The sequence below is a fragment of the Macadamia integrifolia genome, chromosome 10 (assembly GCF_013358625.1).
Source record: "Macadamia integrifolia cultivar HAES 741 chromosome 10, SCU_Mint_v3, whole genome shotgun sequence".
Lineage (NCBI taxonomy): Eukaryota > Viridiplantae > Streptophyta > Magnoliopsida > Proteales > Proteaceae > Macadamia > Macadamia integrifolia.
Genome location: NC_056566.1, coordinates 5,888,530 through 5,960,618, shown reverse-complemented (window position 1 = coordinate 5,960,618; position 72,089 = coordinate 5,888,530). Strand labels below are relative to the sequence as shown.

The window sequence follows — 72,089 nt, the reverse complement described above, 5'->3', positions numbered from 1 at the left end:
CTCTAATGAATCATGAAAGTCAAAACATAATTTTGTTTTCTCCATAGAGGAGAACGTACGCCTTCAACCAAAGTATGGAAAGAGGATGTCTAATTACACTTCTACTCAATCCAGCCCAACCCACTCCACCAAAACGGTTCAAAGGCATGTCCCATCAGTTCGTGGCTGTGCATTGAAAACTTGGCCAACTAAAAATAACGATGGCCAAACTTTCAAAAACAGCCTGGACGGTGACCTGTGCTAATAAAGCATCAACAGAGGCATCATTTTTCTTCTAGATTTTGCATTCAATTGTAGGTGGAGATGTCATTACACTCCAATGTCTGAGCGCGGCCACACTCCCCCATAGAAACCATTATCCCAACTAAAATAACCACTAACCACAATAACATAGGAAAACAAAATGTGTTAATCCGAATTCTGCCCTCTTTAACGCCCGTTATAGTGGAAAACGCTGCAGCTTTTCTTAAAGAGCAATACCATAAAGTCAGTAGCAAGGCACGGTTAAGGTTCCTCGTCAATGCACCAAAGTTACAGAATTACTATCCTACATGGCATTTTTCAATGTACTATTTTGCTCTAAACTTCATTTAACAATTACATATAAATGCAAAAACGGCGGCTCAACACTCCCCCCACCCAAAAAAAATAAAAACCCGCGTCTTGGCAAGCATCAAATCCATTGCAATGTCGTAGAACAAGAATTCAATCTCATACAGCTCTTATAGATGACCATCTTCCATCTTTTGCAATAAATAGAATTACACATCCACCCCAGCCAAACAACTGCATCAAGATGGCACTGCAAGACAACCACCAAAAGAAAGGTTTACACAACAGTACATATTCCAAAATTGTAAAACAAACCAGAGATAAATTCCTTGGTTAAGATAAATGGATCTCAAGTCATAAACAGGATACAGTTTAATGCCCTAGAGACACAAAGTTCCAACTCAAAACCAACGAAGGTGAATACATACTGTAAGTAGAGGTATCGATCTGCTCTGGCAGTTCTTTTATGTCCACTTCAAACCTCTCTTGAACCTGCACTCAAACCATAAAGCAATTTAGAGAAGTCTAATAGAATTCCAAAACGTAAAAATGCATTAGATTCTGACAATCTTTTCAACCTGATTGAGGACATCAGAGTCGGAAGCAGATGAGACAAATGTAATTGCAAGTCCTTTGGTGCCAAACCTGCCAGCTCTTCCCACCTGTTAAGAATTTGAATAAAGCAAAGAAAAGCTAAGTAACAGTGAATTCACTGAAAGAATAGACAGCAGAGAAGAATGACAAAAGGGAGGGCCAACCCTGTGCAAGTAGGTATCAGCAGAATCAGGCATGTCATAGTTGATAACAATGTTAACACGTTCAATGTCTATTCCCCTCCCAACCAAATCTGTTGCCACAAGAATTCTTTTATGACCCTCCTTGAAACCCTTGTAGCGTGTCAACCTGCAAAAATCATGTCAATTGAACTCAGAAAATAGTCATTGTACCGAACTCGTATCATGGCCCAATCAACCTTAGGCTTCATACATATTGTTCAGATGTATTAATGTGTCTATGAATTTACCCCAAAAAAATAAATATATCTATGAAAATGAATGTGACCGATGGTCAATGGTAACCAAGCAAAACAATGCCCTTAATGTTTAGAATATCATCAAAAAAGGTGCCATAGACTAGTCCTGGCATAGCTACAGGTTACTCATCTCCTAGGCTTGACCACAGGTCTGGTGTTGTATGTCCAGGCCAAGTTCTTAACAGAGCCAGCAGACCAGGCCAAGCCAGGCACTCCCACTCCTTACCTATGTCTAATATGTCATGCTTAGCACAAACCCAGCCTGGCCTAGCAACATGTCAATAGCAATGCATCACAACAGAACACGTGTGCTGGACTCTTCCCTTTTCTTTTCAGAACCAAATGACAAAATAGACTTGACAATCTCCAAATTGATCAGTATGACACGCCTAATTAGGCTTACATTATTTATGGCCAGCAGAAAACATGTCTATGAAGTTAGTGAACCCCAAAAAAAAAAAAAAAAAAAGATCCCTGACCACCATATGGGGGCCAACAGCTGCAACCAAAAGATGCAGCAGGGACAGGGAGAAACCCAGTGTTCAAAAAGAAGTCAGGCAAGAAAATGAGAAATAGATAATAGATGAAACTACTTAATTGTTTCTGATACTGCATTTGACCTTGACTTTTCTTTCAGAAAAGACATCAATAAATTATTAGGCATGCCTACTTGCTTCTAAAAGCGAACTCATTTGTTTACATGCCAAGAATGGAAAAATCAAATATAATTTCACCACTAGTACTGCAATCCACTTCATAAAATATGTGGTCTTAGATTTCATTTAGCAACAGAGTTCCCCAAGCCCTTGCAAGGGAAAAAACGACCTTGAATGGCAAAATTTACCAGCAGAAAGAACAGAAATAAGGGAGAAAATTAGGTACAACATAGATGACTCTACTGCTTTAATATAAACTTTTGCCATTTCCCTTGTCCTTCCAACTTATTCCAAGTATACCATAAGAAGCTAAAGTCCTAGAAGAGAATTAGATCCAGAACCAAATTGAGCCTGCCTAATAAAAACAATGAAAGGCAATCCACCAAAAATTTAGAATGAGGGAGCAAACCCCCCCCCTCTCGCCCCTTTTGGATAGAAAAGAGAATGAAATTCTGCAACCTGGAACTCTCCTACTGATGAACAATGAATTCCCCAGTTGACAACTCGATTGCCATAATTTGCAAGAGAGAAGGTAATAGTGTCAGATAAAAGCTGAACGAACAAACACCATTTGCAACATAACTGAATTTCAACAGGGTGAGGGACAAGGGCCAACATGAGGCCAACCAGAGTCTAGATTCACCAGGCTAAGCTTCATAATCACTCATTTCTTTAGAGTAAAGAACATTAAGCATCATGCAACAATTTTGGAAGGATGGGGATGATTTTTCTTTCATTCAGAGGATATTATTGGATAGAAAATACATTGTCATTAGGACATCTTTTCCGAGAGAGAGAGAGAGAGAGAGAAGGGAAAGGAAAGAAAAAAAAAATCCTCTTTCGATAGTTGCTTGGTTGCATTAAGAAAATCAAGATTTTTTTTTTGGGTAGAAAGGAACATTAGTTATTCACAACCCTGTAAGAGGGGAGAGGATAAGCCAGTATGCCCAATTGTCCCCAAATTTCTTTCCCCATATTCTCCCACTAATGGGTGAGATAGCAAGGGATAAAATTTGACAAGCATCATGTAACAAATTTGGAAGGATGAGTATGAATTATTTAAAAGAAATCCTCATACAGAGGATATTATTGATCAATATTACATCGACATCACAACATGTAAGCTGGGTCATTGTTTTTTCAGAGGAAAGAAAAAGAACATGAAGGAAAAGGAAAGTAAAAAATCCCTTCAAGTTGCTTAGTTGCATTAAGAAAATTAATGCAGCTAAACTCATTAAACAGCAAGAACCATACTCATCCTACAGGTAGGACTGAAGAAAAAAATATTCCAGGAGCCAAAGTGGACAAGGGATCAGATTAAGCTCAAGTCTGGCTGAAAGGGTAACTAGGGTAGGGGAGCAGTACCTTAAAGTTTGGTGCTGATGCAAGGGTTGGATTAATGGTTGCATCAGGAAAAATAAAATAAAAAGTATAAACAGATTTAGTAACCCAGAACCAACAATCCAACAGACAGATCAATATTAAAGTTGGATTAGTTATTGGGCTTGATCAATGGAGATGGACCTCCAAATATCACATAAGTTATTGATCAGATCAGAAGACATGATAGTAGGACTAAAATTAGTGGCTTAATACCTATGTCTGAATCCAGCCATGGGATATGACTGAAACTGAGATCAATAGTAGGCCACTAACAGTATTTAAACTCTTCAAATTCTCAAGGTAGCTGACAGATGTGAAGATAACACCACAGTTCTGAAATTAGAAACAAGGAAAGAATAGGCAACTCACAGATTCGAGAAGATCTAACCATTAAAAGAGGCTGAATCTCAGGTCGATTGAAGTTCTCAAAGAAAGGATTACATACTCAAAAATAATAACTGAATCTGATGGCCAAAATAGCAGTAAATGAGGCCTGAATATATGGTGCAGTATAACTCTACAAAAGGGTGACGCAGGTCTGGGATGAATCCAAAGAACCTTCTCTTGGTGCTGGCTTTATGAGATCAAGAATTCAACTCCACAAACAGCAGACAATGACAGTGATGTAGCAAGTGTAGAATGCTCAATAGTAAGGAATTTGGTAGCAGTAATAAAGAAGGCCTCTCATCGATGGCTTTAGTCAGTCTCTCCCCAACCACAATGGCATAAAACCAAGCTTCATTAACCTATTCAAAATCATGGGTGAGGCTCTATGGCTCTTACAATATAAAGAGAAGTCTACCACCTCCGAAAAGGAAAGTACTGAATAGAGCCTACTAAAAACAGGCCCCCATGTAGTAGTGGTGGTGCCTAGTCCATCAAGGAAATAAAATTAGAAACTAAAGAAACTAGTAACTAACCAGAATATAAAGTAACTACTCAATCCTGTATAGGACCAAAATCCCTAATATTGTGCTTATAGAATTGGCCCATTACGATGGAGAACTCAAAAATACTAAGTCCACGGTTCATATAACCCATTGGGCATTCAAAACTAAACCTAACTTTACCCAAGAAAGTGAACCAAACCAAAAACAAGAAGCCCATCTCCTGTTCTTGCTGAAATTCTGCATAAAAAAATCAAGAGAACACTAAAGGATAAAATTCTTCATTAGTTATTCTCCACCCTAAGAGAGGAGAGGAGAAGCCAGGTGTACTCTCAATTTCTTTCCCTATATTCTCCCACGTAATGGGTGAGATAACGGGTTATGATTTCCCAAAAGTTACACCTTTTCTCCCTAATTGTCTCCCATAAATTTCTCAACAAATGCAAACAAATAGCCCACCCTCCATTTTTCCTTCACTTCCTCATTCCTACAATATACCTTGAAAGCAATCAACCCAGCAGTATGGATATTAATTTTTTAGAAAAATGGCTGGCATTGGCTTAAAAAACCTCATGGAGAGATGATATTTATGGGAAGAAGATTTAAATGAAATTTAGGAGAAGACAATAGATGATACAGAGAACTTTTTATGGACAAGAAGCTGCGCAAGAAATATCAAGAAATGTCACTTGATGATCTTAACGAAAGAAAGCATTCAATGTCCTCCAAAGTGGATCAATAAAAGCCTGAATTCTCTATAACTCGTGCTTGTCCAAGTATGCCCTTGTGGCTGATATCTTATCTTTTGGCAATTGGTCCCCCTGCTCAATCTTTGACCCAGCTTGCGGATATAACTCTTTACCGGTCAATCCGGTATCCCAGCGGCAAAGAAGACTCTATCCTCTGGATGCCATCCTCTTCAAAGCTCTCTCCTCTGCCAAGGCTGCTTGCGAGTTTGGTAGAACTCATGGCCCGACCCCTCCATGGTACAAACTCATATGGTTCAAGCATCACATCCCTCGGACAGAGCTTCGTAGCTTGAAGAGTTTTTACAAACTCCTTGCCTACGCAATCTTTCCTCATGCAGAGAGGCATCCCAACTGATCCTATGTGTATCCTCTGTGGCAACGAGCAGGATAATATTGAGCACCTCTTCTTCGCTCGCACTGTTTCCTCCTCTGTGGAAATGCTGGTCAATAAGTGGATTTGAATGGATATGACGTTTCAGGGAAAGTCTATTTGTGATATTATGGGAAAGCTCGCCTTATACACAACAATAAATCAAATCAGATCTGGATGAAAATAAATCATAGGAAATGGACCTCCAACTCTCGCTCTCTTGATATTGATAAGATTTGGGGCTCCATCTCCTTTGATGTCATGACCAAGATTTCTCGGGTTTCTTCCACTTGTAAACTCTTCCCTAGAAACTGTCATATTGTAAATTCCTGGGATGACCAGCTCCACCATCAGAAATAGCCTTACTCTCTGAGTTTGTTTTGCTTTCTTCCCCCTCCCCTTCTTAGGGATTGTATGTTTTTACCTTTTCGCTTGGTAATGATTATTTATTCACCAATAAAAAAAAAAGTTAAGACAAACTAACATAGAAGAGAAGATGCGAAGGTGAAAGCTTAAAAAGAGAGAGAAAACGGTAAAGAACAAGAGAAATACTAAAGAGTTGTACAAAGAACAACCTTTGTGAGATCAAACTTTGGAGAATAAAAAAGTTACAAATGACATGATGGGCAGACTAAGATTAAAATCTAGGTTCTCAAGTAATCATACCAGGAAGATCTTCACATGATTTTCGTTTTACTTTTAGAAGCGTGAGATAGTGTACCTTAGGAAATCATGAGGTTGATTATAGAAAAGTATAGGTTTGTGGAATTATCGACTTAGCTAAGCAATAATTAAGTGAACAAAACAACTAGGTTTGCAGCAATGAGAAGACAAGAACAAATATGAAAGAAAAGATTCCAGCAGTCATCCAAAAGTACCTAGTATGATGTCATATGCAAAACCAAAAGATGGAGCCCAATAGATGCACAAGGATTCAGGCAAGGGAAAAATAAAAAGAGAATATTACTATGCCCTCCCCTAGAGATTTTGACAATGTCTCGACATCCCCAAGCAGGAAAAGTATTACACCTATCCCCTTTTTAGAGTGATGGTATTAACTTAAAACTTAAAATGTAAATGACCATTTTAACTTCTCCTTCAACCTTTCGATTAAGCCAATTTGGTTCTTTCATCTTTGTGGGTCTCATTGCCATTGGAGCCCATGCAAGACCATGTGCATGGGCTACACGATCTTCCATCAAATTCCCACAATCAAAAAACCCTAACGACCCAAACCCCTCTAGTTCAAGGTGTTGGGTCGTTCAAGAGGTTGATTTCCCCTACCAATTTGTTGTTGGAGGCGTTGAAGGATTTCAGACTTGTCTGTTCGCTGGGTAGGATCGAGCTTGAGAATTGATTGTCCTCAAGATAAATCCCAATGGGATAGGGAACAGAGACTAGGGAGGATGAAATTGGGAAAGCCAAATCTTCTCCAAAGACCCCATCGTGGAGAAGAAATTAGATGGGATATATCTGAAAAACTTGTTGTCGGACAAGCATAGTTGTCACGGCGCCAAGGCGAACCAAGGCGGTAGAGGGTTGTCTAAGCGCTTAGGCGAGAAGGCGCCCGCCTTAGGGCGAACTAGGCGAACAAGTGTTATTTTTTATTTTTCCTATGTTCTAACATTATTTAGTAAGTTATATATACCTTGTATCATAAAAAATCAAGATTAAGCCACATCAAGTCATTAAAAATCAACATTTAGCCACATCAAACCATAAAAAATTAACATTAAGTCATATTAAGTTATAAAAAATCAACATTTAGAGAAATGCTCTTATTCTATAATAAGTTTGACTGGTCAAATGATTTTATTTTTACATGAGACTTTTTGTATTAGTTATAATATAAAACCAGCTTTCAAACAAGTCTAAGATTACTTAAATCTGAGTTGCAATGACAAAGTAATGCTTCAGTCAAACTTATTTTTAAGTGCGCGAATACTGTTAAAATCGCCTGAATGAAAATAATTTTATGAATATCAAAACAAAATATTTTTTACCGGACTTTTGGTTTTTAGCAATGTTTTAACATGATAGAATTTATAAAATTTTCATAATTGAGAAAAACCCTAGCATTTAAAAGTTGAAAATCGTCCTTATAACCAAAATCTAGTTTTTGTTCTTGGACTGGGGGGTTGACTTTTTATCATTTTGGAATTTGATTTTTAAACTATTTTTATTGGATTCAAATAAGGGGTATTTGCTTATTTATGAATAATATCTTAAGTAAATGAAATAACAAATATTAAAAACATTTACTTGAATGATATTTGGCATAAATAAGTGCCGAAACAGAAGGTGACATGCAGTGCAACAAGGCGGCTGTCGCCTAGGCCCCAGGCAAACCGCCTGGACGCCAAGGCGACGCCTTGACAACTATGCGGACAAGTCGATAGCCTTAAAAGCACAAAGGCAATTGTACTCTGGGATGGGGCCAATAAAGTCGTTATTGAGGAAGCTAAGACTTACGAATTCCAGAATCTTGCGGAGGGCGTTGCTGTCGATCATGTCGGAGACACCCAATCGGCCAAGGTGAAGGCCGGTGATAATGCCCTTGACGCAGACAACACCAATCCCAAGGATTTTCATCCGAATAGGGGGTAAACCCAGGGGACCATGAGTGAAGACCATCAACATGGGTGAAGGATTCCTTGAGCTTGATAGTGTCAACGTCGGGCATGGGAAAGTGACAGGAGAATAGAAAAGAGGAAAACGTTGAAAATGTTGTAGAATGACGAGGATGACTGGAGAAGGCAAAGATGGAGCTAGTGCTACAATTATGGCCAAGGATGTTGAGGATAATCTCAGGCTTTCATCTAGGGTTAATAGAGATCAAGGGAGAAGAGGGGTTAACTGAGAGCAACAAGACGTTGAGTTAATGAGGAGAAGGGTAGATTTGTAAGTTCACCCCCATTGAGAGTAATTTGGCCATTTTAAAAATTATAAACCGGTGATGTCATCACTTAACGTCTAACCACTAATGGAGTGGACTTCGTTGTAATACTTTTCCAACTTGGGGGTACCGAGACATTGTCAGAATCTCCAAGGGATGTAATTTACTCTAAAAAAAAGGTAAAAAGAAAGGAACATAACATCTCAATAAAATCCGACCTCAGTGGGGTCAGCTACCTGGATCCTTGCCCTAAAAATGGCTCTATTCAAGATCATACTAGGGTCAAAACCTAGACTATGCATGTCTTTCCTCATTACTAGCGAGTGGACTTAATAATAATACTTTTCCAGCTTAGGGGTGTCGAGACATTGTCAGAATCTCTAGGGTAGGTCACTATAATTTACTCTAAAAAGAAAGGAACATAACAACACCTCGGTAAAATCCCAACCAATGGGGTCAGCTATCTAAATCCTTGCCCTAAAAAAACTCTATTCGAGGTTATACTAGGGTAAAGACCTAGAATCCTAGACTATACATGTCTTTCCTCACTATTACCCCTATGGTCATTTTACGCCTACCCCGAGCTCTTTTAAATCCTTCCATCTGAATCCAATCACTCCTTACAGGTGCATCCCAAGGCCTCTATTGAACATGGCCACGTCTCCTCAAACGACTTTATCAAAGCTTAACCTGAATCAAGGCAACTCCCAAATCAGCTCTAATCTGATTAGTCCTTACTTTATCCTTATCTATATTATACTTCTTAACTGCCCAAACATTCTGCCCAGTACATCATTGCTAGTCTTACGACTGTCCTATAGAACTTTCTTTTAAGCTTTACAAGACTACGTCGGTCACACAACACTCTAAACGCACCTCTACACTTCATCCATCATTCCATCCCACTTTAATTCTTTGAGAAACATGTCCTCAATATCACCTATAGTTATGGGTTAAATCATCCATGACAAACGAAAACAAACAAGTGTTTAAAGTTAATCCCTAATATAACCCAATTGTAATTGGGAATTCACTACCTTGACTTCTCACAGTTCTCACACAAGTCACCACGCCCTTCTATAGCATAAAAAGGTTCAACTATCAACTAAAATGTCAAGATAGACAAAGAAAGGCTCAAGTGCAATAGAAATCGCATACATATTAAGCAACCAAGCAAAGAAAAAACTCAACTGTATTTGAACTCATATACATATTAAGCAACATTTGAACTCATATACATATTACACAACCAAAACTTAATCACGAATTCAATGAAATGGAAGCAAAGATAAGTCTCAAGGAAAAAATGTGGGAGGTCAGTGGGTCCAAACCCACCTAATCCAATCAAAGAAATCACTAAAGCAGACATGGGCGAGTGCAAAAACTCTTTAACATATGAACATACTATAATATATGATGAATAACATGCTCAGTGTAAAAATAAAACTAGCACCAAGAATTGATGGAGATGGCTTGCAATCCCAAACAATCTGAAAGTTAACAAAAATTGCCACTTACTACACATTTCACTGAACAGCTGTGCAATTATGGTGTTTCAAAGAATAGTTTTAGAGAATAAAGCAAATATGGCCATATACACCCTTTAAACCATTTCACAGCAGTACATGTAAGTGATATTGTTTCTTTGCATCATGTGGGTATGTGCACAAATGTGTATGTAGCATGCTTTTAATTAATTGTTCACTAACTCCCAAGGTTAACTATACAGCATTATGTGGCACACCTCAAAAAAAAAAAAAAAAAAACCAGACCAAATTGCATACAACATTTATTATGACTACCACCAATGAAAGAATCTTGGAAACAGTCTCTTTAGCAAAGCAGGGGGTAAGGCTGCATACATTTACCCCTCCCAGACCCTGACCCTGCAGTAGCAAGAGCCTCATGCACTAGGATGCTCTTTTTTGATTTTTTTTTTAACCACCAGAGCAGACAACTTCCCCAAGTAACCAGATTAGCTCAACAACACACGAAGAAATTATCCATTTCATAGAGTGCAGGATAAACTAAACTGCTTTGAACAAAAAAAGAGAGAGAGGCAGCAGAAGCTACCAAAATTGTCTAACATGAAAATGAAGTGCACGAAACTACTTCTATGGAAGAGAACTTAGCATGACTGTTCCTAACCTTTCCTCCTGTGACATCCCAGAGTGGATGCAGATAGATGGAAAATTGCATTCCACAAGTAACTTGTTCAGCTCAGCTGCTCTACTCACGCTTTTGACAAAAATCACAACTTGATTGAAGTCCAAGGCATCAAGTAGGTCATTCAACTTCCGGTTTTTCTCAAGCTCACTCAATTTAATGTAATGCTACAAGGAATAGAAAAGTGACTTATGAGTATAAAAGACAAGCTTAATGTAAATCATAAGAACCAATTTTACATTTGTTAAAAATACCTGTACAAGACCATGAAGGGTCAGCTTGGCCTCATCATCCACATAAATTTCCATAGGCTGAAAGGGGAGAAATGGCACATGAAAGCAGATTAGGAGCCCGTCCGAAACAAATTGAATCCAGTACATAATGATGAACGAAAAACTCCCGGACCAAGATCCCAGCGTCCTGATTACCAATACCACCCCTAATAGAAACTCTTTTCATCCAACCGATAGTAAATATCTGATAATCCTGCCGCTCCAAGTATACAATCACTAATGCTATACTCAGATAAGAACCCTTAACTGCCCGTGGCCCCCTCAATAAAAGAGAGAAATAACAGAAGAGGAGAAGCAGAAAAAGCTGCACTGGCCTTGGAATCAGGCGCGGTGGCAACAGAAATAACTCAAAAAAAAAAAAAAAAAAAAAAAAAGAAGAAGTAAATAACGGTAAATCCTGCCAATCCCAGTATACAAGCCACTTATATTGTACTCAAATAAGAACCCTTAACCACCACCGGCCCCCAACAAAAGAGAAAAAGAATAGAAGAGGAGAAACAGAAGCAGCAGCCGTGGCGACAGAAATAACTCAAAAATACACAATGAAATGGACATCACAGTAAATAACGGTAAATCCTGCCGCTCCCAGTATACAAGCCACTTATATTGTACTCAAATAAGAACCCTTACCCGCCCCTAGCCCCCAACAAGAGAAAAAGAATTGAATAGGAGATGCAGAAGCAGCAGCACTTGTCTAAGATATCAGGAGCAGTGGCCAGAGATATAACTCAAAATACACGATGAAATGGAAACCACAGAAAATAACGGCAAATCCTGCCGCTCCCAGCATACAAGCCACTCATACAGTACTCGAATAAGAACCCTTAACCACCCCTGGCCCCCAACAAAAGAGATAAAGAATAGAAGAGGAGAAGCAGAAGCAGCCAGTAGTATAAAAAGTATTGATTTCTAAATTTGAATAATACTGGCCACAGGACATTACATCTTGCATAAATCTCTTGCAAACAGGGCGTATCTCCTTGCTGAGTGTCGCTGAAAACATCATGACTTGCTTATCATGAGGGGTCATCTTGAAAATCTCCTGGACATCTCTTCTCATGTCTGCACAACATAAATATCAGTGATAAGAGACTGGAAGCATATGCATGGGGAACAAAGAAGAAATGCATTAAAACTTCCTACGGTTTAGAAGTCTAAAGATGAAGATGTGATGACAGTAACGTTACATGAAATAAAGAAAGAAAAAACAACATAGAGAAAATAACTTAAGAACCTTTTGAAGAATTAAAAGATAAAAACATACCAAGTGACTCAAGCATCTTGTCACATTCATCAAGGATAAAATGCCTGACATTCTTCAACGAAAGGTCCTTCTCTCTTGCTAGCGCCAATATCCTTCCAGGTGTTCCAACAACAATATGTGGGCACTCATTCTTCAGTAAATCTTTGTGAGTTTTGATATTGACGCCCCCATAGAATACAGCAACCTTGATATCTGGCAAGTAGGTACTGAATCTCTCAAACTCATGACAAATCTGCAGTCAGTAGCGGACAATTAGTAGTTGGAAGTACCACAAATCCTTTAAAGAGTTATATACAGTAACAGAAATTGAAGCCCAATCTTGACAGAATAAGCCACAACATGAGGACCTTAGTCTCAAAGACATACCTGGTATGCTAATTCCCTTGTATGGCACAAAACAAGGGCAGCAACTTGGCCTGCAACTGGCTCAATCTGCTGCAAAGTTGAGAGAACAAAGACAGCAGTTTTCCCCATCCCAGATTTTGCTTGGCAGATGACATCCATTCCCAAGATGGCCTGAGGGATGCACTCATGTTGCACTGATGAAGAACCAAACAAAATCGGAGCGAAGGAACACTCAGTAAGTAAAATAAGACCTCCCGGATCCTTTTAATTGAAAGGTTTACCCAAGCAGTTCTGTCGCGAAATCAAGAGTATGAAGTAGTATGTTACCTGGAAAGATACAAGCAAAATCCTTAAGAGCAGGCAACATGCATGAAAATCTATATATAGAAAGATGCAATATAATTTCCTATATCCCCAAAAGGTGACCACACGAACAAAATGTTTCCATAATTAACACAAAAGACCTTTTCAGCCAAAAATAACCCGCCACATCAATCTATATATGAGAAGATGAATAAACTGTGATAAATGAATATGATTCGACAATGAAATGATGATCCGTCATATTCATTGATTTGGGAACTCGAGCAGTAACAAATGTTATGACTTGCAACTTGCAAGTGTTTTTAAATTATTTTGTCAGCAGATCGAAGGGATCAGAATACTAAATGTGCATGTGCAAAAAGTTATGTCTATTGGTGAAGAGTTGAAAAATCATGCTATTATTTGCAAATAAATCCAGTGCATCCTGAACTTCATAGTAGAATAGAAGCGAGATTCATTATCCATCCAAATAAATATTATTGCTGCAACAAATAACATTAATCTAAAAAAAGTCTTTGCCTTCTGAAGGATGCTCGAACCCTGAGTCAACAATTGCTCGAAGAAGCTCTGGCTTCAAAAGAAAATCTCTGAATCCCGAGCTGTGAATTCCAACATAGCCCCTACACCACAAAAGATTACAACAGAAGGAAGATTAGATTATTGCATTAAAAAGACTATCTCAAGTATCAAAGAAAAAGCGAACTTGACCAATCTCCCCCCAAGAGCAAGCCCAAGCATTTAAACAAAACATGCATATGCTATATAGTTTACTAACTGATACAGAAAAAATGGAGCTGCTGTCACAAAATTCAAATCACATCACACACAACATATGCCCCAACTACATATCCAGACGAGGGCAACAAGAAATATGCAAGGCCTTGGACTGAAATTGATGCAATCTAGGCTCCAAAACCAGAATCTGATTGCTTATGGGCCCATTCAATAGTGAAATAACCAAATATCAAGAATAATGGCAGTTCTAAAAATAACTTGAAGTATCTAATAAGGGGTGGCAGAATCGTAATTCAAAGAACTTCCACTTAGAAGTATAAAAGTAACAAAGATGGGTAAGGGTATTCTTGGAATCAAAGTTAAAAAAGGACACGAGGTATTAAAGGGCCAAGGGAGGGGTATATGGGAAGAACAGAAAAGAATGTTAAAACGTAAGTCACGACTGAAGAGTCATCTTCAACCTTCGAACTCCCCAAAACCAGCGAGAGTTGCCTCTATTCCAAGTGAAGGATCTCACTGGTCAGGCCTAGGATTGGGCTGAAATTGCAAGTATAGGATTGCATCTTCCAGCTCTATCAGACTCACCAAAATAAACCCAAAAGATCAGGTATTATGTTCAGATTCAACTCCTGGAATCACCAGGACGGCTGGTACAGATCTGGTTAGGGTTGTAGATTAATCACTCACAGCAGGGATCACTTTCAGGCCAGGGTTAGAGTCGCACCGCAATGATGAACTAAAACCCAAAATTTTATGAAGAAAGAAGATGAGATGAGGAGATCTATCGATTCCTATGGGTCACCAAGATCCACTTCGAAACAGGGCAGCAGGAAATATCATGATACACTCCAGCAAGAACAGTAAAGAAGCAGCCACCAATTGATGGGGAAGGGGGAGAGAGAGAATTGCACAAGAGGGGGGGGAGAGGATGGTCACACGACTAGGATTAAGCACCTACGCAGCACCATAACCATTCATTCATTTCATTCTTCAAAACATAGCCAATTACTTGGGTTACATGCATTTATATAATAAATTGGGATTAAAACTTGCCTAATTAAAATCTAAAACTAAAATAGCATATCCTCCTTACTTTCTAAGTTCTAATTAATGAAATTATAAACAAAATAACACTCAAATTGGAAACTCCGCACTTGTCTAACAACTACCAAAAATAAAAGATTATATATCTTCCCAAATAAAATAACTTAATCTTTCCTAAATAAAATAAATCCTAAGATATCCTACTAAACACAAAAATCCAATTGGACCCGGACGACATTACCAGACAAGTCAACTCAATTCAGCTTCAATTCTGCATCAGAAATAGAATGAAAATTTAACACACACAAGACGCAATCAAAACAGCACTCTTGGGGGGGAAATCAGGAAAACACAAGGGGGTAAAGAGCCATCAAACAACAAGGCATGGTTCACAGTTTAACGCTCTTAAGAATCAAAGTTGTGTTGAAATGGCATTTCAAGAGAAGGAACACGGACAAGGATGTAGGTCACAAATAAAAAACCAAGCAAAAACCTGCATGGAACTATCAAATAACTAAGCATTCTAAGCACAGAAGTAGAATTGAACTAGAATTCAAACATACTCTTTTCATCTTCTTTCCCTCATTTTTTTTTGTTTGGGGGGGGGGGGGTGGGTGAGGGGAGGAATGAGGGGGTCAACCATTCCCAAAATGACTCTAGCACAACAATTTTATAGAGTTTTGCAAACTCTATTTACTGATTAAAGAACGCATGTTTCTTGGACCAAGAGATTGTCATCAAATCACATCTACACAACTGCACTACCATGAGGCAGCCACCAAAAAATAAAATAAAATATGCGGCATACCCAATATCTAAAATCAAGTTCTCAAACGTACATCCATACTTTGATTGAAAAGTAAATTACAGTACTTGACCACCTCATGGTCAACGACCTGAAACGTAACCAAGAAAAAATCTCATTTTACTAAAATTAGTTGCAAGAGTATACCATAATATTACCGATAGGATACAGATCTACCCAAACAAACCAAAAAGGCATGAAGAGAGAACCTCAAAATAAGTATCAAACCGGCCACGAAACTCTAAGGATTCAACTATTGTAGTATATTACTCTGAAGCAACATCTTTTAATTGCAGTAAACAAGCAACGTAACATCCTGGAGTCTAACGAAGTTCTTGAAATTTTATCCCTAATATGCATAAATCCCCAACAATAAATAAACGCCCACGAACTAAAATCACAGCAATGCTAATGGAAAGAGCAAAAAGATTTACTTCTTCGTTGTTTCGCCGGTGCCCTTGGCCGCGACGGAATCGGGGGCCTTGTCATCTTCTTCTTCATACTCAAGAAGCTCCTCCTCGTAAGCATCGTTTTCCTTGACTTCACCCATTCTAAACAAAGGAATAAAATTAGGATTATAAAGTTTCAAGAGACTGAAAAAAAAAAAAAAATAGACTAGGGTTTGCAAAGCTTCGCAAGTCTTTACCTCTGAATCCGCTGAAAATTAGAAAATTAGGGTTTAAGGTTAGAGGGCTAAGGCGTCTGCAAGTAAAATAAAAGGAGAAAAAGAATTTGAAAAAACCAAAAAGAGTAAGAGAAGAGATGAAATCCCCACGCTGCAGGTACTTTGCGCAAGGGAATTGGAGAAGAAGATAGAGAGAAGGGGAGAGAGCCAAACCTACAACTCCATGAAATCGAGAGAGAGAGAGAGAGATGGAGGGCTTACCAGTCACCAACGGCGGACTCTCGGTGAGATTCCTCGCAAGTCGCTAGTCGCAGGTCGCAGGTCGGGACTTGGAGATATCGCGGGGTGAGTATGTCGCCATTTGAGGGGTCTTCCTTTTAAACTAGGTCGAAAAAACGTTGATCAGATCTGAGTTTAGGTGTTTTGAACTCAGATTTGAAGCACATCTTGTGTAAAATGGTCATTCATGGAAAGTAGGGTGTTCAGATATGAGGGTTATCCTAGTGGAATCAAACAATTCCTAAAATTAAAAATTATCATTCTATACAATGTTATCTCAAAGATTTACTGAACCAAACACCCTCTAAGAGACCCCAGCACACTAGAAGATAAGCAAAGGAAACTGTGACGGAAGAACACAATTCCTCAACATCTCAGTGCGATATCCAAGTGAATTCTCAAATGCATTTTTTATCGGTTGGACCCGTGGAGACTGGGGTTTATCAGTCCCGCGGGTCACCATGAGGGTGGTTGGTTGGAACTGTCGGGGTTTGGGGAGCCCCGGGCAGTTAGGTCACTTCTGAACCTCTCCAAGTCTGAATCTTCAGATATCTTGTTCATTATTGAATCTAAGTGCCGAGCGGACAGAATTGAAAAGCTTCGTCGAAAGTTGAAATTTCATGGTTGCTATTTTTTTTTTTTTTTGGTAAGGTTTCATGGTTGCTATTCGGTAGATGCAAGGGGTGCTTCAGGAGGTCTTGCGGTGTTTTGGCAAGCTCATATTTGTTCAAGAGTTTTATTTGCTGATGACAGAATTATTGACAGCGAAGTTTATTCTGGTCAAGGTCACAAATTCATGCTCTCTATGGTGTATGAAGACCCTATTAAAGCCTTGCGACAGAAGGTTTGGGATAAAATTTGTTCTTTAGGTGCTTCTCGCAATGATGAATGGTTATGTATAGGAGATTTCAACTCCTACTTGGGTAGGCATGAAAAAGGTGGAAACTATACTGGTTTGCGTGACACTGCTACCTTTCGTGCTATGGTCGATCAATGCAACTTCATGGATCTAAGGCGTAATGGCGGATTTCGATCCTCTGAAGCGCAGTGGTGTGCTACACATCGTATAGCACGGCACCATAACTTGACACGTGGAGATTTCTAATCAAGTGGCCTAGATTATTGAGAGCGTAGAGAATGCGATGGACATACGAAACATCTGATACCAAACTCATAATTAAGGAAAATAGAAAGAGAAATCCCACGATACTTTCTGGGTTCACGCTCGGGACTCGAATTGCCGATCGTCTACCTGCAGTTTAGGGGGACTCCCAACCGCCGGAGAATCCAAATGGAAAGGGGAATTGATCCCTCTGGCCATGGTCGCAGGATCTATTGCAAGAAGGGGTGGATGCGTGAATGGCTTAAGTGGAGAATGAAAATAATTTTCTTTCTTTCTTCTTCTTCAATACAAAGATGAAGCTCCAGCATTAGGAGCAAACTGGGTAGAAAAGAGAAAAAAAAAATACATCTAAGCTGATAAAGTCTCTGTAAAACATCCAGGACAGGGGAAATTTTGATTTTCCACCCACCTTGTTTTCTCCCCGACAGCCAAGATAGTTGAATACCAAGCTCGAACTTGAATTTCTTCTACTAATCGTTACTCAAAAAAGGAAAAAAAAACTCATGCAGGTTTTCAATGAACTCTGAAATCTCTCTACATTTTTTTTTTTTTTTATGGAAACTTGAAATCTCTCTACGATTACAAGCAGAAGACTTCAAAATTTCAAATGAACAATGATAATCTATTGGAAACCCTATCGTTTCCTCTCGGATCATAAAAATAACATTTTCCCCTTATTTTATTTTTAGGTTTGATGGTAAAAACGATCTCAGATTGAAGTCCAATGTTAGTCACGGAGAGCTCGCCAGTGGTTATGAATGCTGAAAAGGACCCGAGAACGTTGTAGCTGATGGATTTTGCGGAGACAGGTTAGTGTGAAAACCAGTTGTGAACGAATTTGTGCATTAGCAAATCAGACGCTTCGCAAGTCCATTACAATCTCTGTGTTCTCAGCGATCTAGACCACTCGATTAGAAATTTCCACGTGTCGAGTTGTGGTAATGTGCTAGACGATGTGAACCACAACTCCGCGCTACAGAGGATCCGAATCCCGTAATGGCCCTGCATTCACGTTGAGTAATAAGCGTCGTGGCACAGAAAATATTCGTATCAAGTTGGATAGAGCTTTCGCCAACCCGGATTGGAGAATGAAGTATGCCAACACTGCTGTTTTCGTTCGAGCGGTAATCTCTTCTGAACACAACCCTCTTCTTCTTGACACGGAAGGAGGTCGTTCAAAAGGTCCACGTCCGTTTTGGTTCGAGGCAATGTGGCTCCGCCACCAAGGTTGCAAAGATGTTGTTCAACAAGCATGGTCCAATCCCACTAAGATCATTAATAGTAATATTTCTGTTTTATCTCAGAAAAAAGAGAGGTGCAAAATAGCTCTTCAGAGTTGGAACAAGAACGTTTTTGGTCACACTCGAACCAAGGTGAATGCTTTGAAATCGCAACTTGAAGATTTGCAAGGCCAACCCTCATCATCCCAACTACAAGATCAAGAGAAAATTATTTCCCAACAACTAGAAGAAGAATTAGAGAGAGGAGATAATGTGGCAACAAAAATCCCGCATCGATTGGATCCAAGGGGTTGATAAAAAATACAGCTATCTTTCATGCTTCTACCGTCCAACGACGACAACGGAACCGTATCCTTAAATTAAAGCTGGACAGCGGAGAATGGACTCAAACTGATGAGAAAGTGGTGGCAGAGTTGTTAAATCATTTTGGGACAGCAGTGACATCTTCGGGCAGCTGCACAGAGCACATCCATCAGTCCTTGGAAGCCGTTCAACCTTTGATCATTGAGAAGATGAATACCCTTCTATGTGTAGCTCCTACAATGGAAGAAATTTCAAAATCTCTCAATGATATGGGGCCTCTCAAATCTCCAGGTCCCGAGAGGTTTCCCCCTCTCTTTTTTCAGAAATTTTGAAATTTAACCCAAGTCGACCTTTTCACTTGATCAATACATTCTTCCTTACATGTTATCTTCCACAGGAGCTAAATAACACTTTTGTCTGCCTCATCCCGAAGGTCTGACCCCGAACATGCGGAGCATTTTAGGCCCATTAGCCTATGTGGAGTGGCCATCAAACTTATCTCGAAGATCATAGCAGAAAGGCTTAGTGGTATGTTGGAAGACATCATCTCTGCAAACCAATCAGCCTTCGTCCCAGATCGTCTCATATCGGACAACATATTTATGGCTAATGATATATATATATATATATATATATCACTACATCAAGCATCAGAAGAAAGGGAAGAAGAAGTTCTTGGCTCTTAAGCTCGACATGAGGAAAGCCTATGATAGGTTGGAATGGCCTTTTATCCGTGCTGTCCTGCTACAATTGGGATTTTGTATCAGATGGGTGGATTTGGTAATGAAGTGCATTTCCTCAGTTTCTTATTCCTTGCTTGTTAATGGCTCTAAGAGGGGCAATTTTTATCCTACTAGGGGCATCTGACAGGGTGACTCTTGTTGGATTTATGGGCTAAATTAATTATTCAGATTGATTACATGGGTGAGAGTCAAATTGTATGAACCGGTTCGGTCCACTCTCAAGTTTAGGGATATGCTGGCTCAACCCATTGTGGTTTAGGGTTTTGAGTGCAGGACAGTATTATAAATACTAGGTTTTGGGTCCCTACAGCCATTATTCACTCTTCCCCACTTTACCACTAAAGTAAGAGAACCGAGGTTTAAGGGGCTGTAGAAAATCCATAGCCAAGCCAAGAGAGCAAAAGTGGGAGTGACCAATATCAATCTTCTTCAACATACTTGGTGAAAGGTACAATTAGATCCTCCATAATTTTATTAGATTCGTGTTCTTGTTTCTCTGTATGGTTTCTTCAATTGGGGTTTGGATTTGTACCCATATTCAGACCCAACAACCCTCTCTCTCCCTTTATTTTTATTCTTTGTTCATAGGTTTTAAGTTCTATCATCTCTAAGGCTGAATCAGAGAATCTTTGTAAAGGGATCCGAGTTAGAAGCAGAGCTCCATCCATCTCACATCTCATGTTTGCCGATGACTGCTTTTTATTTTCTGAGGTGAATCTTCATAATATTAGTTCTCTCAAAGCCTATTTGGAGATTTATTGCCGAGCTGGTGGTCAAGATGTCAATCTGCAAAAGTCCACCATAACCTTCAGCCCGAACACACATTCTAGATTCAAATGATGGTTCTCTTGGGTTCTCAAGGTCCCCTATGGCAATGGCCCTTCTAAATATTTGGGTTTACTAGTGGAGTTTGCCGTTTCCAAATCAGATGTCTTTAAAGATCTCTCTTTAAAAACCTGCAATCGGCTTCAAGGCTGGAAAAACCAACTGTTGTCTCATGCAGGTCGGGAAACCCTCATCAAATTAGTGGCATGCTCTCTTTCAACATATGCCGCATCACACTTTTCACTCCCAGCTTCTCATCATAACTCAGTACATCAGGCTCTATTTAATTTCGATTGGGGGCAAAAAAGTGAAGAGAAAAATTACATTGGATCTCATGGTCTCGTCTTTGCCGCTCCAAGGAAAAAAGGAGGATTGGGCTTTCGTGACCCTATTCTACAAAATAGGGCTCTTTTGGCAAAGGTTGCTTGGTGGCTGTGGGATAATCTTGACTCTCTGTGGGCCAAGTTCCTCAAAGCAATCTATTTTCCGAGAACAGATTTCCTAAAAGCAAATACTGGTAATAAACCCTCATGGGGTTGGAGGAGCATCCTTATTGGTAGAAAAGTTATTCAAGATGGGCTCGTTTGGAAAGTAGAGACAGGTGAAGATATTGACATATGGGATTCCAATTGGATTCCATCATCCCAATCTTTCAAAAGATCAGTTTCCGCGACCAGTCAACTGTTCTATTTCTAAAGTTTCGGACCTTATCGATTACAATAACCAAATTTGGAGGAACGACCTACGAGACTTATACTTTCACCCAAATGATAAGAAGGGATTCTCAATATTAAGCTCAGCCTCTTCCCTCGGGAAGATCGACAAATTTGGGGTTGTGCCCGATCTGGAATTTTCTCCATCAAGACACCTTATCATATGTTGACAAACCAAAGGGATCACCAACTCCAATATCAAGCATCATCCTCTCGGCACCACGACTGGGAAGATATCTCTGTGGAAACGTATATGGAATTGTAGAGCTCCTCCCAAAATGAAATCTTTCTTATGGAGGATTTGTGCTCAAGGCTTAGCTTCAGGTGAAGGCCTTCGTGCAAGAAGGATACCAATCGACCCTAACTGCAAGACATGTGGAAAAGAGATAGAATCAAATGATCATATCATCTTGGAGTGCCCCTTCGCCCGAGCGACTTGGTTCCGCAGTAGCTTATCTTTCATTGTACCAAATGATTCTTCTCCTAAGTTTGCCACCATCCTTCAAGTGATCATATCATTTATGACCATGCGGAACACAGACAATAAAATGTCCGGCCTATCCTCCATGCGAAAAAAATTAACCTTTTGAAAGCATCAATCAGATGTAGAACAGTTGGTTCCCGTTACATATTGAAATACAAAGTCAATAAAAGCTCAGAACCCAAGAAATTGAAAATCATATTCTTTTAAATAAACAAACTAACCTTTACCCATTACCTTCCCACGCCTCAACTCTCCACACCATGCAACTCCAATTGCTACATCACTCATCCTTCAAGAAGGTAAAAGACCTCTTCTCTGTAATGAATTGGAACACCACCCTGTATCTCTTTTCTCCTGTTATCTATGGTTAATGATATTTTGAAAATTCTTGTTTGTTCTCAAAATGATCTTTAGTGGTGCCACGTTTCTAAAGCAGGAACCCTAACCACCAAACTGGTTGCTAAACTTTTTAATCCAACCTTGATTATTAACCCTATTGGATTCTCCAACAGGTGTGTTTGCTCCTAACTTTGCTCGCACTGGTGGCGATACTTACGAAAACTCCATTTACATCTGAAATTTAAGATTTTCTTCTGAAAACTCTACAATGGAGGACCCCCACAAAAGATATTTTGGGGAACTGGATGCATGTTGATCAGTCTTATGGTTTCTGTCATACAAATAATGACTCCCTTTGGCATATTTTTATCTCTTGTAACTATATTAAGCGTGTTTGGGCTGGTAGCCTGCTTCGTTTGAGCACTGAATTTCTTTCTGCATCTTCCTTTAAGAACTTGAGTATATACTCTTTTTTTTAACTCCAACTTGATCCCTAAGGATTCCCTTAATAATTTCTTTTCTACTTTTATTATCATTTGTTTTTTCGTTTGGTGGCATAGAAACCTTATTACTTTTAGACATCATGAGAAATCAAACCCATACATCTTATCCCCTGCCATGTGGTGGATTAACTATCTCTCCCCCACCCCTATCAACCAGTCCTCAAACCAAGTAACTAACACTATTTCTCTACCTTCAAAGTTTACCCTCCCATACCACAATTCCAATATTTTGGTCTGTGCGGCTGTTGCTAAGCCAGATATGAAACTATGTGGTTGGGCAACCTGTGCTTTTAATAAAGGAAAATGCATTATACTCACAACCGATTATTTGACGATAGGGAAACCCATCGAAGCGGCAGCGAGGGGAGTCATCTAGGGAATACGGCAAGCAAAAGTGCAGGGATGACATATTGATGAAATCTGGACCATTTTCATGAGCTCTATAATCTTCTTTTTGATCCAACACTCACCTCATGGCCTTGGGAACTACCTCTTTAATCTTTTAGATATTTATAATATGCTCTCCTCCCTCCCTTTCTGGATCAGGCCCAAAAGTGGTTGTGTTTTTTGGCCTACCTAGCTTATCAGGCAATGCATAGAAATCTAACTATTTCTAATTGTCTTCGCACCTTCTTTTAATGCATTTTCTTCTCTCTTCTATCAAAAATAAATAAATAAATAAATAACTGACCTTTTCCCATTACATATTAAAATACAAAGCCGTAAAGTGTAATTATTTTACATGAACAAACTAATGTTTTAATGTCACCCACCTAAAATTCAGAAACGTGATGAAATAAATAACTGGAATCAGTTGGCCCATAACAACCAACACCACCACTCCGCAAATAGGAGGAAACCATACAAAGTGGTTTTAACAAAAAAAGGGCTCTACAAGAGCAGTGCTTCTGAAGATGCTTACATCCACAAGCCGTGGGAAGACCGTGCTATCTACCAACCAATCCTAGTAGGCTATAATCCAGACTACGGCATGTAGTGGGAAGACCTACCATTCAATGTGTGAGTTCCATCAACAAGATCTCGATGGTCATTAAATTTAACTGGATGTAGTAACCATCTGGCAGATAAACTTTATGGAACACAGGACACAGTTCTTGACCTTAGGTGTAAGGAAAAAGATCAGAGATCCAAGATAAATTTTTTACCAACAATATATCTTCAGCTGCAGTAACAGTAAGCTCTGCCTCAACTGCTCCTCTCCCCAGCATACCACCTCATTTAACCCAAAAACTTTCTATACAGTAGAAAGAATCCAACCTTACCCTTCACTTTCAAACATCAAAAACAAGGAGAAGGTAGCAGCAACATCCCACCATTGAGCCCAACCTTACCCTTCCACTTACAAACATTCTAAACAAGGAGGAGGCAGCAGCAGCATCCCACCATTGATAATGTAGATATTAATTCCACTGCAAGAAAGATTAAGCAACAGAATTGCTTTGGCAAGAAATCCACTTCATCCATGTAGAAAAGCAATGCTTAGCCAAGTGTTCTGGCAAATCCGCCTATACAACATGGCAGCACAAAAATTAGGGAAACTGTCTATGTACTGAATTGAAAAAACAAATATATAATGAAGAATATAAAAAACTATAAATGATGTAAAGAATCAAGAGTATCCAAAATGAAGGCACATCATAATGATTTATCTTCCATACAATATGCAATAGTTTCTAAAGCATGTAGAAAGAAACTGTATAGTTTCCAAAGCAGTGAGTCTCAACACTACAAATGCACATGCACTCTCAGAACACAATAAATAGGTGTAATTTGGATACCCATGCTTTCACTTTTTTGCTAACAGCGTGTTTCCAATAGAAGTATCCATACTGACCCCACAACCATGGACCGGGTCATACTGGGGTTGAATGAGAACCATTCCACTTTCACTGAAAGCAATGAAGAGAACTAAACACCCTCATGTGAGTGGCCCTAAGGAGGTAAGAAAATTCGAACTTAGAACCACACGCTTCCTAAGGCGAAGGTCCCTTGCCAAGTCAGCTACCCCCCGGGGGTTTATACCCAAGCTTTCACTAGTTTCTTAATGTTCCCTTTTTGTCTGACAAAGGTTTCGAAGAATTTTCTACATAATTTTTCAAATAAAATTTTCGGTTTATTTTGAACTCTGCTCTCCTCAGTTGTGTGTGTTTTCAGTCATAATTAAACCACCAGCAGCATGAATCATCCCACAACCAAAGGAAAGAAGATTATTTTCTCTAAATTTTCAACCAATAGAAGTTCTATATTAATTTGAAGGGTTCCTTGAAACTCTTTTCATTTCAAATAGAAAAACAGAAATATTTATTAAATGAAATGAAGTGTTTCAACAATATTACAATGCAGTTGTCCAACCCGGAGTTAAAATGGGATGAAAACCTTCACGAAATCTGCTCTTGAAGTTGAAATAACGCAAACCAGTCTCTAGGCCAGAATAGCTAAGCAGAACCTAGTTCACAGCAGAATCTTAGAACCACCAGATTCAGGAGAAACTTTATAACAGAGCACAAAAATCTCTGAAAGGACCCAAGCTCCGATAGCAGAATAATGAATGTCAAAGGAGTCCGAGTGCTACCAGGACTTCAGGTAGCAGATCTAGAGCTCTAAAATGGATCAAAAAGTTCAGAAACTAATAACAGAATCTCAGAGAACTGAATAAGAGCATACTGTACAAAAATCCGAGCACAATCAAGTAGTCTTTTATATGAACTTGCAACCAACAATCAAGATCTTAAGTATCCTACCATATCTGCTGATACTAACCAATATGTATCAAATCTTAAGGTACCGCTATGATACCTTAAAAAATGTATCGACTGTGTATCGGGTTGATATCTATTGATACGCTCAATACATCTCTTATAAACAACAAAACATGATCTGTGACTGCAAAACTGTTGCCAGGAACTCCAGTAAGGCATTTTAATTTTTTTTGGGCAAGACCAGTTTGATTCTTTACTTCTATGGGAAGCCAACCCAATGACATGTTGTCCATGTCATCATCTAGTCATGGCTTAGTTTTCCGGCCATTCCAACGTCTCCACATGTCAACGCCCAAAAAAGTTCTTGAAACCGTCTAATATGACTCCGAACTGTTTGAAGAAGAGAAATGCGGAGAAAATACAGGGAATAGACCCATACATAGTGTGCCATACAGTTAATGTGGCCACCAAATTTCACACGGTTTATTCTGGGAATCTGCTTCCATCACAAAACTAGGCAGTTAATCCAGTTATGGCCATAAGTGCCACACTGGCTTCAGTCTTTTATGTAGTGGACATCCTTTTCTTATTATATACTTTTTTTCTCTATGTAAAAGTGTCGCCACATGCTAATATATATAGGCATGTTTCTGACATGAAATCTCTGAAAATGGACATGGAGTTGCATTGCTTTCAAAACTCTGACAACCTCGATAAGTGGACATATTAAGGTTACTAAAAGTTACAATTTGACAGCCCAAACTTAACTTAGATAGTGTTTGGCCCTGCACTAATGGTGACCGTAAATTCAGCCAATATTTCAATTGATAATCCTTTCAAGTTGCTAAGTGTAATACATAAATAGAAGATACAATATTTTAATCAAGAAAAAAAAAAAAAAAAAATCCTTTAACATTGTGTCAACACTAAAGCAATGACTAATCCAAATGGCACAAAGCAGAAACAATGTGAACCAATCAGAAAAGCAAACAGTAGCTGGCATCAGTAGCAATTTTTAGATAGCTTCTCTTCTCATATATTTTTTCCTTCTGTCTTTAAAATTTTCAAGAGCCCTGGTGCAAATCTTGTTACAATGAATTTTCCTAAACATCATTATGCTCTCAACTGACAAGCATATGGTGAGTTGTCAATCACAGACAGAAACTTTAGCACCAAAATATACCCCAAAGTCACAGAAATCCCAAGAAGGTATTATAGTAGGATCTCATGGAAAAAAACTGTATAGAAGTTGAACATTAGATAGTCAGTTAATGGTAGAAAAACATACACTATTCCATGAAGAAGAGTAACCATCAGTAGAGAGGAACCAATTCCCAGTTCTAGATTGCAAACCCTGCCATCCACCCATTGAATCGAAATCTACCAGTTCGTTGTCATTGTCTGCATCAAGACTATAATCCCTTCTCCTCTTTTTCTGTCTTGCTGTTGCTTTCTTTTTTCTCCTAACTCTAACGGAACCACCACATTCCAAATCAGACCCACTTTCCTCAAAGAATCCCTCAGGAGATAGCAAGGGATGGCCATCAGATTTGCGGAAAACTATTCCATTTTCCATAAAGAGTGCTTCCCATGATTCAGGATTCTTGCATTCCTCCAATAATCTATGGTGCAAAGCCCAAGACTGAAGCCCCAGCCATTTTAACACTTCTACCTTCTCCATCTTCAAGAATTCTTTTATGAGTGAGGCCCAAAGATTGGTGAAGGTTGAGGTTGCACAGATCTGGAAAACAAGATCCTTGATTTTTCCTTTTTGATCCTCCTCATCTTCAATAAGCCGTATAAGCAGGCGGCCTTGATTAATAACAGCATTTAATAAGAGTAAGTCCTCAATGGGAAAACAACCATTGCAAGTAGATAATATAATTTCTAGCCAATAAGATGGATGACCGAACTCCTTGGAATCCATTCTAGGGGAAAGCATTTCACCAATTAAGCCCAAGAAAGCACAAAGATCCTGCTCTTCTAGAACAATGAGAAGATGGTGACAGAGAACAGAGAATGACTCCTCTTTCAAGTACTCATTTATCAGTTGCCATACTTCTGCAGAATCCTCCTTATACATCAAATCAACAAAATAATCCACAAAAAAACTAGTATCTATGTGCAGAATCTCGCCATCTTTTAATGATTCAGCAAGCTCATCTGAGGACCAAAACTCCGGCACATTTTCAAGGAAATTCTCCACTGTTCGCTGAATATCCAAATCAAGAAAGTAATGAGGCTTTGTTGCTACCATTGCAGGTGCCTGCCCATGTTTTCCCTTCCACTCAAGCTCCTCCCAACAGATGTCCCGATTCACAAAAGCAAACTGGGATAGTGCCCGAGAACCTCTTCTGTGTCCAAATTTACCACTGTGGGAAAAATTATCAAACCAAAGCAATATACGCCGTGGATTTCCTGAATCATTACAATTATCAACAGAAATCTTTAGACTCCGTCTAATTGCATTAAAAGAAATAACAAAATGGGAAAATTGAAGAAAATATTTCAGATGAGTATAGAGTTCGTATGAATGAACAACATTAGAAGATACATGTGATGCACATGCATGGCAGTAGGATCCAAGACCAACTTGGTTAGAACTGGCCCGACATCCAAGCAATGTTGAAATTTGTGTCAAAATGAGCAAAATTTTGCAAAATATTTCCGTTTCAAGCTGGCTCAAAACAAAACAATATGCACATCAGGAAGATTACAAAGTTCAGATCAAATTTTGATCGAAATGCCAAAATGACCGAAACATATTAGCCATTTTGGCAAAACGTTATATTCCCATTATATGCATACACATTTTGATCGAAATGTCAAATTTTAATTCGAAATTTCAACCCTTACCTGCGTTTAAATCGAAACCTCCGCGGAGCCCAAGAATTCTAATTTTTTTTTTTTTTGACAAAAAGCTTCAATCCTTCATTATATCAAGGCATTGAGGAGTAATATAAAGCATCTAAATAGATCATTTGCTGGATTTTGAGTGAAAGTTTGTCCAAGATTTCAATTTGAAGGTAACCCGTTTTTGTAAAAAAAAAATTAAGGTAATATAAGTGGAAATCAAGACCTTCTAGCGCTAATACCGAGATGAGCAAGGGTGTTTTTGTCTTCTTTTTATTTTTCTGGTTTGTTATTCCAGTTCTGCCCCTGCAACCTTTAGGTTATTATATATATGAGTGGAGTGGGAGTTACAATACACAAGTTGTAACTCCCAACAGGTTACACATCTATCGCCTCTCTCTCTTCCTCCTCTTTTTCTTTCTTCTAATATTTACATGGTATCAGAGCAAGATCCTTAGGTACTGCAGCAACTTTCCTAAATATCTTGCTCTCCTCTTTTTTAAAGCTTTAACCACTATTGGTTAATTCATATCAGAGAATCCTTGGGATTACTTTCGGTTTTGCTTGAAGCGGTGCAGCACCTTATGCTGTTTTTTGGGATCATATAGAGACTCGCTCATTTTACAAATTAAGAACTAGGTCTCTTCTTGGTGTTGGTTGATTGTTGAAGTAAAGATTGCGGGTGGAGTTTCAGATTCAGAGGTGGACAGCAAGTTTTGGGGTTTTGTCAGGGTTTTCTGAAAAAATCGATTTTTGTTAGAGTTTTACAAGTATTGTTTTTTTGTCTCTGTGCTTCTCTATATTCTGAGTATTTTGTAGAATGTCTGAACCACCAAAGAATGTTATCACTGAGGTTGTTTCTTCATCCTCTAATCGTATTACTGAGAACATGTTAGAAGGGATTTCCAACTTTCAACAATGGAGAAAAATTGTTAAGTTGGTACTGACTAGTCTTGGTCACCACAAAGATTAAAGTATCAGTATCGGTCGCCATATCGATCAACCAAAATTAAGATACGTATCGGAGGATATCGTATCGTATCGTATCGGAGATACGCTAAGATGCGCACAAGATACACAAATGGATAGGAAACACTTTCGCATAAAAAATTTGTTAAAAAAACCTATTGATAACATGTATTATGCATAAATACTAAATTGAGGGTATCGCACTAAGAATTCAAGGTTTGTAGTTGTCCCATAAATGTAAAATCTTTGTTCCCAACCTTGATTTCCACTTTAGTTAGAGAGAAATATGGTTGGCAACAACTTTGTAACAAAAACGCCTCAAAAATTCATGTTTTTTCTGAAAAATGACACATCTTGGCCATTATATGACTGTAGCGCACTGTATCGGTACGTATCGTACCGTATCGGCATGTATTGGTCAATACATACCGATACATACCGCTACATATCAAAACATACATTTCACTTCGATTTTATATTTTCCATAGAGTATCAGTACGTATCGGTGTGTATCGTATCGTATCGTATCGGTGTGTATCGGTGGTGTATCAGTGCGTATCGGTATTGTAATACCCCTGATTTTTCTGACTTAGTCCAACCCTGACCTAAAGTGATGAGTCAACTGATGATGGGGCAGTCAAAGTCAATGTTTTAATGGATGACGTGGTGGTCAAAATATAAACTTGTTGACCAAAGTCCAAGATTCTTTGGCCTTATCACCACTCTATTCTTGGTAAGTTTTTAAATGTTTTTTAATTGCAAAATTCCTTTCTTGGACTCATACCTTTATGGTAACTATGTGGTGAGGCAAAATTTCCTTTTTGGTTGTCGACCACTTATAGAAACTCCTATTTTTCCTTACCATTACTTGTCTATTATAAACCATATTAAATATTGTATTTTATCTCTCCACCTCACATTATTTCCTTATTTGGTTTATATATTTATGGTTGATTTTCAAACAACCCTATCATTTATGCTAATTATACAAATTCATGCAATTATGATTTGACACCTAGATTACTATCATTTTAATTATACTAACTTAGTGATGTATTTTTATCCCTACCTCGTGAGTTCAAATCAAAGGGGACAAATTATCTAATTAAGGGGGACAAATTGTATAATCAAGGGGCATATGGGCAACACTTTTAGCATCTCCTCTTAGCCTTGCTAAGCAAATTGACATTAGAGAAAGCTGATTGGCCCTTAAAGATTTTATTTCTTCTGTGAATTAAGAAGAGAGCTTGGGAAATAAAAAGAGAAGAGGGTAGGTTGGCAGCCTCTCACAAGGCTGCAGATTTTCAAAAGAGAGAAGAAGAGAGAGAGGACACCCTCATCTTTTTCCCCTCTTGGTGATTCAAGTGAGAAAGAGAAGAAGAAGAAGAAAGGTCCAACCTCTTCCCTTAGCTTCGTTTGATTAAGAGAGAAACGTTCATTTCAAGACCTTATATCTAAAGGTTTCTTCTTTTGGCCTTCTATGAAAGCAGTAAGTGGTTTAATTCACTCTCTACAGATGGTTTTCCTTTTATATAATTATTATCATGTGATATAAGAATTAATTTGTATGGTTATATATTAAATGAATTATTCTTTTTTTTTTTAATTGCAAATTTATTTCTCTTGAAATCTCTATCTATTTATTGGGTTTGGTATTTCACGATTAATAAATGAAAGCATATTAGAAATTTTGATTTTATTTTCTTTTCGGATTTGTGATTGTTACATTATGTCCCTATGTGGATTTTTGGATGATGTAATGCTATCATTGAGTACATTTTGTTTGTGTGAAAACCTCGCTATCAATCAAGGTCACAGTACGGTGTGAGCCGTAGTACGGTACAGGACGATAGAGTGTGTTTTACGCCTTACAAAAACCAATGGTGTGATTGTAATATCTTGCATATGGGATGGATGTGGATCAAGGTCATAGTATGGTGTGAGCCGTAATATGGTATGGGGGCACATTTCATTCCCATATGTTAGAACTATTATCGAAATTATGAATTTTGTGAATGGGTTAACACATCGATCAAGGTCACAGTACGGTGTGAGCAGTAGTATGATACGGGACGGTGGTGTTAAATTTCATTGATCATGATTCGTGATATCTATTATTATTTGATTGATTTGTTAGATTTTCCCGTTATTTTCACAATAGTTCACATTTCATCTAAAAAAGAAAACTTTATTTCTTTTTTTTTTTTTAAACTAGTGTAAATTTTGATTTCCACCATTCACTATGCTTCCCCAAAAGCTTACTCCTTATAATATTTCAGATGATGGGATTGAAATTCATGAAGAGGGAGATGAGGAGCCTATTGCATATCTATGGTCTAACAAGGATGAGGGTGGCTTTGACTTAGGTGGAGGCTATTTCTAGTTTCTTGATGATCCTATTTTTTTTCTTTAGTTTTTTTTTTTTCTTTAAAGTCTATAGTAAGGCTTATGGACCTTTAATGTCATTTCTTTTTAAACCTTTCTATGGGGGAAGTATCTTTTATTTTGTTTTTTAATACTTAAGACTTCCGCTGTACATTTCTATGATTTAATTGCATCTTTTTATTTATTTTACTTTCTTCTTCCCATGGTTTGTGGAAATCCATACCAGTTCATTCCTTAAAATGAAATCGATATTGGATCACCAAAGACCAAACTCCTAGACCGGATTTGGGTCGTTACAGTATGGTATCAAAGCAAAGTTTTAGGGAATCCATGAACCTACAAACCTATTTTAGGTAAGTAGATGTTCTTACCTATTTTGATGAGTAAGGATTTTGAATATAATCCTGATTTTTTATTTTATGGTAATTTTTAAATATTGCACAACACGACCTCCTCCAAGTAGAGAAATCTTCACTTGGTTACTCGGGGATCATAGCACAAGTCATTTGTATTTTCAAAATTTTATACAAACTTGATTTAAAAAATATATATATATATTTATATATATATGATTTTTCACCTTGGCAGCGACTTCTTTTGCCTATGTCCGATTTTTTATGATTTATTCGACTATTTTAGAAATTTATTTATGAGCTGAAAAATTTACTGTAGTAACATTATGTTAAAATTATCTCCATAAGATTTCATAAAGTTTTGAAATATTTTGATAGGCCAAAGAATTCTATGAATAGATATATGTTCTGTATCTGAAAAAATTTTGTACCCGGGAATGAGGAGGTTAGCAGAGGTATTTAGAAATTTATTTTTGGACTGATTTTTTTTACAGAAGATGCATTGATAATTCTTCTGTCTACCCAAAAAAGAAAGGATCAATTTGAGTTCAGGAAAGTTAGTTTTCACCTAAAAATACAGGGATAGGTCAGAAACTGGCAGATTTAAAACAAAGAACTTTAAGTAAACAGAAACCCATTTTATAAAACTCAAAATGATAAGATCTTTTACAGTAGGTGAAAACTGTGAGTTGGGATTTCATAAAATCTAATTTCACCTAAATTAAAGTTCCAGAGGTATTTATTTGTTATTTTACCTCAAGACTAGGCAGATTCAATAGTTGTTGTCCTAAATAAATAATAATTGTCACCATCATAAACTTTATTAAATCTTTACAACTTATTTAATAGGCGAAGAGCATTACTTTAAATTCTACATAATTTAAATTGATGACATATTTCGAAGTTAGATTTCAAATCCAAATTAGAATCAATTTTGACCCTAGAAATAAGCAATGAATGGACCAAAGATGACACGCCGGTTAGAGAAATGGCGTGTCGGTTGGTCAGAAATTCCAAAAAGTCTCCTAGAACGGCATACTGAATAAGAGCCGGTTCAATCCAAAAACATTCTATCTGTGGATGTAATCTCACAATCACTGAAACAACACGACGGTTAAAAATAAATCAATAACCAAATAAATGTTACCTTGTATGCTCTTGTATTTTGGAGTCCCTTTATTCTAAATGTGTACTCTTGCATAGGAGCCATAAACACAAGGAGAACTAATCGGAACAACACCAATGGTCAACCCGAAAGGGGGCAACCAACATCAAGGAACACCACAGGCAATGGAATTGAAAGGGAAACACAATTGCCACCGCCACCACCACCACCATTGGCACCAGGGTTAAACCTATTGACTTCATGGGAGCTTTTGCTCAATTCTTGAATGTCATGCAACAACAAGCAACTGCAGGCAGCAACAACAACCCTTTTCATAACAATCGGAATGGCCCCCAAAATCCTCAAGATGCTAGGGAAGACGATCAGGGCAGAGTTCTAGAACGGTTCAAGAAACTCGGTCCACCAAGTTTCAAGGGCATTAGCATTGATGCTCTCTGGTCTTCAAGATAGATCCAGGAGATGGAGAAAATCTTTAAGGCTCTAGCTTGCACTGACTCACAGAAGGTGGTTTGTGCCACCTTCATGTTACAAGACGAAGCATACTCATGGTGGATGACACATAAGCAGATCTTATCGGCCACAGACCCGATCATTATATAGGCATGTTTCACTACGGCCTTCTTCCACAGCTATTTTCCCCAAAGTATAAGGGAGGCCAAGGAAACTGAGTTCTTGCAACTAAGGCAGGGAACTAGCTTGGTAATGGACTATAGGAAAAGATTTGAGGATCTTTCCATGTTTGCACTTGAACAAGTGTATACAGAAAGTAAGAAGGTGAGGCGATTCCTGAATGGGCTGAACTCGCACTTGAAGGGACCTCTCTCTGCATACAACTTCACCACCTATGCAGACTTATTAAGGAAAGCCCTTGCAATGGAGGAGAATCTAAAGGATCCAACAGCGGATATTTATGGAAAGGGGAAGAGACCAATGGAAAATCAAGCTGCCAAAAATGTTCCGCCTCAGAAGACTCAGCAAATTTATGAAGCAGTTGCCAACTCACAGCCATGCCATACTTATGGCAAATTTCACGTGGGACCGTGTCGATATGCAAATATCTCCGGCTATAATTGTGGAGAAAGGGGCCATACATCCAAGGTTTGCCATAAGCCTAAACGATTGACCCCTCCACCCCCACGGACAAATCAGCCACCAGCTCAGGGCCAGCCTCCACACCAGCCTTATCAGGGGCACCATCGTAATTCACCTGCACCAGGAAACCAAGCTCCTAAGGCTCTAGCCAGAGTCTTTTCTCTTTCAGCGGAGGAAAATACTACCGTGGTGACAGGTACCCTTACTCAATTTAAGTATAAAGTTTTCTCCTTATTGATTGAACATAGTACCACGCAACTAGGAAACAATTGTACTTGCACTTAAACAACCAAAATAGGAACTATTTTTGTTGCTTCTCAACCTGCTTATGCACAGTTTGATACTGGAGCAACACACTCCTTCATATCAAAGAGTTTCGCTCAAAAGCTATCCCTAAAGCCAAGCCCTCTTGAACATAAAGTAGTTGTATCTCTACCTTCAAGAGAGATTTTAATTGCCGACAAGATCTATGCATCTTGCCCTGTCCAAGTAGGAACAAAAACTCTAATGACAGACCTCATATTGCTAGAGATGAAAGACTTGGGCGTAATTTTTGGCATGGATTGGCTATCCACTCATAGGGCAACAATATTATGTCGTGAGAAGGAAATCTTGTTTAGACCCAAAACTGGGAAAGAATTTAAGTTCTCCAGGGTGAAGAAAGGCAAACCAACCCCGCCTATCATTTTAGCGGTGAAGGCAAGGAAGCTACTCACTCAGGGATGTCAAGGATTCTTAGCAGCTATAGTGGAGAAAAAGAGGGAAATCAAGACAGAGGACATAGAGATTGTCAGGGACTTTCCCGATGTCTTCCCAGCAGACCTCGATGGTGTACCACCAGAAAGGGAAGTTGAATTCTCAATAGACTTGATCCCCGGTACGGCGCCGATCTCAATGGCACCCTACCAGATGGCTCCCGCAGAATTGAGGGAATTAAAGGAGCAACTACAAGAACTGTTGGAGAAGGGATACATCAGACCGAGTGTATCACCGTGGGGTGCACCAGTCCTATTCGTGAAGAAGAAAAATGGGACCATGCGGTTGTGTATTGACTACCGTGAGCTGAATAAGGTCACGATAAAGAACAGATATGCCCGTTGCCCAGAATTGATGATCTTTTTGATCAATTGCAAGGGGCGAGCATATTCTCTAAAATAGATCTGCTTTCTGGGTATCATCAACTTCGAGTGAGGAAGACATACCAAAAATGGCGTTCAAAACACGCTATGGACATTATGAGTTCATAGTTATGCCGTTCAACTGTGTTCATGGAACTCATGAATCATGTCTTTCATGATTACTTGGATCATTTTGTGATAGTGTTCATCGATGACATCCTGATCTACTCCAAGAACAAGGAAGACCATGCTGAACACTTGGAGGTCACACTACGGAAGTTGCGGGAGACGCAATTATATGCCAAGTTGAGTAAGTGCGACTTCTGGCTCGATCAAGTGATGTTCTTAGGTCATGTGATCTCTGGTGAGGGAATTTCAGTAAATCCTACAAAAGTCAAGGCGGTAACCGAATGGGCTATACCCACCTTAGTGACTAAGATTTGACACTTTTTAGGAATGGCTGGATATTATAGAAGATTTATTGAAGGCTTCTCCAGCATCGCCATATTATCAACCACTTTGACCAGAAAAGTAACAAAGTTTATCTAGACGGAAGCATGTAATAAAGCCTTTGAGGAGTTGAAAAGGAAGTTGGTGACTGTGCCTATCTTAACCTTACCTGAAGGGATCGGTGGAATGGTGATCTACAATGATGCGTCCTTAAGAGGTTTGGGTTGTGTGCTGATGCAACACAGAAGGGTTATAGCTTACGCTTCTAGGCAACTCAAAGACTATGAGAGGAATTACCCTACTCATGATTTGGAGTTAGCGGCAATAGTATTTGCACTAAAGATTTGGAGGCACTACTTGTATAGTGAGAGGTGTGAGATACACACGGATCACAAAAGCCTCAAATACATTTTCACTCAGAGGGAGTTGAACATGAGACAGCGACGATGGCTGGAATTGATCAAGGACTACGATTGCGACATCCTATATCATCCAGGAAAGGCTAATGTGGTTGCCGATGCACTTAGTAGGAAACCACAACGGTTGTCCGCAGCTCTGTTGACTGAACGAGTGAAGTTGAAAGAAGAGATTGATGACTTCAAATTGGGCCTGATTGTTGGTAGACCTAAGGCCTTATTTTGCCACTTGGTTATGGTCTTTAATAGACCAAATCAAAGAGTGTCAATTGATGGATGAGAGATTAACCAAAGTTAGGCAGGCAATTCAGGAAGAGGTCACACCATTCAATATAGCCACGGATGGCATCATCAGAATAGGTGAACGACTGTGTATACCCCGCCAATGAAGATATAAGGATGATGATTCTGACTAAAGCTCATAGCACACCTAACTCCATTCACCCTGGGAACACCAAGATGTATCAATCTGAAAAAACGATATTAGTGGGACAATATGAAGAGAGATGTTGCCAACTTTATTAGTAAGTGCTTGACTTGTCAACAAGTGAAGGCTGAACATCAACGACATTCTGGACTCCTGAAACCTTTAGACATTCCACAGTGGAAACGGGACTCATCGGAATGGACTTTATCACTGCATAGCCCACGACTCCAAAATGTCATGATGCTCTATGGGTTGTGGTGGATCGTCTAAATAAATCCGCTCATTTCATTGCCTATTCCATGAAGTATACCGTGGAGACGATGACTCAATTGTATGTTGATCAGTTATTTCGCTTACATGGAGTATCCTTATCAATTGTATGCGATGGAGATGCCAGATTCACCTCTCGATTCTAGAAAGGGGTACAAGAGGCTATGGGAACGGAGTTGAGGTTTAGCACTGCTTTTCATCCTCAAACAGATGGACAGATAGAGAGGTTAAATCAAATCATTGAAGACATGCTTCGGGCCTGTGCTTTAGACCTGAAGGGCGGTTGGGAGAAGCATCTTCCTTTGGTTGAGTTTGTTTATAACAACTTTTTTCAAGCAACCATTGGAATGGCTCCTTATGAAGCCTTGTACAGGAGGAAATGCCGCTCACCTTTGTTTTGGGATGAGGTTGGGGAAAAGAAGTTGACCAAGCCTGACTTAATCAATGAGTAACAAGAGAAAGTCCAACTTATTCAGTTGAGGATAAAGGCAGCCCAAGACAAACAGAAAAGCTATGCTGACACTAAAAGGAGATAACTAGAATTTTCTGAGGGCAATAATGTGTTCTTGAAGATCGCACCAATGAAAAGAATAGTCAGATTTGGGAGGCAAGTTAAGTCCCCGGTTTATCGGACCTTTTGCAATCTTGAAGAAGATTAGAACTGTGGCATACCAGCTCGCTATACCACCCACCTTATCTGGAGTACATGATGTTTTCCATATGTCTTACTCCAGAAGTATGTAGCAGACCCATCACATGTCTTTAGTTATGAGTCATTGCAATTGGACACCAATCTTGAAGAAGATTAGAATTGTGGCATACCAGCTCGCTATAGCACCTGCCTTATCTGGAGTACATGATGTTTTCCATATGTCTTACTCCAGAAGTATGTAGTAGACCCATCACATGTCTTTAGTTATGAGTCATTGCAATTGGACACCAATCTGACTTATGAAGAGTCACCTATACAAATCCTGGACCGCAAAGACCAAATGCTACGAAGACGTAATATTCCGTATGTGAAAATTCTCTGGAAACACTACGGTACTACTAAGGCTTCGTGGGAACTAGAAGAGGATATGTGGGCTAGATATCCACAACTATTTGGTGAACCAGGTAAACCTTGAACCAAAGTACATACCTCAAATTACTATTATGCTCGGGCTAAGCTAAGTCTAAGTGTGTCATACCTTAACAGACACCAGTGACTTAGGATCTGTAGCAATCGAGGGAAGAGAGGAAGATATGATTCAAGCTATGGATCTTGAGGTAGCTTCCTTTTCTCTAGAGAACTTTTAAATTTTGGGACGAAATTTCTGTAAGGAGGGAGGATTGTAATACCCCTGATTTTTCTTTGACTTAATCCAACCTTGACCTAAAGTGATGAGTCAGCTGATGATGGGGCAGTCAAAGTCAAATTTTTTAATGGATGACGTGGAGGTCAAAATATAAACTTCTTGACCAAAATCCAAAATTCTTTGGCCTTATCACCACTCTATTCTTGGTAAGTTTTTAAATGTTTTTGAACTGTAAAATTCCTTTCTTGGACTCATACCTTAATGGTAACTATGTGGTGAGGCAAAACTGCCTTTTTTGGTTGTCGGCCACTTATAGAAACACCTATTTTGCCTTACCATTACTTGCCTATTATAAACCATATTAAATATTGTATTTTATCTCTCCACCTCACATTATTTCCTTATTTGGTTAATATATTTATGGTTGATTTTCAAACCACCCAATCATTTATGCTAATTATTCAAATTCATGCAATTATGATTTGACACCTAGATTACTATCATTTTAATTATACTAACTTAGTGATGTATTTTTATCTCTTCCTTGTGAGATTCAAATCAAAGGGGACAAATTATCTAATCAAAGGGGGTAAATTGATTATCTTTCCCTTCCTTATAAGACTCAAATCAAGGGGGGACAAATTATCTAATCAAGGGGGACAAATTATCTAATCAAGGGGCATATGGAAAACACTTTTGGCATCTCCTCTTAGCCTTGCTAAGAAAATTGACAAGGGAGAAAGCTGATTGGCCCTTAAAGATTTTATTTCTTCTATGAATTAGGAAGAGAACTTGGGAAATAAAAAGAGAAGAGGGTAGGTTGGCAACCTCTCACAAGGCTGCAGATTTTGAAAAGAGAGAAGAAGAGAGAGAGTGGGACACCCTCATCTTTTTCCCCTCTTGGTGATTCAAGTGTGAAAAAAAAGAAGAAGAAGAAAGGTCCAACCTCTTCCCTTAGCTTCGTTTGATTAGGAGGGAGACGTTCATTTCAAGACCTTATATCTAAAGGTTTCTTTTTTTGGCCTTCTGTGAAAGTAGCAAGTGGTTTAATTCACTCTTTACACAAGGTTTTCATTTTATATAATTATTATCAAGTGATACAAGAATTAATTTGAATGGTTATATATTAAATGATTTTTTTTTTTTTTAATTATAAATTTGTTTCTCTTGAAATCTCTATCTATTTATTGGGTTTGGCATTTCACGATTAATAAATGAAAACATATTAGAAATTTTGATTTTATTTTCTTTTCAGATTTGTGATTGTTACATTATGTCCCTATGTAGATTTTTGGATGATCTAATGCTATCATTGAGCACATTTTGTTTGTGCAAAAACCTCACTATCGATTAAGGTCACAGTACGATGTGAGCCATAGTACGGTTCGGGACGATAGAGTGTGTTTTACGCCTTACAAAAACCAATGGTGTGATTGCAATATCTTGCATATGGGATGGATGTGGAACAAGGTCACAGTACGGTGTGAGCCGTAGTACGGTACGGGGGCACATTCCATTCCCATATGTTAGAACTATTATCGAGATTATGAATTATGTGAATGGGTTAACACACCGATCAAGGTCACAGTACGGTGTGAGCCGTAGTACGGTACGAGACGGTGGTGATTGATTATGATTCGTGATATCTATTATTGTTTGATTGATTTGTTAGATTTCCCGTTATTTTCACAATAGTTCACATTTCATCTAAAAAAGAAAATTTTATTTCTTTTGTTTTTTTAAACTTGTGTAGATTGTGATTTCCGCCATTTACTAAGCTTCCCCAAAAGCATACTCCTTACAATATATCAGATGATGGGGTTGAAATTCATGGAGAGGGAGATGAGGAGCCTATTGCATATCTATGGTCTAACAAGGATGAGGGTGGATTTGACTTGGGTGGAGGCTATTTCTAGTTTCTTGATGATCCTATTTTTTTCTTTAGTTTTTTTTTCTTTAAAGTCTGTAGTAAGGCTTATGGACCTTTAATGTCATTCTTTTTAAACCTTCCTATGAGGGAAGTGTCTTTTATTTTGTTATTTAATACTTAAGACTTCCGCCGCACATTTCTATGATTTAATTGCATCTTTTTATTTATTTTATTTTCTTATTACCATGGTTTGTGGAAATCCATACCGGTTCATTCCCTAAAATGAAATCGATCTTGGATCACCATGGACCAAACTCCTAGACCGGATTTGGGGTCATTACAGGTATGTATCGTAGGATATATATTGATACGAAAGGATTTGAAAAATTCCATGTATCGTATCGGTGTGTATCGTATAGGTCGGCTAAATTTAAGATCCGTATCGGAGGGTATCGTATCAGTATTAGAGATACTTTAAACTGACAGGATCACTTGACAAAGACTCAATCAGCTGCAGACACATCAGGGAAACGAATGATGCAAGGATTTTGGGGCAGATGCTGAATTCTATGGATAATCAGATTGTTGACTTCGTTACCCATATTGATAAGGTTAAGGAGTTATGGGAATACCTGAATGTTTTGTACTCTAGACAGAACAACCTTTCCCGTATATATGATTTATCTCAAGAGTTCTATAGGGCTGATCGAAAAGGTCATCTTCTGACTCAGTATTTTTCCGACTTTAAGAGGATATATGAGGAACTAAATTCCCTACTTCCTATTACTTCTGATGTGACACAGATGCAAAATCAATGAGAGCAGCTTGACGTCATGGACTTTTTGGGTGGTCTTGGGAAGGAGTTTGATTCCGTTCGCTCTCAAATTCTGGGTGGTGATAAGGTAGCCACACTTTCAGGCACTTTTTCCACGAATTCTACGAGTACCTTGTGAGAATCCACTTGATTCTACCCCTATTGATAATTCATCCCTGGCTTCTTTTACACCTAACCGTTAGCCCAATAGTGGCACAGGTGGTGGTGTTGGTCATGGTCATGGGGCTAGTTCTACTAAAACCCCTAACTCTAGTATTCAACATAATTTAGAGACTTCTAGTTCAGTGAAGACTTGTGACCATTGTGGTCGCCCAAGACACATCCAACGCTTTTGTTGGAAGCTTAATGGCAAACCATCTCAACAACAGTTTGCCAGTTCTGCCATTACTGCTATATTGTTACATCCTCTTCACAGTTTGAGCATAAGACTGTGAAGATGTCTAATGAGAAGTAGGCACGCTTTACTCAATTTCAGATTTCTCAGTCATCATATCCATCTACTACTACATTTTTTCAAACAGGTAATACTACTACATGTCTTTCGACTTCTTCCCACCCTTAGATCATCGATTCAAGTGCAGCGGACCATATGACTGTGGTCTCAAGTGTGTTTTCTTCTTTTCATACTTCGTCTTCTAATGTCACCTTAGCTGAGGTTCTTTAGCCAAGGTTGTTGGTATAGGCACTGTTCATGCCACTCCTTTGTCCTTATCTTCTGTCCTCTATCTATACCTAGATTTCCTTTTAAACTTTTGTCTGCTAATAAGTTCGTTAAAACTCATAATTGTTTTGTGACTTTTTTCTCTAATTCATGTGTCATTCAGAACCTTACGATGAAGAGGCCGATTGGTAGAGGTCATGAATGGTGGGGCTGTATCTACTTAAGTACACTTCATCTATGGCGCTTTTGAGCGCAACATCACCTCACCATATTCATTGTCGTTTGGGTCATCCTTTAGTGGATAGTTTGAGGCATTTAGATTCTCAATTTCTATCTATTGCTAGTTTAAATTGTGAGTTGTCAGTTTGAGAAGCTATATCGTGTAAGTTTTCCCCCTTGGGTCAATAAATGGTCTAAACAACCTTTCTCTCTAGTTCATTCAGATGTTTGGGGTCCTTGTCTAGTTGTTTCTAATTTCGGATTTTGTTACTTTGTTACATTTGTTGATGACTATTCCAGAGTTACATGGATATACTTAATAAAAATCGTTCTGAGTTGTTTTCCATTTTCTGGGCATTTGTGTATGAGAGTCAGAATCAATTCAATGCTACATTGCGCATCCTTCGTAGTGATAATACCAAGGAATGTTATTCTGCTCCTTTTACTACTTTTATGGTTCAACGTGGCATTTCACATTAGTCTTCCTGTGACGACACCCCACAACAAAATGTGTGACACAAAGGAAGAATAGACACTTAAAGGAGGTCACTTGATCTCTTCTTTCTTAGATGAAAGTGCTCAAAACTTTTTAAGTTGATGGTGTTTTAACAGCATGTTATTAACCACATGCCTTCCTCTGTCTTACATGGTGGGATCCCTCATTCTCTATTATTTCCTTCTGCATCTTTATTTCCTCTACCACCACATGTCTTTGGTAATGTTTGCTTTATTCGTGATCATCGTCCAGGTATTTTCAAGTTGGATCCAAAAGCTCTTAAATGTATGTTTGTTGGCTATTCTATAACCTAAAAGGGTTATTGTTGTCATTCATTTAAGTTGAACAAGTATTTTGTCACTGCCGATGTTTCCTTCTTTGAGTCCACTCCTCATTATGACCCTTCTTTTGTTCCTCAGGTTCCTCCGACACCTCCGCCACCACCTGTCGCCACGCCCTGTTGTTGTGTACCAACGTTGCCCTCAGCAAGATTTAGCCCCCCACTTCTTCTGCCTTGCCTTTGTCGCCAAAGGATATGCCCAGATATATGTGGTTGATTACTTAGATATTTTTTCCCTTGTGGCTAAGCTTACTTCTGTTCGCATTTTGATCTCTCTTGTTGCTACCCATCATTAGCCTTTGTTCCAATTGGATATAAAGAATGTCTTCTTGCATGGTGATCTCCATGAAGAGGTATATATAGAGTAACCTCTTGGGTTTGTTGCTCAAGGGAGAGTATGGTATGGTGTGGAAGCTCAAGAAATCTTTGTATGGGCTGAAACAGTCACCTCGGGCGTGGTTTGCTCGCTTTATTGAGGTGGTCTTGGAGTTCAGGCTGACACGATGTGGTAGTGATCATTTAGTCTTTTTCCAGCATTCAGTTGCAGGACGGATATTTTTTATTGTATACGTGGATGATATTGTTATTACAGGAGATGATTCGTCAGGGATTGAGAAGCTGAAAGAATATTTACAACAGAAATTTCATACCAAAGTTTGGGAAGGTTGAAGTATTTCCTAGGTGTGGAAGTGGCTCAGTCAAGGAAATGAATTTTGTTTTCATAGCCATAGTTGTCATGGCGGCGATTTGGCGTCCTAACGGAAAAAGAAGTTCATGGCAATGCTACGATTTATGTGACTCACAAATGGTGGTCGCCATTGGCTGATAGGCATCGTCATGGCATCGCCATGGACGCCAGGTCACTCCTGATTCACTAGGCGATTGATTTTTTGTAAAATACAAGGTGATTTTGATAGGGCTATGTTGATTTTTTATGATTTGATGTTGCTTAATGTTGGTTTTATATGTTATAGGGTATATATTGTAGGCTTGTAGCATGCTAAATAACTTTAGAAAATAGGGGAAATAAAAAAGTAGCATACTAAATAACTTTAGAAAATAGGAAAAATAAAAAATGACACATGAGCGATTTGACCGCCATGGCAACGCCATAACGGGCGATTCATCACCAAAGCGATTAGCTACCCCTCCACCGCCTTGGATCGATTTGACGCCATGACAACTATGGTGATAGCGAAAATATGTTATTAATCTTCTTTGAGAGACAGAAATGGTGATGTTTTTGGGGATCCTAAGAAGTATCGGAGGCTTGTTGGGAAACTAAATTATTTAGTAGCAACTCAACTTGATATTGCTTTTCCTGTTAGTGTGGATTTATGTCTGCTCCTCGGGTGCCTCATTGGGAGGTTATGCGTATTCTACGGTACCTCAAGAAGTCTCCTAGACACGGTCTACTTTACTCTGACCAAGACAAGGGCGGTTGAGGGTTTTTCAGATGCTGACTAGGCTGGTTCTCCTATTGATAGAAGGTCAACTACAGGTTACTGTACATTTGTTGGAGGGAACCTCATGTCATGGAAGAGCAAGAAACAGACAATTGTGGCTCAATCTAGTGCGGAGTCAGAATATCGAGCTATGGCACATGTTACGTGTGAATTGATGTGGGAGAAACAGTTATTGGGCTGAACTTGAGTTTACTGATGATTCACCTATGCAATTACAGTGTGATAATCAGGCTGCTATTCAAATTGCCTTGAATCTTGTGTTTCATGAAAGAACGAAACACATCAAAGTAGATTGTCACTTTGTTTGAGAAAAGCTGCAATAGAGACTTATTTCTCCTAGTCATGTTCGTACAGAAAAGCAACTTGCTGATTTGTTTACAAAGTCTTTGGCTAGTGTTCAAGTGGATTATATTTGTAACAAGCTGGGCATGATTAACATCTATGCTCCAGCTTGAGGGGGAGTGTAATCCGAGACCTGCAAGTCTAGGCATCAGCGCTAGCACTAATACCGAGAAGAGCAAGGGTGTTTTTGTCTTCTTATTTTTCTGGTTTGTTATTCCAATTCTGCCCTTGTAACCCTTAGGTTATTATATATATATGAGCGGAGTGGGAGTTACAATACACAAATTGTAACTCCCAACAAGTTACAAATCTATCGCCTCTCTCTCTCTCTTTCTCCTTCTCTTTTCCTTTCTTCTAATATTTACAATAAGTATTGGGTTTGTGTACGCTGATCTACGACCTCACAGAGACTGATTTAATTTATTATTTTTAAATTATTTTCAAAATTTTCCAGTTTGACTACCCTTTTCCCAAAAATTATTTTTGCAAAAAATAGGGTATATATGCATTGGTTGGCATAGAGCTGATCTACAACCTCATAAAATTGCGTTTAATTTTCTATTTTTAAATTATTTTCAATACTTTCCAGTTTGAAAACTTGATTTGCTTGAACTAATGTCTAAAAAAGATAAGGTCAAACATATTTGTTGGCCTTCAATTTTTCATATGCTAGACACCGGTGGTAAATCAACCACTACATGGAGTCAATTTATTTTTTGTAAAATATAATCTATTTTTGGATTTTAATGAATTGTTTTTTAAGAAATACAGAAAATAAATGAAAAATTATTCTGATTTGGTTTTTTAAAAACGTGGAAATTTGTGAAGATGTTGATGTATTTTTAGTTTATACTGATTATTATTGTGTTTCTGGGAAAGCAACGACAAAGAGATATGATGACTTGTATAACAATCTAAATACGAAGGAATGGGAAAAAGATATAAGATAGACAGCTAAAATATGAGAAAGGAAGAGTAGAGATTCTGATCATGTAAAATGTATTAAAAGTGAAGATGGTAGAGTGCTAGTTACGGTCCTTACGGATGCTTTGGATGAATATTTTTGCGACTTACTAAATGGAGACATTACAAGTAGGAATGGCCCGAAGATTGCATTACCCATAAAGACATCTCATTCCATCAATAAATTAGAAAGATTACAGTCTCCGAGGTCAAGGAAGCCTTAAGGAAGATGAAGATAGGTAGGACACCAGGCCCAGATGAAGTCCCAGTTGAAGTGTGGAAGAGTTTGGGACTATGTAAGTTTCGCTAACCATGCTATTTAACAAAACTAGGAGGACCAGAAAGATGTCAGATGAATGGAGGAGAAGCTTCGTAGTTCCAACCTATAAAAATAAGGAGAACGAGTCATACTATGAAATTATGGGAGAAGGTTACCGAAGCCATGGTTTAAAGTATCGGTACATATTGTACTGTATCGATCGATACATATCAGTATCGGCCCTTACCGATACGCTACATGGAAATTTTAAAATCCTTTTGTATTGACATGTACTATAAGATACAAACTGATATTCATTGATACACCACCGATAAATACCGATACTTTATGGAAACTAAAAAATTGAGGTGAAATGTACGTTTCGGTACATATCAGTATGTATCGACCGATACAGTGCGCTACGGTAATATAATGGCCAAGATGGATCATTTTTCAAAAAAACAAGATTTTTTGAGGGGTTTTTGTTCCAAAGTTGCTGGTAGTCATTTTTCTCTCCAACTAAAGTAGAATTCAAGGCTGGGAACAAGGATTTTACGTTTATGGAACAACTATAAACCTTGGATTCTTAATGTGATAGTCTCAATTTAGTGTTTATGTATAATACATGTTATATATAGATTTTTTTAACTCTTTTTTATGCAAAAGTGTGTAAAAAACGTTTCTTATCTATTTATGTGTGTATCTTTAGCGTATCTCCAATACGATACGATTCCGTCCAATACGTATCTTAATTTTGGCCTACCAATACGGCAACCTATACCGAAACTTTAATCCTTGATCGAAGTCCACCTAAGAAGAGAAACTAATATCTTGGGGAACCAATTCAATTTTATGCCAAGTAGATCCACGACAAAGGCTATTTAACTACTAAGGAGACTCATTGAGAGCTCTAGAGCCTACAAGAAGGACCTCCATATGGTCTCTATCAACTTAGAAAAATCCTACGATAGAAGTCCCCCCTAGAGGGTTAACCTGACATGTATTGGAGAAGAGAGGGGTGTCGAGTAGATATGTGGATATAATTAAAGACATATATGAGGACGTGGTGACTAGTCTGAGAACCGTGGGAAGTTAAGGTAGTGAGTTCCCAATTACAATTGGGTTACACCAAGGTTCAACTTTAAGCCCTTATCTGTTTACGCTTATTATGGATGATTTAATCAAAAACATCTAAGGTGATGTTTCGTGGTGTATGCATTTTGTCGATGATATTGTTCAGGTGGATGAGACAGCAATAGGGATTAGTTGGACGTATGGAGATCTACTTCGGAGTCGAGAGGTCTTAAGATTGACAGAACAAATACGGAGTATATGGGGTGTGTATCTTTAGTCGCACAAGGACGAAAAGCCAAGTGCTGAAACTTGAGGGGGGAGAGAGATACCGTAAAGCAACTATTTCAGATATCTAGGGTCAATCATAAACAAGGAAGATGATGTTTCTCATAGAATTAAAAATATGATGGACGAAGTGGAGAGGGGTTTCTGGAGTGTTGTATGATCAACGTATTCCTCTAAAGCTTAAAAGGGAAAATTGTACAGGATTATCATAAGACCGGCTATAATGTATAAGGCGGAATGTTGAGCAGTCAAGAAGCGTAACATAGATCAATCGAGCGTAGCAAAGATGAGGATGTTGAGATGGATGTGCAGCAAAACTAGGAAAGATAGAGTAGCGTATAACTAGATTAGAGTTGATTTGGAAGTAGCCCTGATCCAAGACAACCTCCGAGAAAGTTGTTTAAGCCATGTTCAATAGAGATCTAAGGATGCCCCAGTAAGGAGGAGTGACCAGATCCACATAGAAGGAGCTAAAAGAGGTAGGGGTAGGCCTAAAATGACCATAGATGATGCTGTAAGGAAATACATGTAGGGGCTTGGTCTTGAATCTAGTATGACCTCAAACAAAGCTATTTGGAGTTCAAAGATCCATGTTGCCAACCGATTTTAAGTGGATGTTCCTGTGGTGTTGCTTTGATTCTTTCATTTTTGTTTCCTCTCCTTTTTTTTTTTTTTTTTTTTTTTTTCTCTTTATTTCCTGTTATTTTCCCTATCACAAATCCATATAGCAAACCCCATTTAGTTGGGAAAAGGTTAAGTTGTTGTTGCAGTGATTATTATTGCGTTGTTCCTTAATTAATTTCTTTTAATTAGGTAATTATTTTTTACAACATAATAAATCATTTTAATTAGGAAATAAATATCAGACTTGAGAAAAAAATTAAATAGGTTTATTTTTGTTTTACAAGTGAAGCTATGTAAAAAGGTTGCAAAATAGCTTATCAAGTGGAAGAGTACTGCATAGAAGCATGGTACGCTCATTGGTATGACAAAACAAAGCCACAATGCAATTATTGTGGGAAGAAGATCATAGCAAGTGAGGCCACAAGACTGAAGTGGCATTTGGTTGGCAGTTCCAAGAATGTGGCAAAATGCCTTAAGGGTCCTTGGCGACGGCTGCTCTCATGAAGGGAGGAAGACAGAGTAAGTTGGACAAACAGAAGGCTTAGGAGGAATTTGAGGCATTGCAGGAGAGACACCTAATAATAGGGATGTATATGATAGTAGTAATATATATAATAGGAGTGATGCTAACTTTTGTGGACAGCATCTTTTCATACCCAACTATATCAGCCCGATCAACCAAGTAGCTATGGCTATGGTGGGTCAACATTTGCATCATCTTCCTAGCCAGGTGATCTATATCCTAGGTTGGGTTACCTAAAGTATGTTGATCATGACACCTAAAGGGTAGCTAATTTGGACTTCGAGCATTTCTTCAAGCATATCACGACATGGCCATCATTTGTGATACAGTCAGAGAAACGGTTGTTCAGTCAACGACAACAATCTTTTAATGGTTTTGAGGCTCCCAGAACTTTATATGGTACTGTACAATTGTACTTATTGTCCATAATTACCACTTTTTGCCATTGGTGTACTATTAAATAGTTTTTCTTCATTCTTAATACATTTTTCAATTGCTTTTATTGAATGTTGTGTTTTTTGGTACTGAATTATGTGTAAATTAAGTTACATAAGAGAAAGGATATAGTAGGCTATAGACTTTGAGCCTTTCTTCTAGCATACCACAACAAGGCTATCATTTCTGATACAGTCAGAGGAATGGTTGTCCTATCAACGACAACGATCTTTTATTGGTTTTGAGTCTCCCGAAACTTTGTGGTACTGACATAGTAGTTCTCAACAGTTACATTTGAACAATTGTACTTATTGTCTATGATTACTGTTTTTTGTCATTGGTGTACTACCAAATGGTTTTTCTTCATTCTTAACACATATTTCAATTGCTTTTATTGAATGTTGTGTTTTTTAGTACTAAATTATGTGTAAATTAAGCTATATAAGAGAAAGGATACAGTAAGCTATTGCGTACATTCGCAACCTACTATCCAAAGCCAAACTACCATTTTGAGTGAGTGTGTGTGTGTGTGTGTGTTTCCTTTTAATCTAACGGTTCGAATGTCTGTAATCACGCTTAAATAGGCTAGCCTTAAAGTTTCAAGGCACAATTCAACCATTTGACTATCGAAATGCAGATTTGGATTTTATAGCCGAAATGTGCAATATTTCAACCGAAATTTTGGTAACCCATGAAATATTTCTGTTTCAACCAGGTTCAAAACCCTAGTCCAAATCAAAATTCTGAACCTTGCATCTAAGTTGAAGGAGTCCTGTTAACAGTATGAATGGGGAGAATGCATATATGTACTAATTGATCACACAAGGTATGTATTCACAATAAACAAAAGAAGAAACAGAATTAAAAGTTTATCCCTCAGCCGACCCATACTCTAACTAGGAAGGAATAGGTCGGCCAAAGGGGGAACTCCCCATTGTACCCCTATGGTGCACTTAAGTTACATATTCCAACACTCCCCCTAAAGTTGGTGCATAGATGTCGCACATGCCCAACTTGACTAAACTAGGATGAAACATCTTCCCAACCAACCCCTTAGTGAACAAATCAGCTAGTTGATCACCAGACTTCACAAAGGGAACACAAATCAAATCAACATCCAACTTCTCTTCGATGAAATGTCTGTCGCTCTCCACGTGTTTGGTTCGGTCATGCTGTACAGGATTATGAGCAATATTGATAGCAGCCTTGTTATCACAGTAAAGCATCATAGGAAGACAAACAGGTGCATCAATATCATCCAAAAGTGTACGCAACCACAATAACTCATAAATCCCCTATGCCATGAAACGAAATTCTGTTTAGCACCAAATCTAGCCACCGCATTTTGCTTCTTGTTGCGCCAGGTAACAAGGTTTTCACCCATAAACACATAATAACCAGAGATGGACTTTCTGTCAGGTGAACCAGCCCAATCAACATCTGTATAAGTCTCAATTCTGAGATGATAATGAGGAGATAAGAGGATCCCTTTCCCAGGAGTTGACTTTAAGTATTGCATGATATGCATAACTACTTCCATATGAGAGGAATAGGGATCATGCATAAACTGACTAACTAAACTCATAGCCGTCTTGAGAGAGATATATCAGTTTACCTACCAACCGTTGATAGCGGCCTTTGAAACTAGTTCACCCTCCTTTTCCTTGAGCCAGGTACCAACTTCCATAGGAGTATCAAGAGGGTGACAACCAACATGCTTGTCTTGGACAGTAGATCAAGGATGTACTTCCTTTAAGTGAGAAATATGCCTTTGGAAGACCTGGCAACTTCAATCCCAAGAAAGTACCTTAACTTTCCAAGATCCTTTATCTCAAATTCTCTGCCCAGAAAACCTTTGAGATGATCGATCTCAGTACTATCATTTCTTGTTACAACGATGTCATCCACATAGACAATGAGTATAGTAACACTCTCACCAAACCTCTTCATGAACAATGTGTGGTCAGCATTACTCTGCTTATAACCCACAAATGTCATAGCATTGTGAAATCTTCCAAACCACGCTCTAGGTGACTGCTTCAAACCATAAAGAGCATGCTTCAACTTACAGACCTTGCCTTGACTTCTCATACTAGAGAAACCTAATGGAATATCCATATACACTTCCCCATTAAGCTCTCCATGGAGGAAAGCATTTTTTACATCAAGTTGTTGAAGTTTCCATCCTAGGTTCACAGCATATGAGAGTAACACTCACATAGAGGTCAACTTGGCAACTGGGGCAAACGTCTCCTGGTAGTCAATGCCGTATGTCTGAGTGGACCTTTTAGCTACAAGCCTTACCTTGTATTTATCCACAGAACTGTTGATCTTCCGTTTTACCACAAACACCCACTTACAACCAATTGATCTCTTCCCAGGTGGAAGAGTCACAAGTTCCCATGTAGCATTCTTTTTCCTCCTTTATTGTTGTCTTCCAATTTCCATCTACAAGAGCTTCCTGCCAATTATAGAGAACACAAGTAGAGGAAAAAGAAGACACAAAAGCATGATAGGAGGGAGATAGGGAATCCTATGAAACAACATGAGATATAGGGTGTTGAGTGCAGGTCCTAGTGTCTTTTCTAAGAGCAATGGGTTTGTCAGAAGGAGAAATTATACCTGAAGTATAAGGCTCTGTCAACTCAGGATCCAGGGCTGGCAAAGGGATGTGTTGATGGTCTAAAGTTACTTATTTATGATATGTCCCCTATGATAAACTTGAAGAGTTAAGTCATCAATTTGTCTCTAGAATTCACCAATGGTTCTCCATATTAGAGTCATCTCCCCTTGAGTTGGAACAGTAGGAACAGAAGTCTCTATCATAGGTTTTGTCCCCTCACTGTCTTATGGAGCATAAGGATCCTCAAGTGAGGATGGTAGGTACACTAGTGGAGCAAGTAGATCCAGAGTCCTCTCTTCTTCACTAGTATACTAGAAGACTCCCCTTAAAGAGGTGACGATGAGTATTAACCAACAGATTAATAAAACACAACATCCATTGTTACTATAGTACGGCGAGTAGGAGGATTGTAGCACTTGTATCATTTCTGAGTAAAAGAGTATCCCCAGAAAGATACACTTAGTACTACGAGGTTCTAATCTTTCCAGTGAATGATGATCCCTAGTACAGTATGCATGCCCAAAAGTCTTTGGAGGAACCAGAATGGATGTAGTCCCTTGAAAAACCTCCACAGGAAGTAGAGAGTTGAGGACAAGTTGGCACATGATTGATTAGGTAAGCTGTTGTGAGGACAGCATCACTCCAATACTGAGCTGAAACCTGTCTAGCAAACATCATGGCTTGAGCAATATTTAGTAAATTCCTATTATTGCGTTCAGCCACCCTATTCTGAGCAGGAGTGCCAACACACCTTGTTAGATGAAGAAACCCATGATCAGGTAGGTACTTTTGAAACTGATGCTCTATGTACTTTGTTCCATTATCACAAAGAGAATTTTAAGAGTGGCACTAAACTAAATCCAAATCATTTTATGGAACCGCTGAAAACAACTGAATACTTCACTTTTGTGCTATATCATATATACCTACGTAGTTCTAGAGTGAATCAATATAGGACAAAAAACATCTTTTTTTTAGAAATAGATGTCCGATGAGACAGACCCCACACACAGAGTGAACCAAATGAAAATAAAAGAGCTTTTAGTTAAAAGTAAATAACTGGTACGAGTTTGTTTATCCAGAGTATAGGCTTCACAAAAAATTCATTCCTATTACCTGATTTAACTATATGTTAAATCAAAAGAGATAAGGTCCCAATTGGTGTGTGTCCCAAACGACAATGTTATTGATGTAAATCTGAAGAAGCAGGGTGCAGCTGATGAGGAATAGTAAAAATTGCAACCGTAGGAAGATAACCATCATTGAGCAAATAAAGGCCACCCTGCACCTTTCCATATCCAATTGTCTTAACCATTACCAGATCCTAAAAAATACAATGGGAAGAAAAAAATGTTACTTTACAGCTTAGGCCCCAAGTACGACTACTAATGGATAGCAAGCTAGTAGTAAAATTAAGGATATCTAAAACAGAAGACAAAGTGATAGAAGAACACTTAATAGAACCCTTTCTGGAGCAAATGATAAGGTGCCATCTGCAACCCTAACTTTATCTCTGCCTGAGGTGAGTGAATACTGGTGAAAATAGACTAGAGGGACCGATCATATGATCAGTGGCACCAGAGTCAATAATACAGGGAATCAGGGAGTGGAGACGATCGATGCATAGTGGGCAACAAATAAAATACCTGAATAAGCAAAATTGGAATCTGAAGGGACTGAATTGGCAGGATTTAAAGAATAGGAAGCCTTAAGCATACGTCTGAAAGCCTGGAGTTCCTCCTGGGAGATTCCCATATCAGTTGCATGTGAGGTGTCCACAGTCTCGCCTAATGGGCTTTGGTTTTGGATCAACCACGAGCACGCTTTGCCTCAAAATCAGTAGGCTTTTCATGGAGCTTCCAATAGCTAGCCTTGGTTTTGGTATAGCTTGTTACAGTGTTCACATTTAACAATCTCCTTGGTGGTATTACCAATTCGATTTGCTTCCTTAGAAGTAGTAGTTGTACCAGTCTATAGGGCTGATTTTTCAATAGTAGGAGTATGAAGCATAGAGTTACAACAACATTCCTCCATATAAACCAGGGCAAAGGACTGTTCCAGAGTAGGGAAGGGAGATTTACTAAGCACCTGAACACAAATCTGATCACACTCAACATTCAGACTAGCCAAGAAATCATAGATCCTAATTTAGTCCACATGTTTGGTGTAAGCAGTACTGTCTTCAACATAAATGGGATGATAATCTGCAAAGTGGTCCAGTTCATACCACAGAGTTCAAAATTCAGCATAATATTTTGACACAAAGAGTTCCTGCTGGGCAGTAGCACGAACCTTCTTGCGAATATAAAATTCCTGAGCATAATTCCTTAGTTTCCCATAAGTTTCCTTGGCAGCAGCTCAAATTTGAGAAGTAGTGTCTTGCAATAAAAATCCTCTAGAAATAGATTGACAAATAGAACCAATCAAATAAGCCATAACTAAAGAGTCATTAGTGACCCATTAATCCTTAGGGGTACTCTCATCAGAGAGTTTCTTTAATTTCCCCACAATGTGTTCAGTGAGACCTCTACCAGTACTAGTAAGATAGGTAGATCTAGACCAAACGAGGTAATTAGTTCCTTCCAATTTCACAGAGCTAGCCCCAAAGGGCATGTAGTCATTGCAACTTTGTCCATCAGATCCAAAGGTCAAAGTAGTTACTTTAGACATGATTGAACTAGTGAAAAATCGATAATGAGTGAGAGAAATACTAGATCTTCAAAAACAGCCATCAGAAAGAGTCTATACTTGGATCAGTAGTGAGGCATTCCTCCAAATTATATCTGATTCTGGTGAAGAACTGTTGAGATAGGTAAATTAGGGTTTCGGGAGAAAACCTTAATTATCAGAGAAGACAAGAGATTTGATGCATACACTTAATAGGTGGAGCTATAAGTCTGGTCAATCTCCTCTCCATTCTCCAACGGTGATGACGATCTCAAGAAATCAGCCAATTCTAGGAAGGAATACCCAAAATCGATTTAGTCAGGGTTTTGGAAGAAAACCCTGATTTACAAAAGTCGATTAGTGTTGATCTTCAATCTTGCAAGTGGTGATGAGTCCTTCTAGGTTGCTGAACTTGATCTTCAAGAGGTAGATGTGTGTTCTTCAAAGAGGTAGAAACACACTTCCAAAGGGTTCTAGAATCAAAAATCGTAGAGGGTGAAGAACCCTAATTGTCTTGCAAGGTTTTTTTTGTTTTAATTCATGAGGTATAGTATAAGACAGCCACTAGATTCGTATGAATCACCTCATTAGTGCTGGCGTGCTGTCCTATAGGGAGTTAATGAGACAAAGGTAGGAGAAGATGGAGGCTAACAAAGGAGATGGAAGGGAAGGAGATGGAGGCTTGTGATTTTTAAAGGAGAGAAGAATAAGGAGAAGAAGCTGAAAACTTAGATCAGAAATTAGGCTCTGATACCATGTTAAAACTATGAATGGGGAGAATGTTTGTGTGTACTAACTGATCACACAAGTAAAGTATTTATAATAAACAAAAGACAAAAAAGAATACAAGTTTACCCCTACCCAACCCATACTCTAACGAGGAAAGAATAGGCCAGCCAAAGGGGGAAATCCCCAGTGTAGACTTGCGGTACACTTAAGTTACATATTCTAACAAGTTCTATGGAACAGACGAATTGCACATGATGGTAAACCATAGGCTATAATTTGAGTATTAGAAACCAAAATAAAAAGGAAACACTTAAAAAAATCAAGGGTCCTTATTCTACCTAGCCAAGCTTGGCCCAATGGCCCCAACTTTAGCCATATGGTAACTAAATTGCCACTTGAAGAGGATCCACTTGAAGGCAAGATCACTCTCTACTCGTGGAAAATTTTATCCCAAAAGCAGTTCAACATGTGGAGGGTTTTAAGGAAGTGGAAGTGGGTTCTTTAGTGTCATCATATCTAAGGCTTAGTTTGTTAGTCATAGCACTTTTTTGTGCATTCCTGCTTTGGTTCTTTCTTATATCTATCCTTCTCATCTTCATCTTAGTATATCTTCTGTGTTGCTGATCATAAATAAAGCAAAAAAAAAATGAAAATTCAATATTTTGTACAACAGTTTTACTGCTGCTAATACAAGGGGAAACTCCAACAAAATAAGGGCTATATTTTAGTTGCGACGTGAAACTAGACCTGGTCAATCCAGAGGGTCCCCAATTCATCTGAAAGAAAAATCATACATCCACAATTCCACATTTCAAATCAAGGGCCACCATACTCAAGGACATGAAGGTACAACTACAATTACCATTCCCTAACCCACCAAACTACCTCAATCAAGTAAAAACAGTACTCCGCATGAAGAAACCGCAGACTACATAATTAAGGATGTCATGAGATGCAAATGAAGTTCAAATATTTTAGCAAGGGTTTTCAATGAATGGCAAGCACAGATTACCTTTAAAGAATTTCTCGACCATGTAACTTTTCTTGGTTAGGATTTGAGCAGCTTTTTGTGGCCTTTTCTCAAAGATCATCTGCAAGAGTTGTACCGCAAGAGCTCGCTTTGGCTGCTTAGAACTCAATAGCTTGACAAATACATTGCAATGTTGATTGGGTGTGATTGGATTCATACATGATATAGTGTTGCAAAGCCATAAACGAGCCTCAGAGCGGCTACTAGATGCTATCGATGTCCAGATAATGGATTCCAATTTCTTCAAAAGAGATAATCTCTTCTTAGCAACATCACTAACTCCATTATCATTGCAAAGTGGTTCGGATAGGAATAACTGAACCATCATAAATCCAGTCGTTTCTTTTTCCACCCCAACCACTAAACCCTCCTAAATGGCACAACTGCGTAAGGAAAAGATGCAAACGAACTCCACAGGAAGACCCATTTCACCGCCCAATCTTCTTTCTAGCTAAAATAAATTAATTCACTGTCATTAACTATCTAATTGGAACATACAGACAAACCCAGAAAGCAAAACTGAAAGATCAAATAACACCATAGGACAAACAATCTGAAAGACTCCGGAAAACCCTTTCTCTTTTTTTTTTTTTTTTTTTTTTGGTGGTGGAAAAAGACTCAGGAAAACCAATGGAATCTTTATTCCTTAACTAAAACAGAAACTTAAATATAGGGTTCGCAGGGGAGAGTGGAGAAGGGGACGAAAACAAGCTCACTTCAAGTTACATAATCAATAATAAAACCATAGATTTCAAAGACCAACAAAACACAACAAAAATCCGCGTACCATTCATGCATAAACGCAGAAACTAGTTCATCTTATCCAAACCCGAATGGCCAAAAACAAGATTAAAAGCAGAAAATTAGAAAGATACCTGAAATTTGACGCTCAAAAATCAGAGAAATCGAGGGCTTTGGAAAGAGTATATGGATATCCGTTGGTTCCTTCGTTTCAACTTTCATTCGCTCCCGATAGTGAGGGTCTTTTTTTATCTTTTTTTTTCCGAAGTAAAATACAGATCGGAACCACCGCCAGACGGCTCAAGGGCTAGGGGGACGGGTCCAAACTCCAGAAAGCATAATTAGCGAAGTTAACGTATTATACGCGTACCCAATGTATCAATCAAAAAAGATTTTTTTTAACAGATTTTCCAAAAGAAAGTGCAAATTTAACGGATTTCATAGTTGCACTAATTGAACGTGTAAATACGGGGTTGGCTTCTTACAAAAAAAATAGGGTGAGGCGCATTTTATGGTAAAAATATGCTCTGACTGACGACATGGGGCTTCAAAAAAAAAAAAAAAAAAAAAAAAAAAAAAGAAAAGAAAGACTAACATGGGCTCTTCCTTCGTGCTAGTGTTGGCACTTCTTCAACACCAGCAATAGAAGCAAAGAATAATGCATCTTCTTATCCTTTTCTAACAAGTATGGTCTCAATAGAGATTAGGGTTTCTGGGACAACCTTGCTGTCAATTGGGTCCCAATTGAGGTCCAGAAATTTGTGTTTTTATTGTGGGAGGCTATATTAGGTTCCCACAGGCAATTCCCTACTCCCAATTTCAATTTTAAACTAACCCTACCCCTAAGCGAATTCTGCCCTAGCTCAATTCACTGCGATGGGTTAGGATAATTACCTTCCCAAAGTTTCTGGGGTGTGTAGGCAAATCCACATGCAGCTATCTAGCTCTGGACTCCATTCCCAGCTTTGGCAACAACCTTTGGTCGCTTCTTCTAGCTACTGACAGCATGGGGAGTGCAGGTATAGCACTAGTAGCACTAGTAGTAGGGACAATAGCAGAGAGGGGCTGCAGCAATACGGAGAGCAGCATCCCTCTTTCTCTACTTCTTCCCTCCTTTCTCCTTCTTTTCTTCTTCTTTTCCTTTTCTTCATACTCCAAGAACTTCTTGCTGATGTAATATATGGCATGCTCTGCCCCCTTTTCCATCTTTTTTTGCACTAACAATGAGCCCATGGAATATTCTCCCATTGATAAGTATAACAGAAGTGGTTCTCCTTCCACCGGTGGTGTCAATACTGATGGATTCATGAGGTATCTTTTGATCTTATCAAAAGCTTGTTGGCATTGGTCATTCCATTCTGTGGGCTGATCATTCTTCAACAATTTAAAAATTGGTTCACAGATTGTAGTCAATTGAACTATAAAACTGCTAATATACTGGATGTGACCCAAAAATCCTTGTATTTGCTTCTCAGTCCAAGGTGTGGGCATCTCCTGAATTGCCTTGATCTTGATAGGGTCAACTTCGATGCCTCTCTCACTCACCAAGAACCCTAACAATTTTCCTGCTGTTGCCCCAAATACACACTTTTGAGGGTTTAACATCAGTTGATACTTCTTAATTCTTTCAAAGAATCACCTTAGTGCGGGAATATGCCCCTGTTGATCTTTTGACTTTACTATCATGTCATCCATGTAGACTTCCACATCCTTGATCATCATATCATGCAATATGGCTATAGTTGCTCTTTGATAAGTTGCCTCGATGTTTTTTAGCCCAAAAGGCATCACCTTATAACAGTAGGTTCCCCATCAAGTGGTGAAGGCTGTCTTCTCACGATCCTCTGGGTGCATGCTCATTTGGTTTTATCCCGAGAATCCATCCATAAATGATAACAAGGCATGCCCCGCTATGTTGTCCACCAATACATCAATGTGAGGTAATGGAAAGTCATCATTAGGGCTTACCTTGTTAAGATCTCGGAAGTCTATGCACATTCGTATCTTGCCATATTTCTTTGGCACTAGTACTATGTTAGCCAATCATTGGGGGTACTTCACCACTTGTAGAAACCCAGCATTCCACTGCTTAACAAATTCTTCTTTGATCTTTTCACTCCATTCTAGACACATCCTCAGAGCTTCTGCTTTACCGATTTTGCCCCAGGATAGGTTGGCAATTGATGTTACACAATATCGGGGTCTATACCAGGTATATCCTCATAAGACCAAGTAAAGACTTCAGCAAACTCCTTTAAAAGACTAATCATTTGTTCTGCTTCTTCATCATCTAGGGTGGTACCAATTTTTACCTCTCGAATGCATTGGTCGGTTCCTAGGTTAATAACTTGGGTATCCTCACAGATGGGTTGTGCTTTCTTTGATTTGCATTATTTTATTTACTCTTGATATTTATTAAGATCATCATTAGAAAAAGGAGGCAAGTCATACTCGGAATCAAAAATTTCATTCATGAAAGAAGGAGTAATAGACTCAACATACACGGACTCTAGGCTCTCCTCAAGAGGGGAGGCCGACACGAAATCATAAACGACAAACTCAACTACATACTTGACAACTGACTTAATGCTTTTATCGGTGGTATTCAGGTTAGTTGACTCGATAGCATGAGTAAACTTGAAGTCTTCTCCAATGCTAGTCCAATTCAGAAGTGATTTGATGGCTCGATGGATGAGGAAATGTGGCAAAGGGCCTTCTTCTCCTTCTGAGAAAGTTGCTACTATTTCTTCAATGGTGCAATGGGTCTTCTGGGTAGGTATCTACTTCTTCAAAAATACCAGCTGATCAACCTCATGCTCTCAGAAGCCGAACTTTCTGAGGGGTGAAGATTGGTGGAGACTGCTCAATCTTCTTTCTATGAAGTCCATTTTTTCAAGCCTATTGAGGGATGCAATCCTAGTGCCTCGGTCACATCTTTGACCATCTTCACGGACCTTCCTATTGCAGTTGATTTGGGCACAGTACATACAAACCATCATTCTTTGTGCTCTTCTTTGCTTCGTATATGCACTTCATCCTCTGAAAGGATGTGGCTTGAGTTCATGTAGCTCTCGGACTCTTGGTTCTTGTAGGAGGGAGCAAATATAGCTTTTCAAATCAATGGGAAGCTGTAGACTCCAAGTGAGCCTTATCTTCTTTTCCCATTCTCTTTTCAAGAGGACTTGAGGACTTGGTGCCTCCTTTGATCAGATCAATGTTATAGGATTACTAAAGGAAGACCCATTCTCAGTCAGTGCAATCTTTGCTATCCCAGTGATGCAGCTATCTTGATCACTTTCTTTAACTAGCAATTGCTATTGTTCTACTTCATGAGTTACCCAGTCGAACTCATCTTGATAGAACACCTCGAACCCTAATTGCATCTTTGCCGCGGTTTCATCAAACCAAGGCTTCACATTTCTACAAAAGGGGAAATCTTCTCCTTCCCTTACAAAATATCCATTGAGAGTAGGGTAGTAGGAGATAGAGATTTTCCTAGCCATCCTTAGTACTTTTTGCCCCTAGGTGGTCAAGGGAGTGTACCCGAGACCACTCTTTCCTTTGTTCACTGCCAAACTAAGCTGCTTTGGAACTCCTTGATGATATTTCCTTAGCCCCATGCCAGGAAAATATTGTATATTCTTTGTCATCTGATTCACTGGCAGACTCCAGATGGCCTCATAGTTAGCCAAAACTTTCTCATTTGGAACTTCTTTGGCAATGGCTGCGCAGTTTATATCTAATTCAAAACCACTTAGCTGAACTTCCTGGTCTTGTTTCTCCCCCTTTTCAATATTGGCTAAGGTATTAACCACTTCGGGGTCTCCGGCTATTGCAATCACCTTTCCTTCATAAATGAACTTCATTTTCTATTGGAGACTAGAGGACACTACCTTCGCATGATGTAACCAAGGCCTTCCCAAGAGCATGTTGAAAGATGCTGGTATATCAATGACTTGGAAATCAATATCAAACTTCATCGGACCCATCTTTATGGCAAGGGTGAGGATGCCAAAGTTTTTCCTCTTCGTATTATCATATGCCCATATGGTTTGGGTAGTCAGCCTCATTTCTTCCAAGTTGATGCCAATACTCTTTGCCGATCTCAATGGTAGAACATTCAAAACGGACCCGTTATCCACGAGCACCTGGGGAACCACCTTGTCAAGACATTCTACTATGATGTGGATAGCTCTGTTGTGTTGGGATCCTTTGGGGAGCTCTGAATTTGAGAACATCAAGGATTGTACTACATATGTTGCCCCTACTATGTGTGCGAGATGCGTCGAATTTATCTTAATCGGCACCTGCAAGTTGGTGAGAGACTTCAAGACTGCTTCACGGTGTGTAAGGGAGGCCATCAACAATCCCCAAATTGAGATATTAACCTGGGACGTTTTGAGCTGAGCTAAGACTAGATTCTTTGGTTCTTTCTTCAAGCCATATGTTCGTGCCTCATTAGCCCTTGCCTGTCTTTTCCACTCCGAGTCTCCATCACACTGATGGGTTTCTTTATAATGACCTCTAAGGGACAACAATCTTCATCATCACTGTTGGTTATGGTAATTATTCCTACCATTGGATCATGTTCTTCCTCTGACTCTTCTTCTTGGCTTGGGGAGGGAGGTTGAGGTCCTCCACAAATATCCACAGCTCTAGCTCGTACCGTCTTGACTGCACTGGAATGTCATACAATTGTTGTGTCTAACATTTCTACAAGTGTGGCATATCCCCCTGTTTTTTCAAGGACCTTCAACTGCTCGGTTTAGCATTGTTCAATGGTCGCTATTTCACCTAACATTTGATCAATTTCATCTGCCTCGAGCTTGATGTCAACCAGACGATTATAGATATAAGCCATGTGTTTTTCTATGGGATTTCCCTCACCCTTAAAAGTGATCTCATATCCTTCACTCTCCTCTTAATCTATTGTCAGATCATTTCCTTCCATGTGGATTGTGGTGCCAATTGAATTGCATCTGTGGGATCAATCATTGGGTCACCTTCACCGATGGCAAATATTGAATATCCGGCCGAATCTCTCGGAGAATAATATCCTGATTTATCATCATCATCATCATTATGCCCCTAGTAGTCATCCTAATATGGGTATTCATTATCACCTTGAGAAATAGAGTCTCCTTCTCATCTTCTCTCTTGCCCTTGTCATCATCCTTTGTGTCACTCCCTATGTGGATTAGGGAGGTGTGCTCTTTGATTCGTTGTCCCACTGACAATGCTATCACTGCTCTGAGGGGGTCATCTGTGACTTCATCAATCATCTGTGGATTATCCTTTGAAGATATAGTGGGTTGAATTAGAGAAAAGGGATCACCCTCCTGGCCTTCTTCTAAAGCATTCACTGATCCCGTTGATGAGGTCATCTTTGGGGAGTCTGGTAGTGTAAGCATATCCTTCCAATTGTACCCGTCCATCCATCCTTCTTTTTGGTGTGCAACAAACCTTGAGAATGGGATTGGTATAAGGGTGATGAGGGGTATAAAGCAGGGTGATATGAAAGTGATGTGATGTGAGAGGTAGGATATGAAGATTGGGGGTGATAAGATGAGAAAATTCTTTCTCCTTGATGATGTGGTGAAGGTTGATGATATGGTGGAGGTTAGTAATATGGTGAAGGTTGGAGGTATGGTGGAGGCTGGTGATATGGTATAGTGGATTCTTCTCTTGATGAGGAGGGATGAATGGTGGGAGTCCGATCTTCTAATTCTTCTTCCAATGACTCTTCCCTTTTAGGAGTCCTCATGACTCTAGTCCTTTGACTCATGATTTTCCTACGGGCATTCATGGAATTCCTCTGAGCTTAGGATATAATGAGTTGAGTAGGATCACTCTTTGAGGCTTCTTCATCTAGATTGTTCACATAATCAGGGAGTGGATTGATGTTGACATTAGGAGATTGTTTAATCTTGACTTCAATGGTCCCATTGTCTACCAAATCCTGGATTACATGTTGTAGACCCATGCATCTGTCAGTGTCGTGCCCCTTCTGAGTGTGGTAAGCAAAATATTTATGATCTCTATACCAAGCTGGAGGAGGGTTGCTGATCACTCTTGGAGCTACTGTCCCTAGCAATCCTTGTTTCTTTAGCTACACTGCTATTATGGGCATTCCCAAATCAGTAAACTGCCTTCTTGGATGAGGAGCCTTTTGGGAGGGTGCATCTGCTTGTATCACAAATGTTGCACTACACCTACCACATTGGTTTTGGGACCCTTTCCCCTTCCAACTCTAGTGTTCTTTCCTGCATCTTGGGAGGATTCTTAGTACTGGGCCTCTCTCAGAATTCTGTTTTCCACACGTGTGCCGGTGGCTATTAGGGCATCAAAAGTTTGCAGAAGTTGATAGTAAAGGACATCATAATAAGGCTTTGACAAGTTCACAATCAACATTTTTATTTGCTCTACTTCTGAAGGCCGGTCTGCCATCTTGGCGGCCTTATCCCTAAACCTCATCAAGAGTGTGGTGAATCCTTCTCTAGGCTATTGTCTCAACATCTCATGCTCTCGACATTTATGAATATTGCTTAGTGAAGGCTTTCACCACTGTAGCCCAATTTTGAGTTTGGAAAGACTCCAACTAGGTAAGCCACATTAGTGCTAGTCCTGATTGGGTTAACATGAAGGCTTGCCCCATCTAGTTGTCTGCAAGTTGCCATGATTTGGCGATGCTAAGGAAGACCTTGAGATGAGCCTTAGGGTCCCCTGATCCATCAAACCTATGAGTCTGCCACTTGAATTTCTACGAATCCTTGCCCCAGAAAAGAAACTCATTTCATTAGAATCCACTATTTGACTTTCTGAGACTTTTCCTACTTGAATCATATTCTCCAACTTTTCTAATTGCACTCTGAGTTTCCTTTCTTTCTCCCTCTCTAGAGGCTCCATTCAGACATGTGTGGCAAACTCCTCTTCCTCATCTTCAATCACTACCCTAGGAGGAGGGACCTAGAATAGACCCCACATTGACCATTTGAACGGGTAGGTGAAGCTCCTCTCCAACCAATTGGCTTGACATGCTCTGGTTCTCCTGAATCAACTCGAGAAGAATTCCCGCGATAACCCATAGGTCCATTATGATCCAATTCTCCTGTAGCTTGTGCTGGTTCAGCCCTGGGAGGGTTCTAAAGTGCATGCAGTATTTGAGCTATTCCTTTCTTGACCTTGGCCATTTCTATCTACAAGGTCTCTATGGGGTGGACCCATGCTTCCCTGGGTGATTCAGGATCGTGTGGATCCATGTGAACTGGGTTGTAATCACTTGGAAGTAGACAATCTCAAAGAGACGGTGGAGGTGACACTGGGCTTAAACGAGTCAACCGACTATCCTGACGTGTCTAAATGGACCCCGAAGAATACTTGAGGTGTGGAATTGTGCCTGAACCAAAAATGGTTTATTTTAGGATTCCTAAATTCCTAACCCCTTGTTCACTCATTCACTAGATTAACAACCAATGATCCATATAAAGTTAGTCCACTTGATGATAGGGAGTGGGTAGGGGTCGATGCCCCTAGTCCACTCAATGTCATAAGTGGGGATACATACAAATGGCTTGACCAAAACATCCCTATTAATACATTCTTTGCCAATAAAGTCATGCTTTCCTTAATTTTATCCCACTAGCTGAAATTCCTTCTAGTTTCCTTGGGTCTTTTAGATAATTCGGCATTTCGCAAGACTTTGACAGAAATCAGCCCGGATCACATATGCCTATACACACCTAATTTTTTCACCCTCCTTTGGCTATGATGGGATGCAGATCTTGGACGTGACTTCCAACTTTTGATCAACAAAGATGATGATTGACTAAGAAAACCCGAAAACATCCCATATCTAAAAAATCTTGCAAACTCCTCACGGGAAAGAAGAGGATCCAATTTTGACTTTTTATGTGCGAAGGAATCCTGTCAAGATGACCGAACGGATGGATAGTAGTCAAAAATACAATTCCAACGATATATGTCACGTCAAAATCAGATCGTCAGATCTCCCGTAATTGTCCCTGGAAAATTGCATTTTCCCGTACGTATGCCGTGCACACTGGCAAGCCTGTTGGAAACCTGGAAAAATTCCCCACCTACCCAAATATTCCCCACCTACCCAAATACCTCAAATTCATCCCCTACCTAAAAACCCTGGAAACCTTGCGTGAGAGAGAAAAGGGTCCAATTTTGACTTTGTATATACGAAGGAATCCAGATAAGATGATCGTACAGATGGATATTACTCGAAAATACGATTTCGACGATATATGGCATGACAAAATCGAACCTTCAGATCTCTCGCAATCATCATCAAAAAATCACATTTTTGGCCAGCAGCCCCACGCACGGCCCTGGGTGCACCCCTGTGTGCTGCCCCGCGTGCCACCAAGTGCTGCCCTGTGTGCCCCTTGCTACACACCCCATGCACACGCAGGCCAACCCTTGCACAATGCCTGCCCAGCCCTTGCACCTTGCCTGCCCACCCGTGCACCTGTGCCTGTCATGCCCTGGGCACCTTGACCTGCCCTTGTGTGCTTCTGTCAATGGTCAGGATTTGTGTTCCACTGGCCCAGTAGGTGTAACGATTTTCTCTTCACCCACTTATGCGTATGCACTCCGCTAGCGTACCCTACACCACAACCTCCTATTAGTCCAAAAACCCACTTTTTGCCCCATTGGTTAAAAAAAATTCTCTCTCCTCCCCTTAGTCCAAAAATCCACTTTTTGCCCATTGGTTAAAAAATTCTCTCTCCTCCCATTAGTCCAAAGTCACACTTTTTGCCCATTGGTTAAAAAATTCTCTCTCCTCCCTATTGGTCTGAAAATCCTATAATACCCATCCTTTGGATTTGACACACCAACATCACAACCCCACAACCACCCTTAGAGAGAGAAGCTCTGCCCTCTCTCCTCCTCCCCTCCCCTTTGAGTTTCTTCGGGTCTTCGGAGAGATCTTTGTCAAGATCCAAAATCTTATTCGGATCTTGGAAGTGTTCTTCGGGACTTTGAAGTTCTTCAATTCAAGTTTTTAGTTCAATCCTTTTTTTGCCAAAAATAGTATGTTTTTAGCCTCCCTCCTTTGAGTGTTCTTGGTTTTTACCAGAAGTAGAAATCTCTCCCCCCCTGAGGTTCTTCGGGTCTACGAAGAGATCTTTATAAAGATCTAGAGTTCTGTTCAGATCTTCAAAGTGTTCCTTGGGGCTTTGGGGATCTTCAATCCATTTTTATGTCAATCCATTTCTTTCCAAAAATAGTTGTTCCTAACGGAAGCTCTGCCCGAGTGCCCCTGGAATCTTTCCAGAAATAGCCATTCCCAGTGGAAGCTCTGCTGGAGTGCCACCCCAACCTAGCCCTCCCATAGCCTATCTCCAACGAAAGCTCTATCGGAGTGCCACCTCATCCTTAGCCTAGAAATAGCCTTCCCTAGCTGAAGCCCTGCCCAAATCCAAATCCAAATCCAAAACAAGCCTCCCTTAGCCGAAGCTTTGTCCGAATCGAAATCCGAAAGTAACTGTTCCTAGCCGAAACTCTGTCCAAATATCATCATAGTCAATATCTCTTGAGAAAGGAAGTTAGAGGTCAAGACCATCTTCCCTTGAGTGAGGAGAATTTGAAAGACAGTCCAAGCTGGTACTAATCAGGGGCCCACCCCTCTTGACCCAAAACAGGGGTTAAGTTCAAGTATAGTTTCTCAACTGAATTGTCATCATGTAGACTATATATTGATCTTGTTTTAGTGTACATAGTCATTTAAATTCAGTTAATATACATATTTGTGATAACTTAGCCATGCATACAGAATAGGAATAATCGTGGAAAATTTTCGTTCTTAAGCATCTAGTAGGAAGAGCGGTCAAACTGGGTAGAATGGGTGCCTAACATTATCCCAATTCTATAACCTAACACTCACCCTAAATCTCTGCACCAGACCAATTATCAGGCCCTATTCTCAAGAATCGGGCCCACCCCAGGGTCCTAGACCCATAACCCTAGGTGGTGACTCAAAACCCCCATTCACATGATCCTGATCCCCATATTGGACCATCATCAAACCTACATCTCAAATGACCAAATTTTATACTCTTGCGAAATAGGCCTCCACGTATCTCTGAGCAGCGATACGACGGTACAAGGCCCATAGGGTAAGCACACACAGCACACCCCTCCCTCATGAAAGAGAAAGAGAGGAGAGAGAATAGAATCAATGCAAGCCTTTTTCCTCCCCATTGGGGAGGAACGCATATGCATCTCTAGCCGCTACTCTCACAGTGGCGATTCCACTGGGGATAAATGTTAAGCTTCCAACACTAGATGTTGCTATTAAATGTAAGAACATTTTCCACCACCACATCTGTTTGAAATATGTTTGGCTAATCCCATATTTGTATATGTACTCGTTAACTGCATCATGCATCGCGCTCAAAGTGAAATCATTTGGCGAGGGACTCCCTATCATGCCCGCACCCTTGGGGAGGTCAGCGAATATCATGGAGAGTACTCTGAGAGCAAATGATACCCGCTTCCTATACAAGGGTGTGGGGTATTGTTAAACAGTGAGGATGTTTATAATTGTGCCAGCACCCTCAGGGAGTTCCGTGCACTTTATGACATTCTGAGATCGGATAATGGTATTCTTGCATTACACTATTGCACATAATCACTTATAGTTCCACCACCCCATGGCCAGTTGCTTAATCTCGTGTGTAGTCACGAGTAATGGGTAAGGAAGTCACCCCCTTGATCTCGTACCCACAGGTATATCAAAAGCATCACGTACCTTACATATATAGATCCTGTCAAGGAAGCCTTGTTGGTCCTATTGCATCCACTGCATACTCGCATCATGTAGACAATAGATGGAGAACGTTAGGAACACCACAAGCTAATCTGTAGAATTTGTTTCCGATCTTGGAAAGGAATTTTCCTACAATATATTCTAATCATAAAGAAATGCTCTCCTAAGTGGGTTTCGGATAAAAGGTGTCCTTCCTCATTAGAAACGAAATGTGGATGATTTGACATATGCAATCCGGACAGACTTCTGTGAAAGTCCTGCAAAATGTCAAATTATCTAAAAGACCCGCGGAAACTAGGAGAAAGTTCACCCAATGGGATAAGATTAAGGAAAGCATGACTTTACTGGTAAAGAATGCATTAATAGGGATGTTTAGGTCAAGCCATTCGTATGAATCTCCTGCTTATGACATTGAGTGGACTAGGGGCATCGACCCCTACCCACTCCCTATCATCAAGCAAACTAACTTTGGATGGATCATTGATTGTTAATCTAGTGAATGTGTGAACAAGGGGTTGGGAATTCAAGAATCTTAAAATAAACCACTTTTGGTTCAGGAATAATTCCACACCTCAAGTATTCTCCACGATCCATTTGGACACGTCAGGGTAATCAGTTGACTCATCTAAGTCCAGTATCACCTCCGTCGTCTACTTGAGATTGTCTACCACCAAGTGATTATAGTCTAGTTAGCATGGATCCCTGAATCACCCGGGCAAGCATGGGTCCATCCCGTAGAGACCTTGTAGATAGAAATGGCTGAAGTCAAGAGAGGGACAACTCAGATATTGCATGCACTTCAGAACCTTCCCAGAGCTGATCCCAGGACTGAGTCAGCACCAGCTATGGGAGATTTTGAACAGAATGGAGCTACAGGTTATCTGGGAACTCTTCACGAGTTGACTTAGGAGAACAGGAGCAAGTTAGACCAACCAGTCAGAGAGGAGCCTCACCTACCCATCCAAATGGTCAACGGGGAACCTACTCCAGGGTCCCTCATCCAAGGTAGTGATTGAAGATGAGGAAGAGGAATTTGCAGCGTACGTCTGAATGGAACCTGCAGAAACGAGAGAGAAAGGAAAGTTAGGGAATAGTTGGAAAAGTTAAAAAATATGCTCTAACTAGGGAAGAGTTCGAAAAGCCAAACAGTGGATTCGGAGGAAATGAGTTTCTTCTTCGGGGCAAGAATTCCCAAAAAATTCAAATGGTAGATTAACAGTGATGGGTCAGGAGACCCCAAGGCTCACCTCAAAGTTTTTCTCAGCATCGTCAAGTCGTGGCAACTTATAAACAACCAGATGGGGCAAGCCTTCATGTTAACCCTATCGGGACTAGCACTAAGGTGGCTTGCATAGTTGGAGTCATCCCAAACTCAGAATTAGACAATAGTGGTGAAAGCCTTCACCGAACAGTACTCATACAACACCGAAGGATTCATCACCTTCTTAATGAGGTTTAGGGATAAGGCTGCCAAAATGGCAGATTGAACTTCAAAATCAGAGCAGGTGGAGAAGTTGATTGAAAACTTATCAAAGCCTTATTATGATGTTCTTTACAACCAACATCTACAGACTTCTAATGCCCTAATAGCCATCGACACATGCATGGAAAATAGAATTCTGAGAGAAGCTCAGTATCAAGGATCATCCCAAGATGCAAGCAAGAACACTAGAATTGGATGGGGAAAGAGCTCTAAAACTAATGTGGTAGGTACGGTCTAACAGTCAGTCTTTCCTATCACCTCTTCACAACCATTTGTGATACAAGCGGATGCACCCTCCAAGAACGCCCCTCGTCCTAGAAGGCAGTTTTATGATTTGGGAATGCCCGTGATGGCAGTGTATGAGAAGTTAAAGAAGCAAGTATTGCTAGGGACAGTGGCTTCAAGAGTAATCAACAACCCTCCTCCAGCTTGGTACAGAGACCATGGACATTGTGCTTACCACACTCAGAAGGGTCACACCATTGAAAGATGCATAGGTCTCCTGCATGCGATCCAAGACTTGGTTGATAACGGGACCATTGAAATCAAGGTTAAGCAACCTCCCAATGTCAACACCAACCACTCCCTGATCATGTGAATAATCTAGATGAAGAAGCCACAAAGAGTGATCCCACTCAACTCATTGTACTCCGAACTTGGAGGAATCACATGAATGCCCGCGCTTACAGGAAACACATGAGTCAAAGGGCTAGAATCATAAGAACTCCCAAAAGAAGAGAGTCATTAAAAGAAGAATCAGAAGATCGAACTCCCACCATTCATCCTTCCTCATCAACAGAAGAATCCACCGTACCATATTACCAACTTCCACCATATCATCAACCTCCACCATATCACCAACCCCCACCATACCTCCAACCCTCAGCATACCAACCCCCACCATATCATCAACCTTCACCCCACTATCAAGGGATTCCCTCATCTTATCACCCCCAATTTTCATACCCTACCTCTCACATCACATCATCTTCATACCATCTTGCTTCGTATCACCCTCATACCAATCCCATTTTCAAGGTTCGGTGTATAACCCTAATGAAGGATGGATGGATGGGTGGAAGGATATGCTTGCACTACCATACTCCCCAAAGATGACTTCATCAACATGGTCAGTGAATGCTTTACAAGAAGGTCAAGAGAGTGATCCCACACCCCTAATTCAGCCAATTATATCTTTAGAGGACAATCTAGAGATAATGAAGAGATTACAGATGATCTTTTCATAGCAATAACCGCATTGGCCATAAGGGAGAATATTAAATCATACACCTCCCTAATTCATATAGAGAGTGACATAGAGGATGATGAATTAGGTCTGATCCAACTTCGAGCCAGTGATGTCAAGTCTAACCCTGTGGAAATCTTTTGATCCATACGCTCTGAATACTACGAGCGTTTGAATGCAGGAGAATTTGATGGTCAAGAGGAATCTGATGAAGAACCAAGTGAGGAGGAAATCAGTGAAGAAGAGGATGATGACGACGACGATGAGGATGAGAATGAGGATGAGAATGATGGAGATGACTCTGATTCTCAAGAGGATGATGAGTTTCCAGACTGGAATGACTACTAAGGGCCTTGGTACAATGATGTGGATGATGAGTCAGAATATTACTCACCAGATCACCAAATATGTTTCTTAATTTATGCTATCGGTGGTGATAACCCAATAGCTGATCCGACAGGTGGCATTCAGTCTTCCCTCTGCATGGGAGGAGATGATCCTACATCAGATTCAGAAAATGATGAGGAATCTGGAGAGCAGACACAAGTTTATATGGACGGATGGGAATCCACATTAGAGATGGAAGAAAAGCTATGTGAAGTGTACTCAAACACATTGAGGATGTAGGAAAGAGTAGAAGAAATTAACAACATTCTGGGTGAAGTTACTATCGACGATCATTACTACTATAAGCAGCTGAATGATCTGGAGGAAATAGGGCTAGACTACACATTCACAAGGGCAGTAGACGTCGCATTCCAATAGCTTTCTAATGTAGTCAAGAAGTTACGAGCTAGGGCTCTTGACATTTGTGGAGGACCTCGACTTTCCTCTCCAATTCAAGAAAGAGAATCTAAAGAAGATGATTGGATGGTAGAAATAATCACCATAACAGACAATGATGTTGAGGACCGTTATCCCACAGAAATTATTTTGAAGAAATCTGTCAGTGTAATGGAGACCCGAAGTGGAAGGGATTATAAGGGCAAGGCCCTAGCCGTGGAACAATCAGAGACCAGTGAGGCTAGAACGAGTAGCTTGAAAAGAGAACTTGAGAATCCGGTCCTAGCTCAACTCAAGAAGTCCTAGGCTTATATCTCAAATTGGAGACTATTGATGGCCTTCCCCACACACCGTGAAGCAGTTTTGAAGTCTCTCACTAATATACAGGTGCTAATCGAGATAAATCCAGACATCTCGCACATATAGTAGGGCCAATATATGTGGTACAATCCTTGATGTACTCAGATTCATAGCTTCCTAAAGGAGTCCAGCACACTCGAGCTCTCCACATCACGGTAGAATGTCTTGACAAGGTGGTTCTCTAGGTTCTTGTTGACAACGGGCCCACTTTGAATGTGCTACCCTTGAGATTGGCAAAGAGTATTGGCATCAACTTAAAAGAAATGAGGCTGACTACCCAAACCATACGGGCATATAACACTACCAAGAGGAAAATCTTTGGCATCCTTACCCTTGCCGTAAAGATTGGTCTGGTGAAGTTTGATATTGGTTTCCAAGTCATTGATATACCGACAGCTTTTAACATACTGTTGGGAAGGCCTTGTTGTATTATGCGAAGGTAGTGTCCTCTAGTCTTCATCAAAAAATGAAGTTCATTTGTGAAGGAAAGGTGATCACAGTAGCCGGAGATCCCAAGGTGGTTAACACCTTAGCCAATATTGAAAATGAAGAAGAAAATGACCAGAAAGTTCAACTAAGTGTTTTTGAATTAGATACAACTTGTGCAACCATTGCCAATGAAGTCCAAAAGGAGAAAATCCTGGCTAACTATGAGGCCATCTAGAGTCTGTCAGTGAATCAGATGATGAAGAATATGCAATATTTTCCCGGTATGGGACTAGGGAAATATCATCAAGGAGTTCCAAAGTAGCCTAGTTTGGCAATAAACAAATGGAGGAGTGGTCTCAGGTACACTCCTCAGATCACCAAGGGTCAAAACATGCTAAGGATGACTAGGAAGATCTCCATCTCTTACTCCCCTACTCTCAATGGGTGTTTTGTAAGAGAAGGAGAGGTTTTACCTTTTTGCAAAAATGTGGAGCCATGGTTTGATGAAACCGCCACAAAGATGCAACCAAGATTTGAAGTATTTTTCCAAGACGAGTTCAACTGGGTGACTCATGAAGTGGAATAACAGTAAATGCTAGTCAAAGAAAGTGATCAAGACAGTTGTAGCACCGAGATAGCAGAAACTGCACT

General features: G+C 39.5%; 2 protein-coding genes across 5 annotated transcripts; both read right to left on the bottom strand.

Annotated features, from left to right (window-relative positions):
* Positions 1–510: 510 nt before the first annotated feature.
* LOC122091480 (DEAD-box ATP-dependent RNA helicase 15) lies at positions 511–17,213 on the bottom strand. Of its 3 annotated transcripts, none has more exons than XM_042661459.1 (12): positions 16,389–17,213; positions 15,937–16,053; positions 13,438–13,538; positions 12,616–12,788; positions 12,250–12,481; positions 11,929–12,047; positions 10,947–11,003; positions 10,675–10,859; positions 1,311–1,455; positions 1,131–1,214; positions 981–1,044; positions 511–802 (listed from the first exon to the last, which is right to left on the bottom strand). In XM_042661459.1, exons 2-12 carry the CDS (start codon positions 16,050–16,052, stop codon positions 792–794), a joined length of 1,287 nt encoding a protein of 428 aa, XP_042517393.1. In that variant the 5' UTR covers position 16,053; positions 16,389–17,213; the 3' UTR covers positions 511–791. The 3 variants fall into 3 exon arrangements, with proteins under 3 accessions (XP_042517393.1, XP_042517392.1, XP_042517394.1); XM_042661458.1 differs by lacking the exon at positions 16,389–17,213 and adding an exon at positions 16,149–16,351; XM_042661460.1 differs by lacking the exons at positions 13,438–13,538; positions 16,389–17,213 and having other exon boundaries at positions 12,616–12,921.
* A 6,142-nt stretch (positions 17,214–23,355) lies between these two features.
* Positions 23,356–56,694, bottom strand: LOC122091499. Of its 2 annotated transcripts, none has more exons than XM_042661485.1 (4): positions 56,474–56,694; positions 55,581–56,049; positions 26,689–27,818; positions 23,356–24,206 (listed from the first exon to the last, which is right to left on the bottom strand). In XM_042661485.1, exons 2-4 carry the CDS (start codon positions 55,924–55,926, stop codon positions 24,123–24,125), a joined length of 1,560 nt encoding a protein of 519 aa, XP_042517419.1. In that variant the 5' UTR covers positions 55,927–56,049; positions 56,474–56,694; the 3' UTR covers positions 23,356–24,122. The 2 variants fall into 2 exon arrangements, with proteins under 2 accessions (XP_042517419.1, XP_042517420.1); XM_042661486.1 differs by having other exon boundaries at positions 55,581–56,045.
* Between the last annotated feature and the right edge of the window lie 15,395 nt (positions 56,695–72,089).

Excerpts from the sequence above, each read along its gene's own strand:
- LOC122091480 (XM_042661459.1), bottom strand. The coding sequence starts at position 16,052 with ATGGGTGAAGTCAAGGAAAACGATGCTTACGAGGAGGAGCTTCTTGAG. Across the intron at positions 13,539-15,936 it reads ACCGGCGAAACAACGAAGAA|GGGCTATGTTGGAATTCACA; the intron begins GTAAATCTTTTT and ends TTTGTGGTGTAG. Across the intron at positions 12,482-12,615 it reads CAAGGGAATTAGCATACCAG|ATTTGTCATGAGTTTGAGAG; the intron begins GTATGTCTTTGA and ends TACTGACTGCAG.
- LOC122091499 (XM_042661485.1), bottom strand. The coding sequence starts at position 55,926 with ATGATGGTTCAGTTATTCCTATCCGAACCACTTTGCAATGATAATGGA. Across the intron at positions 27,819-55,580 it reads GGTCGAGAAATTCTTTAAAG|GAAATCCACGGCGTATATTG; the intron begins GTAATCTGTGCT and ends GTAATGATTCAG. Across the intron at positions 24,207-26,688 it reads ACTCTTCTTCATGGAATAGT|GCGGATTTGCCAGAACACTT; the intron begins GTATGTTTTTCT and ends CATGTTGTATAG.